This window comes from Antedon mediterranea, chromosome 4 (genome assembly GCF_964355755.1).
Source record: "Antedon mediterranea chromosome 4, ecAntMedi1.1, whole genome shotgun sequence".
Lineage (NCBI taxonomy): Eukaryota > Metazoa > Echinodermata > Crinoidea > Comatulida > Antedonidae > Antedon > Antedon mediterranea.
The window spans coordinates 12035909-12107997 of NC_092673.1; the positions used below are offsets into that span (position 1 = coordinate 12035909).

Sequence of the window (72089 nt, forward strand, 5' to 3'; positions counted from 1 at the left end):
CCTTTTGACCTCTACTGACCCTACTAATAGTCCGATTAATTTTATTTAAATTTTATAAAATTTTAAAAGATGTATGCTACACAATGGTACCAAGATAATACTAATTAGGTGTTGGATTCTTGGGTTATTGGGATAATTGTTACCCCCTACCCCAAAAATGTCTTTTTATTGTAATTTTGAAGAATAACAAAATTACATGACAATTGGTATTAATGCAGTGCAATTTTTTTCATGTTAACACATATTTTGTTATTCAATATGTCAGTAAACACAAGTAAAACACAATTAAAATAAAAAGTATTGAAAAAATTGGAGATTTGATATTGAAATGTATCTCATTATAGCAAATATTTGCAATTTTGCAAAAGGTCAGTGACCTTTTTGACCTCTACTGACCTTAAACATGGTTCGATTAATTTTATTTAAATTCTATATGATTAAAAAACACGAATGCTACACAACGACACCAAGATCATACTAATTAGATGTTTGATTCTTGGGTTATTGCTATTAATGTTACACCCTACGCCAAAAAATGTATTTTTATTGCACTTTTTAAGAATAAAAAATGATAATTTGTGTATAATGAACTGCAATTTTAATCTTGTTAACATATATTTTCTTATTTAATATGTCAGTAAGCACAAGTAAAACACAATTAAGATAAAACATATTGAAAATTATAGATACTATGTTGAAATTTATCTATATTTTGGCAAAAATGTCTATTTTTGTAAAAGGTCAATGACCTCTACTGACTCTACTAATAGTCCGATAATTTTATTTAAATTTTACAAGATTTTAAAAGATGTATGCTACACAATGGTACCAAGATAATACTAATTAGGTGTTGGATTCTTGGGTTATTGGGATAATTGTTACCCCCTACCCCAAAAATGTCTTTTTGTTGTAATTTTGAAGAATAACAAAATTACATGACAATTGGTATTAATGCAGTGCAATTTTTTTCATGTTAACACATATTTTGTTATTCAATATGTCACTAAACACAAGTAAAACACAATTAAAATAAAAAATATTGAAAATTGGAGATTTGATATTGAAATGTATCTCATTATGGCAAATATTTGCAATTTTGCAAAAGGTCAGTGACCTTTTGACCTCTACTGACCTTAAAATTGGTTCGATTAATTTTATTCAAATGTTATATGATTAAAAAACATGAATGCTACACAACGACACCAAGATCATACTAATTAGATGTTTGATTCTTGGGTTATTGCTATTATTGTTACCCCCTACCCCAAAAAATGTATTTTTATTGCAATTTTTAACAATAAAAAAATAACAATTTGTATATAATGAACTGCAATTTTTATCTTGTTAACATATATTTTCTTATTCAATATGTCAGTAAGCACAAGTAAAACACAATTAAGATAAAAAATATTGAAAATTGTAGAAACGATATTGAAATTTATCTATATTTTGGGAAAAATTTGCATTTTGCAAAAGGTCAATGACCTTTTGACCTCTACTGACCTTAATAATCTTCCGATTAATTTTATTTAAATTTTAAAAGATTTTAAAAGATGTATGCTACACAATGTTACTAAGATAATACTAATTAGATGTTGGATTCTTGGGTTATTAGGATAAATGTTACCCCCTACCCCAAAAAATATTTGAAGATAAAACACTGATGATCATTACAAATGACGCAAGTACATACAATGCATCCCTATATTTTTCTTGTTAACATCGATTTTTTCACTCTATATGTCCGTGGGAAGAAAATGATACCAAAGAAGTTTAACTGTGGGGGGGGGGGGGGGGGGTGCACGGTAACCCCCCTCCAGCCCATGGACTATATGTATTTTCGTGTGCAGATCATGGGGAAAGTGTAAACATTGTGTTTTATGAATATTTGAATCATGCTGGTTATAAAAACCCATGTTGTCAAATTTCTAAAATTCATCTTTGACCTCTGACTTCAATTTGAATGGGTTGACCCATTGAAAACAAAATGATCATATCTTTGCAACGCTTAGATTAAATGAAATAATTTTAGTGTCAAATTATTTGGGAGATGCATATTAATATTCGTTCTAATGAAAAAGTTTGTCCAAAAATGGCTGGAAGTATGATTTTTGGCATATTTGACCTTTGACCTACATATCATATAACTCCGTAACTAATAGTTGGACAAACTTTAAATAGGGCTCAAATTAATCTGAAGGTATATGTTTCTATTCAGTCTAATAAGAACTTTTACAAGAAAATGACCCGAAATATATTTATTGACCTTTGACCTGTACTGGTAGTACATATTTCTATAATCTCAAAAACTATTGGCCGTAAAATGGTTGTTTTTGTGAAATGGTTCGAACAATTTACATTTATATGTTGTATAATAACAACATTTTCTAGAAATGTAAAAGAATTCTATTTATGATCACTAACTTTATAATTTATTAACATCACTAGCATTTGTTATAATATTAAAATGTGTTATATTTGCTGATTTTAAGCACTTCACATGAATTTATCAGAATTATGTGTATTTAATATAAAGTTTATTTTTTTTTTATATAAAGAAAATGTAATTGTCTATCAAATAAGACTATTTTCAAATTATTATGGCTAAAACTTAATTAGATACAGGCAAAAAAGTGTATTTTTACTTGTGTGAACAGCGCCCTCAATCTTCATTTTTTCCCAAAAAATACCACATTTTTATGTGTTTTCCTGAACTAAACAGGTTATAACTTTGTTTTAAAGACTTTTTACAGTAACCTGTAATTTACATACCTCTTTTATAACGTACTAGGTCAGTTTCTGAAAAAATTGAGAAAAATATTCCGATAGCTTGATATTTTTGTTGAGGTTATTACATGATACACACAAAAAAAAAAATTTAATTTTGAGCTAAAAGTCCATCTTTTTGGTTTAATAAAAGCTATATAGCAGATATTAATACACAAAATTCATATTTTATTGGATAGATATTATGATTATCTTTCCAATAAAATATGCTGTTTGTGTAAGAATGGCTGTACAAGATGGTTTGTACTGGACCAAAAAGATGGATTTTTAGCACAAAATCAAAATATTTTTAGCATGCACCATGTAATAACCTCAGGAAAAATATCAAGCTATAAAAATATTGTTTTCATTTTATCTCAGAAACTTACTTAGTATATGGTAGAAGGTGTATGTAAGTTACACGTCACTGACAACAAATCTTTTAAAAAGTTACAACCAGCTAAGTTTATGAAACCACATAAAAATGTGGTATTTTTTGGGAAAAAATGAAGATTGAGGGCGCTGTTCACACAAGTAAAAATACACTTTTTTGCCTGTATCTAATTAAGTTTTAGCCATAATAATTTGAAAATAGTCTTATTTGATAGATAATTAAATTGTCTTTATATAAAAAAAAAAACAACATTATATTAAATACACATATTTTCTGATAAATTCATGTGAAGTGCGTAAAATCAGCAAATATAACACATTTTAATATTATAACAAATGCTAGTGATGTTAATAAATTATAAAGTTAGTGATCATAAATAGAATTCTTTTACATTTCTATAAAATGTTGTTATTATACAACATATAAATGTAAATTGTTCGAACCATTTCACAAAAACAACCATTTTACGGCCAATAGTTTTTGAGATTATAGAAATATGTACTACCAGTACAGGTCAAAGGTCAATAAAAATATTTCGGGTCATTTTCTTGTAAAAGTTCTTATTAGACTGAATAGAAACTTATACCTTCAGATTAATTTGAGCCCTATTTAAAGTTTGTCCAACTATTAGTTACGGAGTTATATGATATGTAGGTCAAAGGTCAAATATGCCAAAAATCATACTTCCAGCCATTTTTGGACAAACTTTTCCATTAGAACGAATATTAATATGCATCTCCCAAATAATTTGACACTAAAATTATTTCATTTAATCTAAGCGTTGCAAAGATATGATCATTTTGTTTTCAATGGGTCAAAACATTCAAATTGAGGTCAGAGGTCAAAGATGAATTATAGAAATTTGACAACATGGGTTTCTATAACCAGCATGATTCAAATATTCATAAAACACAATGTTTACACTTTCCCCATGATCTGCACACGAAGGCACTTTTTTTGACATAGGGATCTGGACTATTTCCTAAAATGCAGATATTTACCTTGAATCGGCACAGTCCATCTTCTTTTGATAGAGTGTGGCAGGGTTAAGGGGGCTTTTTTGGCTCATTATAAACCCATGTGTTTGTTTATCTCTTTCTTGAAGCAGAGTAGGTTTGGACCAGATATTGCACTTTGTGGTAAGTTATTCCAGTCATTCACTACACGCTGGCTGTAGAAGAATTTCCTACTGTCCAGATTTGGTTTTTCTTTTCTCAATTTGTACGAGTCTCCTCTTGTCTTTCCAGTAAACTGAAATTGCGTTTTCTCGAGAACTACTTCTCTCTCCTTCATTTTTGTACAAGAGGCAAAAGTTATAATTTGTGATTTGTAATCTTTAGGTTTTTCGATAAGAGTAGTTTTAAAAAACCTATTTATTTTCAAATTCACTTGTTTGTTTTTGACGTTTGTTAGTCAACTGTGACAAGAGTAATGACTATTGGGAATGGTATGTTAAACCAAAATCAAAGTCATCCCTAAGTGACATATTGTGTAAAATATAAAGGAGAACCAAAGTTTGAAAAGTACTTACTAGATCAGACTAATTTCTTGGGTATCAGCCTTAAATTTAAAGCCCGTACAAACTCCCTTAAACTCGAAGGAAGAAAATTGTTCTGGTCAGCTGAATTTACTGGCATATGTAAATTGTGCAACGATAATAAAAAAGAAACATTTGACCACTTTCTTTTTTAATGCGCTGAACAAATAAGACATGAGTTGTATAATGAACCTAAAAACAAACTAAATTACTGCGGACTCAACTCTACCTGGGAAGAAATTTATAATAAGGGATCTCTTGTATATAAACACCACTTGTTCTTTGACAATTTAATTTTTGACCATCATTGTAAGCACTGAATATCTGACCACCACTTCTTAGGGTCTATAGGAACAGGTTCTACAAAATCATGTGACCTATTTACCTACCACCTATATTGTTTTATTTGTATTTTTAACAAATTTTTCTTTTGCATATTGTACATTTGGTCTTTTGTGCACATGTGTTGTGCTTAGTTTATACATACAGCTACCCTCCATGTTTTATAGTTTGTAGTATCTATATATTAATGCTACTAAATTTTTCGCGTAATTTTACGTATCTTCTCCAAAACCACTGATAGGTACGTGCTCACATTTGGCACACTGATGTTTATTGAATGGCCGCACACGATAGGCTATGTCACTTTCCCGAATTTTAAGGATAAACACTAAAAAAAATGCAAAAAATAGCAGTAATTTGACGTCTCAGCGGCCATGTTACGGCACTGTATAAACTACGCAACCTGCTCTGTTGTGTACCGCCATGGCCGGATCTACAAATACCATGCCGGGCCGCTAAATAAACAGTCTTTAGTCAACTGTATCGAATGATCGCGCCGTTAAAGTTTTAATTAATTACACCTATCCTTGGAACAGAATGTATTTTGTAAATCACGGTTTGGCTCAGTGAGCAAATCGCCGTGACCATTGATATCAATGCTTAGTAGGTTCGAGTTCAATTCGCGACATGTGTAATAATTAAGTATCATTGCTGTTGCAAAATTAGTAGTTGTATTTTAGTGTAGTTTTAGTTTGTAAATAAGTTTTGTAATAGCGTCAAGTCAAATTTTATGTCATTATCTCAAATATGTTTTATTTTCGTTTCAGTTTTAATTTTTCATTGTTTTTGTATTGAATTTTGTAATTGGTATGGACGCACCATCTACGCATGTGTGCCACTGTTAAAAAAGTGTTGTTCCAAATAAATATTATTATTATTATTATCACCGTTTAAAGATAAAAATCAAAGCTAGACCACAATGTAATTACAAACTAGCAAAAATGATACGAAAAGATACACACAAAAAAATAAAAAATAAAAAAAACATGAAAAAAAATGTAATGAACAAAAAAAAACCAAAAAAAAAACAAACAAAATAAATAACGTTGTTTCATTTTTGAGCTGTTTTATAAGGAAATATAAAAAAACATGAAATAAACGAAAATGTAAATTTAAAAAAAACACACACACAAATAAAACGAATCCAAATGAGTGTCGTGTTTCCGCTAAATATCAACGAAAAATACACCCAAAATGTTTCTGTCCGAGCATCTAATTTCGACTACTTTTTGTGTTGAGTCCGTAATCTTTGTTTTTATTCCCAGGGCCGTAGCCAGAATCTGTCAAGGGGGGGTTCGGACAAAAAATATTTGGGTCGTATGTTAGATGCGCGTGCTCTGTGCGGAACCGCCGATTGTTTGATCATTTACTTCGTATTTTTTTTTTGCGTTCAAGTTCAATGCGAACGTATATCTACAGCTCCGAAAAAAGCACACTGGGTGAAGGCAAATGCTATTTGCTAGCTCTATCTATAATATTTATTTACAGCAATTTGTTGAGGAATATAAATATGTAAATAGGTGATATTGATACATTTTAGTACGTATCGGTGTGGTCTAGAAAAAAATAATCGGATGCCATAATGTGAACTACAGTACTTGATACCATAGATATTATAGTGTAAAATATTAATATTCACTATAATCCTCTATGATACATTATACTTCATAGTCACACATAAATACTGATGTACGTCGGAAGGCTATATACTTTATGCATGCTGCCTGACTGCCAGTGATCTAAACAATTATAGGTACGCAGTTGTCTGGCGGTGTCCTTTGTACGAATCGTTCGTGCGCCAGCTCGCTATGAGACGCGTCAATATCATGTTACATGCAGGGACCAAACATTTATTTTTCAGGTTATTTAAATTTACAGACACGTATCACTAGTTGACGCTCATACAGAGAAGAAGGTTCACGAACAAGTTTACGAATTTTTCAATTTACAAACAACTTTCTGTACTGTGGGGCACGTATTTGGAGGATTTTTGGAGATGAGGGTGAGGTATTGGGCATGTCGGGGATGGGGGTTCGCAGTTGGTTAAGGGGGGTTCGCTATAAAGGGGGGGGGTTTGCCCGAACCATAAAAACCCCCCCTGGCTACGGGCCTGATTCCAATAATAACTTACCAATTCATATTTTATTAAAATGTTTTAATCTCTGCCGACTGATTGACAGAACGGTCTGGGCCGCGATTTTTTTTTTCGTACATAAGTTGGGGACCCCCTCATGAAACGTCACAAAATACACATGAATAATTCATCAGTTAAATTTTCTTGTTCCGTGTGCACCCAAGCGTATAGCAACAAGAAGTGATTACACAACTGCGATACGATACTTTTACAGTAGGCCTAGGATTCTAAGTCAATTCACGTGATTGCCTTCGCGCACTCTTCTTCACACACACACACACCACTATGCAAAATGTGTCGAGTCGAGGCTAATCGACTGCTAGGCAAGACATTACACTAAGTAGTAATTCATTGGACATAGCCCAAAGAAAGCTTAGACCCACAAGAATAAAGAATGTGTATAATTTGTGTACTGTATTTTTTTAATTCTGCTATTTTATTATCAAACAATATGCATGTAATCAAAGGAACTGCGCGTATATCATAGTTGCCATTTCTGGCATTATTATGCTTTTTGGCATTATTTGGAGGCCCACGGCATCTGGCATAATGCCGCGGCATTATTTAGCCGTTTTTAGCATAATCTGGCATAATTTTGTGATTTTTGAACAACCAAAAAAATAATATACCACAGAACAAAAATAAAATATTTTGTTTATAAATCTTGCAATTTAATACATATTATCACCTTATACAATATCATATCATATCGTACAAAACAGATCTGTTCAGGTTTTCCGTACAATAGTTCTTCCATCCTTTCGTTTCGGACTTAATTGACTCTTCGGATAGGAAGGCTGCTCGAAAACTACCGTGTGTGCGATTATATAGGCAGTACAACAAATCCGAAGAGGCTAGCTATTGGTCAATTTAGTGTCCAAGCTTATGTATGTGGGTAGACTTGCCCCAAGTCTGTATTATCTTTTTTTTTTATTTATTTGTTTTTATTTTGACCGCGATTTTTGTCTGAAAATACAGTATCCAAAATCAAGTAGTATACGTATGAAACGCCATATGTGCCAAAATATTTATCTTTTTACTAATATTAAGACAAAACTCCGTCTGGAACCCAGACTAGTATGTGGGTTGCATTTAATTGGTTTTAGTATTACAGTTTATTTTTAATTTGGTTTTATCGAACTTCCGTTTTATCTGAGTATTATCTGTTTTAATCTAGTCTATCTTTTTTTTATACTCATATATTTTTATATTGTATGTTTAATTGTTTTAAGGATGCACCATTATTATGTATGCCGCTGTTCAAAAAGCGTTTTCCAAATAAATTATTATTATTATTATTTTGTTGCTCTATTTTAGAGATCATGCAGGTTATTGGATCTCCATGGGTGTAGAGACAATTTGAACGAAAACATTATGAAAAGGATTTTGTTTCTTCAGTTCATAAAAAGTGGCCGCACCCTTACCCCAACCCTTGAAATGGCAATTTCCAGTAACTAATTAGAAGCTCTAATTCTAAAAAGAATTTCTTCTAGGAGAATTCGTTTTCCATATTTCAAATTATGTTCCATTTGCATCGTCGTAGCAACCCTATTTTTCCAAATGTTCTTCACCTCTCAGCCCCAGTAGTGACCGTGTGGGCGAGGTAATTTTTATTTAAAATTAAGTGCCATTTCCGCCCATCGAGAAGCTCTATTTTTCCATTTTTTTTTACCTCAGCCCCAACCATGGTGGGGCTGAGGTCATGGAGATACTTAATATATATTTTTATTTCCTATTTTAAATTATAATTGCCATTTTCGAACTATGGTGGGCTAAGATCCTGGAGGTACTAATAAATATATTTTTATTTCATATCTGAAATTAAGTGCCATTTCCGGCCATCGAGCAGCTCTGTTTTTCCAAACAACTCCCTGCTTAATAATATATATTTTCATTTCCTATTTTAAATTATAATTGCCATTTTCTAATTATGGTGGGCTAAGATCCTGTCATATTTGAAATTAAGTGCAAAGATCGAGCAGCTCTCATATTTCAGCTCAAAAATTCTAAATTTCCATGGCTGTAGTAACAGGTTTTTTTTGGGGGGGGGGGGGTTGTTCGTGGGTTGGTGTTTGTGTCATCTGAAATTACCATCTTCGCACCCCAGATAATTTTAAAATTATTAGTTATTACTCACAAAACTAAAAATACAATTTTTGAACGACATAGGGATACAATTTAGGCCCTATTTTGTGTCAGTTGGGGTTTTACAAACGTTTATTAGACATACAACCGTTGGTGGCGCTGTTTAGGGCCACATTTTGGGGATCTGGCATTATTTTTCCCAATCTGGCATTATTTGAGACAGGATACGGCATAATTTACATTTTATCGCTGGCAACGCTGGCGTATATGAACACATGAGATGGGAAGGTTAGACCCACGAGAATAAAAAATGTATTTTGGTGTAATGTTTATTGTTTAATTTTGCTGACTCTAACACACACACGTCACACACACCAACACAGCTACTACTAGAATAGACATGGGTTTAGAGAATAGTAATTAGGCCTAATAGTATCAATAGAAACTATAATTTTAACACGTAATTCTTTAGTAATAAATTATATTAAACACACCATAAACTAAAGGCTGATTATTTCGACAATCCACACAAAACGCCGCTATTCTATTATGAAATCGCACGCGGCAACCACAGCGGAGATAGGCCTAGAATCGTACCGCACTTGTGTAAACTACTGTAATCACTTCTTGTTGCTATACGCTTGGGTGCACACGGAACAAGAAAATTTAACTGATGAATTATTCATGTTTATTTTGTGACGTTTCATGAGGGGGTCCCCAACTTATGTACGAAAAAAAAAATCGCTGCCGGGCCGCTAAGATAACAGTCTTTAGTCAACCGTATCGAATGATCGCGTCGTTGAAGTTTTAATTAATTACACCTATTCTTTGAACAGAATGACCGTAACAATCACGGTTTGGCTCAGTGATTAAAACGCCGTGACCATTGATATTATCAATGCTTAGTACGTTCGAGTTTAATCCGCGACATGTGTATCACCGGTTAAAGCTATAAATCACATGTAATCACCAAACTAGCAAAAAAGATACGAAACCTCACACAAAAAAAAATTGCAAAATATAAAAAAAAATAAAAAAATAAGAACTGTAAATGAACAACAAAAAAACAAACACACACAAATAAAACGAATCCAAATAGGTGTCGTGTTTCCACAAAATATCAAATATCAACTAAACGTGTATTAGTTTTTAGCTTTTTATCATTTTATAGGAGGTTATTGGTGTCGATTTAGGGAATCACAAGGTAAAAAGGTACATGCACACATTGTTATTTAACAAAATAAAAAAATTGCAAATATAAATAAAACATAAAATAAAAAAAAATGTAAATGAACAACAAAAAAAACCACACACACAATAAAACGAATCCAAATGGGTGTCGTGTTTCCGCTAAATATCAAATTTATCAACGAACAATATTATACACCCAAATGTAAAAGTTTGTGTCCGAGCGCATCATCTAACTTCGACTACTTTTTGTGTTGATTTCAAAGTCCCTAAATTATTAAATCAATGGCCGTAATAGTTCCGAGTTGTATTCTTGACAATTTGTTTTTTTTTGTTTTAAATAATTTGTCATGGGCCGGGAAGAGTGCGCATACTTAATCGTGCCATGCGAATTATTATTAAGGCAGACAAACCATGCGGAGCATGGGTTACTGGTATACCATAATTTAATTTAAAAAGTAGCAAGTAGGTAACAAATCTCCCATACAAAAAAAATTGCAAAATATCAAAACCATTGAAAAAAAAATGTAAATGAATAAACTTAACAATTCGTATTCCCGCAATGTGTTTTCATTCGATTTTTTTCCACTTTTTTATTTTATCTCTAATGTATCGAATAATTAATACACAACGAAAAAATAACCAAAATAATATAGTTTGACATATTATACTTTCGTTATATGTTTGCGCTCACATCTAATTCAAACAGCACAATTTTTTTAGCGTCTTTTATTTTGAAAAGTCAAAAGTAAACTATAAAGTTCCATATCCACTATTAATTTTTTAGCCTACATATATTTTTAAGTGAAGAGATAGTGTATATCAAATCAATGGCAGTAGTTCCGAATTTTATTCGTGATACAATTTGTTTTTATTTTAATAATTTATCAGAGTGCGCTTTTATTATACTTGCCATGCAAAGTATAACCAGGGAGTTGTTAATTAAAAAAAATCTAATTAACAGCTCCCTGTTTTATGCTCATCCAATTCTCGATGTGCTATTTGTGGTGAGTATGGACACAAAGCATACCTTTGTCGCACACAAGATCACAAACACGTCGTCCACTTCAACAATCGTGAAGCATAGGACAACGGCAACAGCAATGTAAGCACTAACAATAAATTCACTGTCCCATTAGACGAAGCAGAACATTTAGAGAACAATGACAATTATTTCCCTACAAATACTACATCAGCATCTACGACTGGAAGCTTTTTTAAACGTCACAGACGTGGTCATGGTAAAAAAAATAAGACTGGTAAGAATATTACAAATCATGGCAAATGTCTTTTAAATATTGGTTTCAACAATGTAAATCGATTACGCTCTAAAGTTCCAGAAATTAAGATTAATGAATTCGGAAAATATACACATATTTGGAGTTGTAGAAACTTTTTTAAAAGGTGAATTAACTGATGATATTAATGGGTTCCAATGGATAGGTAAAAACAGAAGTTCAAAGGGGGGTGGTGGAATTGGTGCATTTATATCAAAAAATGTTAAGATTATTCATGACAATGTTTTGAACTCGCGAGATGATACATATGAAAGATTATGGTTCAAAATCTTTCCTGGTGAAAATCAAATTTATATAGCCGTTGCATATTTTCCTGTTGAGGGAGTAGATAATGATTTATGTGATGAATTAGGCCTATATAAACAATTGCTTGCTGATATAATTTGTATCGAGAATGATCATGGGGACACGATCCCCAAATCATAATAATGTCTGATATGAATGCTAGGATTGGTAAAGAAATCCCTTATGGCGATCCAGTTCTAAACTCAAATGGCGAGCGTCTTTTAAAGTTTCGTAACGACAGATGTTTAAATATTCTTAATTGTACTCGGAAATGTGTAGGTAAATTCACATGGTTTAGAAACAATTTCCAAAGTACTATCGATTATATGCTTTGTTCTGATAATTTTGTTGATTCTGTTAAAGAATTTTTAATTGATGAAGATCGAATAATTGGTCTGGGGAGTGACCATAATGTTTTATTATTAAAATTATCTGTAAAATGTGTTGGTAAAGTATACGTTAATCGTAATACCAGATATAGCTGGGACTTTAAACAAGGGCAAGATTTTGAATTATTTCATGGTAAAATAGAAGAAAAGTTTAAAGATTGGAATGCCGATTCATACCATGATGTTGACATGCTTTGGGAATCATGGAAACAACATTTAATTGAAGCGGCCCGCGAAGGAATTGGTGTACGTAAACAAAACAAGGCCAACAGCCATTAAGTCGCGTGCTACAATGCATAGTGATACCGGACCGACAGACAGACCGACAGACCCACAGACAGACCGACAGACCGACAGACAGACAGAGAGACCGACCGACCGACATAGTGAATTATACTGACCGAAATTACTGAACATGTTTAAAAATGTTGAAATGTTTAAAAACATTTATTTTTTTTAAATTTACACGTGCGTAGCCTGTCACATTCGACGTGCTCGTATAACGTAATTTCGAGTTGAAAAGTAAGTCAAGAAAACAGAAATCGGGCAAAAAGAGTGCGCAATAACATTTAACGCGCAGTGCGCGCGCAAAAATATGCGCACTCATGGCAATTTTGTAAACGCTTAAAATTGCCTGAAATGTACTCTTATTTCATCGAAAATAAATTTTGAAAATGTTAAGCGCGCGTACGCATGCGTTACATGCGCTACGCACGTAATTGTATTGCCATATGATGATATTTTATGCCCTGAAATTTATGAGTACCAAATTTTATTTAATTGTGATTCATGGTTGTGAAGATATGATTACAAACGTGATTTCGTTAAATCGTGCGTAGACCGCGTAATTTTTTATTGCGCACCGTGAAAACATAACCACATTGATTCCTGGCCATAAGGAATATACTGTGAAAAATTGACCTAGCTAGATTAAACTGATATCAAGATAAGGTCAGAAAGCGATAAAACGCATAGTGATACCGGACCGACAGACAGACAGACAGACAGACCGACAGACAGACCGACAGACAGACCGACAGACAGACCGACAGACAGACAGACAGACAGACCGACCGACCGACATAGTGAACTATAGAGTCGCTTCCACGCGACTAAAAATAGTAATAAATGCAATGCTTGGTTTGACAAGGAAGTCGAAACTGCTATAAAACAAAGAAGAGATGCAGCTCGTCTTCATAGAAAATGGGCAAAGAATAAAAGTAATTTAGATGAAGGGGAAAAGCTATGGCAAAGCTATCTTGATAAGAAAAATCATACAAAGAATCTAATTAGAAATAAGATTACTGAAATGCAAGTAAATAGATCGATTGATATTGCCAACAAAGGTGGTCGTAATTGCCGTGACTTTTGGAAAGTGCTTAAAGGAAATACGCGCAAAAATGACACTGTACAATGCCTAAAAATACCGGGCACTAATGAAATAACTTGTGACCGAAATAAAATGAACTATACCGTCTTAGAGTATTGGAGAACACTATAGGAAAGATGAATAGAAATTTAAATTCCGAGTATGATAAAGATTATATAGAGACAGTCAATTTCGTTAATAACCTTCAAATAAATAATGACTGTAGGCAAAATGTTGAGGATAGCACTAAATCAATCGTTGACATTAAACTCACATTAGATATAGTGAAATCTGCTATCTACCAATCAAAAAACAACAAATCTGCTGGTTCTGACAATATATCTAATGAATTACTTAAAAACGGTGGGACGATTTTAAATAGAATAATTTTATCACTATTCAAAAAAAGTCTTGAAAAAGTACCGTCGGAATGGAATAGTAGCATTGTTGTACCAATATATAAAAAGGGTGATAGAAGGGACCTAAATAAATTTAGAGGAATATCTTTAACATCTTGCGTTTCTAAAATATTCAATAGAGTTGTACATTACACAGTTTCCGACTTCTTAGAAGAAAACAATACCCTTTCAGAAATTCAGGGAGGGTTTAGACCCCACCGAAGATGTGAAGACCACATAACATAAAAAGAGCATTTGATAGCGTATGGAGAGATGGATTGCTAATGGCAATATGGAATATAGGAATTCGTGGTAGATTATGGAATATTATAAGTAGCTTGCACGACAATGTTAAGGGGCAAGTAAAATTTGGTGACATTGAAACACAGTCTTTTGATATAGAAGAAGGTGTTAAGCAAGGGTGTGTCCTTTCCCCAACCCTGTTTTGCATAATAATGAACGAACTCACTAAATTATTACGAGAACACGCGTTAGGTGTGCGCATACACGATATCTGCCTTGGTAGCCTTTTTTGGGCCGACGATATCGTACTTTTAGCAGATAGCGAAAAAGAACTCAATAAAATGGTAGATTTAGTATCCTTATTTGCTAAAAAATGGAAATTTAATTTCAATAGTGAAAAGTCAAATGTTTTGATAATAGGCCAGAATTTGAATAGCGAAAAACTTTGGAAATTGGGGGATACTTTTATATCTGAAGTTGAAACATATAAGTATCTTGGTGTATACATTTCTAGAAATCTAAAAGACAATTTCCACATCAATCAAGTTATTAAAAAGGGCAATAGGATCATTGCGTACATTAAATCTATTATAGATAGACTCAACAATTTTGATCGTGTCGTATATGGAGATATCCTTTGGAGAAGTATCGGCCTTCCGACTATTAACTATGCTTGTGCTGTATGTGTTAATACAAATACTAAAGACATACAAAGGATTGAGTCTCCTCAATTACAAATGGCGCGAACAATTCTTAAAGCGAGTAGAAGCACTGCAAAAGAGGCACTTTATGGCGATCTAGGTTGGCAACCAATTAACGTAACTCAGGATATTTTTAAAGCAAAATATATAAGAAATGTTATGAGTATGGAAATGTATCGTTGGCCAAAACTTATATTAAATACAATTATTATTAGACATAAGAATTTTAATTCAAGGTACCAATTTATGAATTTGAAAAAACTTGTGATTATATTAAGTTCGATTTCAATGCCATTCTTAATGATATATGTACAGGTACTGATATTGATATAAACTGGGTCAAGCCATTTGAAAATACAATTAAACAATCGTATTCTACTTTTTGGAAACAAGAAGTATTAAGAAAATCATCTTTGCTTGATTACTCTTTGATAAAAGAGTCACCTGGCCTAGAACCTTACCTACTGGATAAAACAGATTTTTATGGCTCAAGTTTAAAATTTAAACTTCGTTCAAACACTTTACCACTTGGAAAAATTAATTAATCTAAATGACAAGTGTAAGGTGTGTGGGTCAGGTGAAGAAGATGTTAAACATTTCCTGTTTATTTGTAATAAGTTACATTGTATTAGAATGGAAGAATTACAAACACTTCAACGTAAACTTATTGCAATAAATTGTGTAGATACTTGGGTAAATTTTATTTCTGGTGACCTATCAATATGTCCTAGGAAGCACGTTATTCCATAAAAATAACTCTCACGACATTTATGCTGTATTTGACAGTTATTGTAAAATGTACACAAGCCGTGCTTGGAAATTAAGAAATGCAATTTTATTACAACTTTGAACTGTTTTATTTTAAAAAAAGTGTTTTTCTTTTCCATTGCTGTTGCAAAATTAGTAGTTGTATTAGTGTAGTTTTAGTTTGTAAATAAGTTTTGTAATAGCGTCGAGTCAGATTTTATGTCATTATCTCAAATATGTAGAAGTGACACAACATTAACATTATGTAAGAGAATTTTCTCGGAGTGCCGTTCTGTTATTAACGCAGTATGTACCTTCACCCGAAGGTTTTGATTGTATTGTACTTGACAGTATGTGGAAGCCAGTCTGGACTGTACTAACGTGAAGCATCCAAAGTCTGTAGAGACTACTAAAATGTGAATGTAAACAAACTGCCCTTTTGCTCAGTGAACTGCAAGTGCCGATCAGCAGAACTTTCTTGCACAAGTATTTGCTATCCATGCCGCGGACGGTACATGTATGCCATCTATTAGCTACACGAGTAATATGGTCCAATTATATAGGCTAAGTCCTGGTTCATTGTATCAAAAGCTTGACTAATATCATTGTGACTATAAAATACATTTGTGTCATCTGCATACACATGTCTACATGGTTATATGCTAACTAATCCTATCATTAATGAATATAAGAAATATAACATATAATGGGTGTGGCTTTGATGACGTCATTATATTGTGAAATTATATTTATGTTAGTGATATTTTACATGTCATAAGCTATAGATACCACCTTGACATGTTTATGTAATGTATAGTTTTTATTTTCACATAACTACATAATATATATAAAAGGGGCGTGGTCAAAATGACGGCATTATTGTTTGAAATTTTGGGCACCTTCTAGAATTGTTAGTAAGGTCCTAAAGAAGGTTTCTGCCAAGTTTGGTGCTTTTGTCACGAAGTGCACAATATGGCCAACAATAGGACCTAAGCGACCTATCTTTAAAAGGGTTCAAAATGTGCACGAATCTGGAGGGTAACAGGTCAAGTCGGCCCCAATTCAACTCGACCTCGAAGTCAACTCGGCCTCACGTCAAGTCGCGGCCAAAAACTATATTATTAGCCTATGTCTTTACAATAAAATTTAATGACAAAAAAACAAGAAGATCGACGTTTCGGAACCATCATGGAACCATTTTCAAGATCAAGTGATTGAATTATACAAAAATAACAAACACCAAAAGCTGACAGGAAATACAAATTAATTGGTTTATTAACAACAAAGAAGGCCGCAATTCTAAGAACTTAAGTTATTAAGCTCCTCCTTCTTCTAATAAACAATATTGTATTATGATTAGGAGTATACACGCAAAATGAAGAAATGAAAAATACTCCATAAAAATCCGATATGAATACGAAATACCTCGTGTTACAAAATCGAAGATGTCACAATTTGGCCATTGTGGAAGTATAAAATTTCAATAATAGTAATTTTATAACTATACATATTATGCCATAACGATCGTAGGCTACATATGGTTTTATCCATGAGAATGAGTGCAAGTTTAAAAAAAAAGGGGAATCCCCGGTCAACGAAAACACGTAGCAGTTGTAGATGATCGCAATAGAAGCCGCAGCTATACTTGGTTTCAGATTTTGACACCTGATGCATACATTATTTTTACTGAAGAAATCTACGCGTGATTCTACCCACCAAACAATCTTATTATACCTAATAAATATCCTCATAGGTCATGTTTATTGAATTTTTTTGACGTAGGCCTACACGAACGAACATACGCGCCCACGTACCTGCGCATCATGTAATTCAGTTAAGACAGGATAAATAAAATAAATAATAGTATTCATCTTTCTGTTCACTTTACAGGTAGACTACCTGTATTTATGAGTAGTATAACATGTTGTTTTTTTTTTTGCTGCTGGTGGTATCTACAATATCTAAGGTAGGCTATACTTGGGGTAAATAGGGTCTCTAGTCAAAATTTAGAGGGGTCTGCCAGGGCCAAGGCATTGTACAGATAGTCTGTAATAGGTCATTTGGTATTGCTTACAATGTGCTAAATCATATAACATTGGTTGCAGCTGGTGGTATCTACAATATCTAAGCTGGGATAGTTGGGGGAAGGGGGTCTCTAGTCTAACTTTAGGGTGTCTGGCACTTGTGGTGCAGCAGACAATTAGTCTATTGTTATCCATTTTAGTATTGTATGAACACAACTTGATCATTGGCATTACTTTTGAGTGCTAGGCCTACCTCACTCATCTATGCTATAGGCCTACCCATTTTAGGCCCTCCCTGGGGTTGGGGGGGGGGGGGGGTTGTCTGACGGGCCTATTGCAGCAGACAAAAAGTCTGTCGTTTGTGATACTGGTATAAGGATGCCAATGGGCATCCCATGGTGGTGAAATTAGGTGGTATCTCTTTCATCTAACCGGGGCCGATTTTTTAGCACTTCGGGGTCCCCCGGGTCTAGACGCAGCAGGGGGTACCCGGCAGATTCCCACTTTCATTGACTTCAAGTGACCCCCAACACACTTAAATAGTCAGATATTGGTACCTAGCTCAGTCTAACCAAATGTCGGGCTGCCTGTATATTCATGAAGTCCACTCTTCCGCCCACAAGATTTCTATATCTGTAGCCGGGGTCAGTCTAATTACCGAAAACAACCGAAAACAACCGAAAATAACCGAAAACAACCGAAAACAACCACAAACAACCGAAAACAAACCGAAAACAAACCGAAAAAAAAATTAAAAAAATCTAAATACCGAAAACAAATTTTGTATAATATTTTTTTTAATGTCGCCCTCTATTGATGGGTGTTTCTAAAGCTAAGACCATACAGAGGCGCAAAAGTCATGGAAGACCCTAAGAAATGGTAGTGTGCACAAAATACAACTCAAAATCGTACAAATTCAATGAAATAGATTACATTTACTTACAAAATCTATAAACCCATTTCGTTTTTAGTCTTTTAAAAAACAAAGCATGATTTTATCTAACTTTGCGTTTTTTCGTCCCCGGTTTTCGTCACTGACTTATTAAGTGAATACTGAAGCGATTAAGGATAAAAACGTTATTTACTTTCTATACTATGGATTAACATATTCACAATTATTGTAAGGAGTAATGCGCTGGTTTCTGGATCAAAAATCGAAAGACTAAAATTAAAATATTTTTATAGATTCTGTAAGTAAATGCGATGTTATCATTGATTGATTGCATGATTTTTAGTTGTATTTTGTGCACAAGGGTCTTCCTTGGCTTTTGCGCGCGCGGTTTTGTCTCTGTTATGGTCTTAGATTTAGAAACACCCATCAATAGAGGGCGACATTTAAAAAATATTATACAAATTTGTTTTCGGTATTTAGATTATTTTATTTTGTTTTCGGTTTGTTTTCGGTTGTTTATGGTTGTTTTCGGTTGTTTGTGGTTGTTTTCGGTTGTTTAGGGTTGTTTTCGGTTATTTTCGGTTGTTTTCGGTTGTTTTCGGTAATTAGACTGACCGTCTGTAGCCTAAGAAGATTAATATAAAACACCAAACCAACTAGTACGCCACTCTCCTACTACTGTAAAATTCTCCTACATAAGATGTTTGTGTCTTATTTAATGCTGCTATGATTAGGCTAGTTTCACTACAACCATGTGGGAGCTAGTCAAGTCGCCCCATCGCAAAGTCGCCCCATACAAAGTCGCCCCATACACAGTCGCCCCATCGCAAAGTCGCCCCAAAACAAAGTCGCCCTGACACAGTCGCCCCATTGCAAAGTCGCCCCATCGCAAAGTCGCCCCAACGCAAAGTCGCCCCAACGCAAAGTCGCCCCAACACAAAGTCGCACCATCGCAAAGTCGCCCCAAAACGTTAAAAAATAGTTTAAAAGTGCGTAAAATGTCGCAATGATACACAAAATAACACGGGAATAAAAGGGGAAGCCCCGCCATGTATGTAGTCTCAGGTAACATGATCGGCACGCTCCCCAATCATCAGAGAGGAAGCCCCCAACTAATCACTCCGCGGTCGCACTAAAGTGCTAGCTCTCACCAGAGAGGGAAACCCCCGTAATTACTCTGCCGTTGTCGCACTACAACGCACCATCTGAAGATGGGGAAACCCCGTCGGAGTTTTACGATGATATCAGTCGGGTTCGAAATCGGTGGCGTTTAATTTTGGTCGCGATAAAATGATGTTATACGATAGATTATTTTTACTTTGGTCGATGAATATTATTATTATAGACCTATGTTAATAATTGATTTTTGTTTTTATTTTACACTGAGGTCTATGATGAGAGAAAGATGTGTGCCTTAAAAATGACAATTTGGAAACATAGTTTAAGATTATAGTAAGCCTATTATTCAGCATAATGTCATTTAACAGTACATAAATTTAAATGTGAAATATTTTATAGGGAACGTAGGCTAGTACGTATGTGTCTTTTATTTTTTATATGCAACAAATTAGGTAAAACAATTTATTTATAAACATTCAGTTTACTATTATATACATAGTATTACAATGAACATTGATTATAAGCCTTGAAATGCAATCCCATCATTATATCCATTATAAAATTGCATCATATCGCCACTATATGTCGTAAATGATGACGTGCATGTGTGTATTCGTCGTACGTCCGTGTACGTATTATTCCGTGCCTCTTCACTGTCTTGTTTATTAAAATTAAATAAACACCCGATATGAGGATATTTATTAGGCATGATAATTAGAATGTTCTATAACCAAAAGGGTTGAAAAGAATTTCTTCAATAAAATGATCATTCTGCTGTTGAATAAAAAGCGACTCGCAATCTGAAACATTCTCTGAAACCAATCGGAGCTGCTCCTTCTGGTATCTGTTTCCTTCTCACAGCTGCTACGTCTTTCTGCTGCCCGTCGGGGATTCCCCTTTTTAAAAAACACGCACACGATAATCATACTGTACGATGGCTTTTCCATGGTCAAAATGTAGCGTTTTAATTTTACTAAAATACCTGCATGTGTAAAACGATCATATCGGCGAAGAAATCCCCTTTTTTTTATTTCTTCATTTTGAAAAGTCATAATTAAAATTAAATAACTATAGACACATAACTTGTCAATAAATGCAAAATGATCAATAGGCCTAGCTAAGTAGCCTATATAACATTTATTGTCTTACAACGCTGTTATTGTTTTAGGCTACTGTAAATATACGAAGGCCTACTATTTATACACTTATTATATTATCCCTAAAAAATGAGCTGGTATCCACGAGTAGGTTGAAGAAAGATTCGTAATTGTGGCTCTGGTAACTAATTTTAAAATCATATTAAATTAACATTTTCGAAACTATAAATCAGGGATAATCTTTTCGAAATCTTTTTAGAACTTTCAAACAAGGGACTATTTTTTAATGATTTTTAAAAAGCACATCACTCCATTAAAACCTGTAAAATAAAAATTAAAACACAAATTATGTATATAATAGGATAAACATTATAATGTATACGACATTTAGCGCGACCAAAGTAACAACGCAATCGATATCAAACGCAACCGCTATATGATTAAAACAGCGTACTACTAGCGGCGGCACTTCCGAAATAAAACCGTGGGCGACTTTGCGATGGGGCGACTTTGCGTTGGGGCGACTTTGCGTTGGGGCGACTTTGCGTTGGGGCGACTTTGCGATGGGGCGACTTTGTAATGGGGCGACTGTGCCGGGGCGACTTTGTTTTGGGGCGACTTTGCGATGGGGCGACTTTGTATTGGGCGACTTTGTATGGGGCGACTTTGCGATGGGGCGACTTGACTGGATCCCGCCGGATCCAACCATGTGTATGCGAATTTGGTGTAATGGTTATGTAACCAGCCTTTAAACTATCAATAGTTTCAGTTGACTAACAATATAACAGCAACGCAAAAAACAAACCGGTGGATTTGAAAAGAAATAGGTTTTTTAAAACTAATCGTGTCAAAAAAACTGTACATTAAATCAAATTAGAAATCACAAATTAGGCCTATAACTATAGTTTTTTGGACCAGTGGTTTGTCTCCTATGTTTTAACAATAGCATAGCAGGTCTTAAAATAATACTAAAAAGTGGTCAAAACTTGGGAATTTGGTCCGGATTGCCTCCAAATTTGTAATGGAGTAGACGTCCTTGACCATCTAGGCCTATCTGTATTTTCATTTTGGTAAGAGATCTTGCTCGCCGGCTTTTGAAAATTGTCTCCTATTTTTAACAATATCATGGCTGGAAATAGTACTCTCGCACGTAAAATTCACGATAAATAGAAATGAAACTTACTCTTTATCGGGCTACAGAGTGGTAGCAAACAGATATAGGCCTATCACGCCTGGTTTTTCCACCGGCAAAACACAAGCGACAAACAATAGGAACATTTTTTTGCGTTCAATTGCGAAGGTCAGAGGCGGTCCCCGACGAAGGTACTTTCGGTAATTTAATAAATTCTAGGAATAAAAATAAATTAATACAAATTAATTATTATCAATTAATAATTAAAACAATATTAGAAAATGATGTGAAGCTGCTGCTATAGATATTGAGCAAAACGTTAAATTGTATTATTTTGAAATAAATGCTAAATAAGTCAGTAAAACCCCAATTTCCAAAATTCATTTTCATTTATTTACTATAAACTGTACAACCACACTCGAGAAAGAATATAATATGATCGAAATTAAACAATGTTTTTATGGTAGGCCTATAGGCCTAATGGTACTACGGAAATAGCAAAAATGCAATGATTATGGAGAAATGAATGACGGGATTTACCACGAACACATGGACAAAAGCAATCCAAACAGTAAACAAACGCTGACCGCCGGTAAATTATGCACGTCGGTATTTGACTGCAGTCTGTCAATCTTTTCATGGAGTAGGCCTAAAGAATCTTTTCCAACAACCCCTGGACTACTGTAACGTTAGTAGTTTATATGATGACATGGGATCTAAATTTTAATTAGTGGCAGAAAAAACATTTAGTATGAAATTTAGGGTGTTGCCTGGGCAACTGCGTCCGCCACTGATTATACTGTAATATAATTTTTGATGAAAATATAATATACATGAAACGGGATACTACTGTTATAAATTATATATATTATTTTAAAGCTTTAAGCTTTTACCCATGCGCAACTTACTGTAATTCGATACGGTGTGGTGGTTTTTACGTTTAAGCAGCGCTTTTCATTGGTTACTGCATACTGTTTTCAAATTTAAGAAGAATTTGAATTTGATAAACGTTGATGATCTGCTGTGTTTTGTGTGACGTGCACACACGACGTACATACAGTACATGCAGTGCATGTGCATCGAGAGTGCTGTCGCTATTATTATACTATGCTATAAACTGTGTAATTATTATTATTATTATTATAATATAGGCCTAGGTCTAGACCTAGCCTAGGCTAGTGAATGTAGCCTAACCCTAGTAGGCTAGGCCTCCTACCTAGAGGCTAGCCTAGCTAGGCTAGGAGGCCTCCTACTAGCCTAGCTAGACTAGCTAGTAGGCTAGGCCTAGTCTACTAGTACTAGCCTAGCTAGAGCCTAGGTAGGCTATTATTAGTATTACTAGTAGGTAGGCCTAGGAGGCCATGTCACGATAAATATAGTCCGGGGCCAAAATCGGTCCGGCCGGACCAGTTTTGGCTCTAAAATAGTGGCCAAAAGGAAAAGCAGTCTGCCACTGCCAAAATCGGTCCGAACTTTTCTTCTGTCGATTTTAATTGAATTACTAGGCCCCTAGCCTAGGCCTATGATGCTGTTTTAAGTTGTTTATGGCTAGAAAAATATCCCATGATATATATTAGTAAGGTTATCTTGTCGGATAAATACTATAAATAAATGTATTTTATCTAAAAACATGACTTTAGGTGTTCACTCATATTTCGGCCTGCCACACACTCACATGAACGCTGATATTGCCAGCTAGATTTTATTTATGATTGAGGCCTTTTTCCTTCCTCAGCCTAATCAATATTGGATAATTGATTTATAATAATTGTATTGAATTTATATATTGATTGATTAACCATAAATAATTAATAAATTTAATTGTTTTTAACATCATGGGGAAACGAAGATGTTAAAAAAGAACAAAATAGATTAAAAACAGGCAGAGATACATATTGTATACAAAAAGCCTAACAATTAGTACTAATTATTGATGAGTTACTACTAATAATGATAATAAAAAAAACAGGCTTAATTTATAATATTAATAAAATAACAAATAAAACCCCGTAGTTTTCAATATAATGACTAATCATGGCCTTTTTTTAATGATATATACATTATGACTCATTTTGCGCACCATATTTGTAAGACCGGACGATATTTGGCGGCCAAAAACAGTCCTACTGCCCGGACCGATTTTATCCAGGCCGGACAGGTTTTGGCAGCCATAAATGGTCCCCCGGACTGATTTTGGCAGCCAAAACTGGTCCGCCGGACCGATTTTGGCCCGGACTGATTTTGGTGTGACAGCCACATAGCTGTAGGCTAGCTAGCTAGTAGAGCCTCTAGCCTAGGCTAGTAGGGGCCTAGAGACTATTAAAGTAAAAGTATAAAATAAGGTAAACAGAAAAATGGACCCATGATGAACGATCGGAGGCCGATCGTTTTATTACGTTTGGCCCGATCATCTTTGCCGTTGACGTTGATCTCGATAGTCTTAATCATTATTCATTGGGCCCAATAGCCAAGCGGCAAGTGTATCATTTGTAAATCAGTTCTAGGGGCCTATGGTAGGGGGTGCGGGACTCGGACGATAAGACTATAAATGTACACAATTGCTAAAATTGTACATTTTGACAAACTTTTATAATTTTAATAGAAACTTAAAAATACAGGTATAACTAATAATAATAGTGTCGCCAAAAACAACAACTAAATTCATATCTAGAAGGGCCCTGTATTACCTAGACCTTCAAGGATCGGTACTCGGACGCCCTCAATGTTTTGTTTATATTCACATTTTTTCAATAAAAAATTATTTGTAATATTAGATTTGTATAGAGATATTGAATTACTTTAAAAAATGCGATCCACTAATTAATTTTAGTTATTAATTACATGTTTTTATATATAGCGCCACCTACTGTCCAACTTCTAAAACAGGGTACCATTTTGGTTCTTGGTATTTGAAGCCCTTTATCAGCCTTATCCATGTGTAGCGGCCATTTTTTTTTTTTTTTACAACGAAGTAAGAGTTAAGAACCAACTATTACTTTTTACACATTGTGAATAATTTTGGTGTAGATTTAAAGACCTATGACCTTATAAGTTTCTTTAAAAACCCAAAATCATGTGTGACCTTGAACTTGACCTTACATAAATTACTGTTTTAGAAGCGATGTTCATGGAAAATTGTAATTTTTTTCGGTTACCCAGCGACGTGACATCGGTAATGAATAATTCATGACGAAAAATTATTTGATTGGTCAATATTTTATACATATCCATAAGTAAACAGTATCAGGTGTCCGAGTACCAACAATGTCCGGGTACCGCGCCCTCTCCCTAGGCCTAGTTTATAATTGAGTTCTCGGCATACTCTCAGATGGCAGATAAAACCTAATGAAAGTAAAAGTAAAACAGTACTGAATTTTGTTAATTTATATTTAAAATAATGTTTAAAAAAACAATTCTTGATTTTGTAGAAAAATGGACACTGGTTCACTATGCAGTCCTCTTACTGGGAACCACGGAGCTCAAAAAGGAAAAAGACGCCGTTCTTGGTTTGTTGGTACACCACATAAACAGAACTTGGAAGTACAAGATGATATTCCTGTTCTTAAACTGACTTACTTTACAAAAAAAGTTATTCTATGTTTTGACGATGTTTTAATTGGAAAAATTAAAACATGCTATTTACGTATTGAGAATCCTTGTGATTTTATTCAGAATGTCTATCTAGAAAAGTTTCCTTTTGAGAAAGGATTTGATATTGCTAAAACAGAATGGACATTACAAAGTGAAGAACATTTGCTAGTACCAATCACCTGGTGTCCTGTGGAAGAGGGAAATGTAAGACAACTGGTGACTTTCAAATTTGAAGGAATGCACAGACTTCAAATCATAATTGTCGGTACAGCTAAGATACAAAGTTCACAAAAAAAGGTACGTTTATCAATATCTTACTACTTAAAAAGGGATTCTGGGTTTGAAATTGCTTTTAAATAACAAATATTATAACAATATAGACATGTCAGAATGAAGAAGTAATAACGAGAAATTAAAAAAAATAAATTTAATATACATTTTAGGGTAAATTCATGGAAAGTCTGTTTTTCAGCAGCTTAGGGAAGCTTGTTAATGTTCATGAGATATTCACAAAATCACGTCATCACTCTGGATTCCAAACTCGCGACGTCATATACATGTATGTTGTGTTTGTCAACTAATTTACATCTCTCTCCCCTGTCAAACGACGACCACCCGATCATTGTGAAATACATTTTTTGTAGATTTTCTAAGCTAGGCCTAAATTGTATTAATAACAGTAGCATAATTATGATTATTTGACATTTAATGAAATACGAAATTTAGTACAGATCATGGATGTTATGTATTATATTGTATTTAAGTTATGCTGCCCTCTATGTTAATAAAACACACACAAAATGGCCCTGTGTAGTTGCGTGTCGAACGTCTCACGTGTTGAGATAAAGTAGAACATAACAATGGAGTCATAAATTATACTATTTTTATACCCCTATAGTACAGATATCGTAAATTATCAGCTTCACATACTACACTAGCCTAAATCATTTTTTGTTATGGGTGAAAGCCAATCTGACTAGGGATTCCCTACGCTCGCGCTAAGGTCAAATTTTCGTTCGCCAGAATGGCGAAAGGTTTTGAGAAACATTAGCCAAATTGAAAATCCTTTAGCCAAATTTAAAAAACCATAAAAATTCGCAAAAATGTTTATTAAATAAATAATGCATGTATTTGTTTGTTATTTTACTTCTTTTACATTTATATTATTATTAGGTATCCCAATAAAGCTGATTTTCGTTACTGCGATTTTAACACGTTCGTGAAATTTCAAAAAGTGACGTGTCTTTGAAGTTAAAAATATACTATTTCTTATGTACCCATGAGAATAAAAATTATATGCCTGGAAAGATCTTGTTTAAGGGATTGTTTTTATATATTTTTAATCTATGTTTATTAAATATTTTAATAGAAAACGCTAGTTAAAAATGAGGTACAAAAGCCGAAATCCGCGCGCTAAAAATAACTTTGGAAAACACCTACCCATTTTCGCACCCGATCGCACGAGGTCCATAATAAGTGGTGGAGTAATTTTTGTTGCATGTTATCAGGCTTTAAATACTCTTTATTTTGATATGTAAATCGGTTATTATTATTATGTACATCCGCCTCATATGTCAATTTTAACGATAAAAATTGAATTTTTGAGTCTTTCTCATTATCAAAATCTGGCTAATTTAGTATTGAATTAAAGCTAATTTATATTTCTGTTTGATAAAACCACATCGTTTTATTTGACTTTGCGTGGACCTCGTGCGAAGAAGCCAACAAGACCAACCACTGAAAAAAATAATCCCTACCATAAATATCAGTGTTTACCATTTTCCTTACGGGGGATTCAGTTCTCCGCTTATTACTAAATTACCGTCGCCCAGGCAATGTGCATGGTATGCATGTATTAGCGCGTTAATTAATGATTCGATAACCCTCGCAGTGGACTGTTCCATTTTCTGAACTAGTCTTCGCCGCACACGAGGCATGTCGAAAAATGTCGCCTCTCATCATGGAATATTTGCTTCGAAACGTCAATTTTACCGATTTATTAAATTATTTAATAAGTGGAATATTTATCAATCTATTATAAAACAAGTACGTTAGGAAGAAATGTACCGCAGAAATTTAAGAAGCTTTGAATTTGCTATGCAGCGGCCGTAACCCATTCTATGTAGGCGGCCGAAACGCGCTTTGGCCAGGGTTGCCGTTGTAGGAGGAGTATACGCTGTTTCTTAGCTATTCAATTTAAAGCGCAACTTTCGGTTAGAATAATCGAAAGGGAAATAAAATTAAACATGTTAACATTATACTATTGAGGTAATTACTTTGTTAAATTTAAAATTCCCCTTTTTAAATAACAGAACAGCCTCGTTTACGGAAGTAATCGTCCACATTTGGAGTGGAGCTGTGGCTTGGTGGTTATGATGCTTGGCTACCAATCTAAGGGTCCTGGGTTCAAGTCCTGTCATATGTCAGGGTTTTTTTCTCATGACAATTTACAACTCCACTCCCAAAGACTTAATAATAAGTCTTTGTCTATGTAGAGCATCTTGTGTATATGTTTGTCTTATATGTTCTAGTGCAGTATATGGAGAGCCATCTCGATAGTGCTTTGCACTCATGGCAATCCTCAGGGTGCTGCACCGCTGTGTTGTCATGTATGTTTGCCTGAAAATTAAATAAAATAAAATAAAAAAAATAAAATAAAACATGTTGCTGTTTACATTTTCTTCTCGAAGTTCATTTTCTACGTCGAAGAATAGGGACTTCCCCTTTTAGTTTTATTCGCTCATCATCACGTCGACGACGGCCGGCCACGAACCAATCACATTAACTGTGTGTCATTAAAACGTCATCGAGGCACGCTCTGAGCATGTTTAAACAGAACTAAAAAAAATGAATAAGGCGATCATGACGTCGTCACATAAAATGCTGTGGTGGTAAAAAGTGTACCCGAGTCAGAAAGTACCGAAGTGTGGCGAATTGTCGCTCCCATAAGAAGTCACGCCGATCAGGCTAGGCCTAGGCTTGGAAATGTGTTTTCGCCAATTTGGCGAACGAGGCAATAATTATTTTCGCCAAATGGAGACTCCAGTCGCCATTGGCGAATTGGCGAGCGGTTAGCGCGAGCGTAGATTCCATGTCACGATGGCTACGGGCCTAGCTAGCATACTAGACAATTGGCCCATAAATAACAAAACTCAGTGGATTCCAAACCCATCCTATCAACCAAACTCCTAAACAATCTAAACCTAAAACGTTCTTCAAAATCGGCTGTAAATATTGAGGCAAAACTAGGGCTAGGTCCGATCGCCGTCCGCACGTATGGTGTCCTGAATATCGTCTAAAACAGTTTACTCTCCAAAAAAGCGGATACTGCATCAAGCAAGTAGACCTAGTAGGCAGGAAACTAGCTGATCCGGCCCAGTTAAAAATTGAGCTATCTAGTGTAGTAGACCCTATGCGAATTGATACTACCAGGCCTTTTACTATTAGGCTAGCTACACTTGTTAAAATTAGCAATACTAGTATTCCAACTATCTCATTCAAGCTATATTATCTATACCATTCCGGTAGGTCGAGTCGACCTTCAATCAAATACTGTACATCGTTCATGTTGTGATTATAGACGGGGTATACTCGACCCGACCAGTTTGGTATTGTATACTGTATCTGCTTATCACATGACGATGCCAGAGAGAGCACTGTTTTAATGCATTTTCATAAAATATTGACTTGATAAATGGGAAAAATGACTAAATATACATCACAAAAGCATAATTTTACAAAAGTAATTTATATGGTTAATGATAACGAGTCATCGGAAGATCAACCATTTCACGAATTTCCTATTCTGTAACACAGTGTCATATAGCCGTACAGTAGCTGTACTTGCAATTTTGGCTTCACTTCTCACAGCCCTCGTTCTGCTTCACCGCTTGCTTAATAAGTGAAACTTTTACCGTTCAAGAGAAAAACAATTATTTATATTTTATATTTTTTACTATTCATTTTAAACCCGGAACCCCCCTTTAACTTTAAGATTAAGAGTGAGTATGATAATTCAAGGTCATATAAACAAAAATGGTTCAGTTTTTCTGGTTCTGGTTTAAAAAAATATGTGGCATTGCAGAAAAATTGCACCAAATTTTCATTCTGTAATCTGATATAAAAAATAATTCCATTTAAAAGTGCATTTGTAGCAGACCTACCACATAGCTTTTAAACAATTCAACAATTACTTTTAATTTGATTCAAATTTACATACTGTACAAACAAAAATTACCTTTAGAATATCGCTATAAAAATACAATTAAAAAAAAGATGCAAGACTGAGACGATCAAAGCAAATTTGTGCAGTAAATTTAATTAGGATATTTGAATAAAATAAGTACAATATTTTTGAATATTTTTTAAAATCAATTTAAATCTTTAAAAAAAACTACAAATAAAGCATTTCTTAGTTATTTATATAATTGTAAAAATTAAATTTCAATGGTACAGTTAATGAACAAGTTAAGATGTAAACAAGTATGTAAACTATGAACAGGTTAAGATGTAAACAAGTATGTACCGTATATTTCGGTGTATAAGTCGCACTTTTGACACGCAAATTTGACCTCTAAATTAAGGGTGCGTCTTATACACCGAACATAAATGCCTCACCACACAGATTGTACATAGGCCTAGGCTATCGTCACCTCGTTTGCTAGGCCTGAGTAGGCTAGGCCTAGCTAAAGTAACTAACTAACGTAACGGCAACCTGCTTCTGCCTAGTTTTCAAGGCATTTTAGCATGATGTTATACTAAAAATATGATGAAAAGATTTGTTCATTATGGCGATAAAATTTCATTTGTAAACGTTTACGTACGATTGGAATAGTATTTATTTATACAGTAGTTATACGCACGATCGTCGTACCCCCAGCGCAAGCCCTTCTTGGCGGCCACATGGTGTACTGTATTCGACTAGTATATTCTCCAGGTGATTATAGCATGGACCTAGCGTACACACTTCTCGGATACATAGATACTAATCGAATACGATTGTCCGTGAAAACGTCCGCCCTCTCGAAATGATCGAGCGAGGCTAGTCCACATATACGTGCACTCGATGTTGCGGCTGTTGAGGCTGGGCGCGGCCGAGCCTAGGTAAGAAAAAACCTAAATAAAGGACGCCGTTGCAGATATAACAAAATATATTATTACAATAATATTGATTACAATTTAAAAAAACATTGTTTTGATGAAATATAAGGTGCGTCTTATACACCGACGATATAAAAAATACCGATATTTTACTCTCAGTTAGGGGGTGCGTCTTATACACAGGTGCGACTTATACACCGAAATATACGGTAAACTATGAACAAGTTAAGATGTAAACAAGTATGTAAACTATGAACAAGTTAAGATGTAAACAAGTATGTAAACTATGAACAAGTTAAGATGTAAACAAGTATGTAAACTATGAACAAGTTAAGATGTAAACAAGTATGTAAACTATGAACAAGTTAAGATGTAAACAAGTGTAAACTATGAACAAGTTAAGATGTAAACAAGTATGTAAACTATGAACAAGTTAAGATGTAAACAAGTATGTAAACTATGAACAAGTTAAGATGTAAACAAGTATGTAAACTATGAACAAGTTAAGATGTAAACAAGTATGTAAACTATGAACAAGTTAAGATGTAAACAAGTATGTAAACTATGAACAAGTTAAGATGTAAACAAGTATGTAAACTATGAACAAGTTAAGATGTAAACAAGTATGTAAACTATGAACAAGTTAAGATGTAAACAAGTATGTAAACTATGAACAAGTTAAGATGTAAACAAGTATGTAAACTATGAACAAGTTAAGATGTAAACAAGTATGTAAACTATGAACAAGTTAAGATGTAAACAAGTATGTAAACTATGAACAAGTTAAGATGTAAACAAGTATGTAAACTATGAACAAGTTAAGATGTAAACTCATTTATAGAGGATTATTGGATCATATCTGATAGAGATCATAATTGGGGAGAAAGTGAAAATCTTGTGTTTTTATGTATTGGTCATGCAGTAGGTCTACATTAATTAATTTAAAACTAAATTTTTTCCAGTTAAAAAGACCATCATTGGTATCAACTCAGCTCTCTAACACAGTGCAAATAAAAAAATCTCAGAAACATGAAGTGATGGACAAAAGAAAGAAACTTAAAAAAGTAAAGCTAAGGCAACAAATTGATGTAGAAAACATCGATCCTGTGTCTAGTAGTACAAACCGCCGTACTAATAAGAAAAGAAGCAAGACAAATGATGGCATACCTTTGAAAAACTGCCAACAAATAAGTATTTCAACTAAAACTGCAAGTCCACATGTATTTGAACATTGTAGTATCTTGCCAACTGACAACAATCTGCCAATACAATCTAACATTAAAAGAGAAACTATAACACTAAGTGAATTACCATGCTCTCCAGCTGTTGCTCTAGGCCTTTATGATGATAAATCAACTACTACTACGAACATCTCAGATGTAGAACAGTTTAATATTACAGTTAACCAAGAAGCAGATGAAAGTGATGATTCAAAAAGTATCCGGCCCAAGACATCACAATTGTTAGACGTCACTTTTCCAGTGCAGAAAAAGAGTACAACATCCACCCTAAGGAAGAAACGATCAAGAGAAGGGAGCACTGAAAATGTATCACCAAAGAAATTGAAAAATTCTATTCCAATACAAATAAAGGCTTTAAAGATGCCCAGCAAATCACACAAAAGGCCAATAAAAAAAGGAAAGAAAGGAGTTGCAATATCGCATTTAATGCTGAAAAAGGCTGGTATGTATAATAGTTTATTAATTGTACTGATTACCTTTAGCATGACAGCATAAATAATGAGCTGAACAATAAAAAAAAAAACCTAAAATGTTCTGGTTTTCTCAATGTAAACTTTGTCACCTTACAAAATGTTGATGTACTGTACTGAGATTTTTCAGGGTTTCCAGTTTTGAGAAAGTTGACAAAAGTTTTTTAACTTTTATAATGTAGACTTTTTTACTAATGTCCTACAATTTAATCACTTGCCAAATAGAACTTATTAGTGTACTGTTATATTACTTCATCATCGAACTTTTCAAAGATTGAGGAACATTAACATTTTTTTTGTACATCTAGATATTCCACGACATCCAATGCCATTTGCAGCAAAAAATATGTTCTATGATGAACGTTGGATTGACAAACAAGAACAAGGATTTGTAAAATGGTTGAATTATATTCTGACACCAGAAGACTACTCTCTGGATCCTAAGTGCAAGTCTGCAAAAGGTAAATTAGATTATTTTATTCTGTTACACAATAATATTCACTATCTATGTGTACAGTATGTTTTTTATTCTTTATACGTCATAGTTATTGTTTTATCTGTATTTTTATCCAACAGGATAAGAAAATTTGTTTCTTCTAGTTTTGACCTTATTTACGGTTAAATTTTCAACTCTCATTATTTTGTATTTATCTTAACCGTATTCAAATGAAATTTTGCTGTCGCACAACGAAATGCTAGATGCTAGAAATGTTAGTACCCACCTTAGATTTTCAAACCACTTTTAAACTGACTACAACATTTTTCTTACCATTTAGTGAATGCATCCAAATTATTCTTATCAGCAAGTACAATGGGGAATACTAGAGCTCCAACTAAAGAGGTTTTGTCGTTAAGAGCATACTCTGCTAGAAGACAAATGAATAGGCTACGTAGAGAAGCATGCTCTCTCTTCCAGAGTGAACCAGTCATACGAGTCATTCAGAAGATTGAAGCAGAAGTTGAAAGAGGAGGGTTGGAGATTCGAAAAGATAAACATATCCATGCTGACTATGGTATATTTGCTTATTTCATTTTCCTACTTCAAAGAGCAATAATTCCATAGCTTTGTATAAAGATTGGCCCTTATTATATATTTTGTGATCTTTCATATTTAGAAATGAAATTTAAAAAATTTTTATTTCTTATTAATTTGAATAAAGGTATAAAAGAGAACTTACTGAACATGATGTTATCTTATAATCCACTGTGGTTGCGTATAGGTCTTGAGGTAAGTTGACAGCATTGTGTAATTACTATAGGCAGTTTTTCTGTGCACTAAGAATTTTAAACTGGATTAATGATGCATGTAATTATTTTGACAATTAGATATTCCGTTCTATTGCTTATGATTGGTCAAGTGCATTGTATTCTGGTGGGAGCCTAGTTTATGGGGAAGAATCATAATGAATATAAATTTTCCATGACTATATAACATTATATAAATAAAGCCTTGTTCATCTGTCTTACTGTACCGATCAAATCAATTGTTTATTTAGGATATCCAAGTAGTAATCAACAATATTTTACACCTGCTTATAAATATACATTTACCATGAAGACAAAGGGAAGCGAACAATCAAAAACATTTTTCAATTGATTTTGTCTTCCAAAATGAATTGCATTAATTACCTTTTTCACATTGCAGACAATATATGGAGAAATGTTGGCAATTGAAAACAATGATGATGTGGTCGGACTTTCTAGATTTATTGTCACTAGAATGCTGTACAACCCAGATATTGCTGCAGAGTTTGCTCATCCAACAGTACCAGCTTTTTTTAGGCCAGGTATATGCATCAAATATGTGTTTTAATTTTCATTTCGTATATTTGCATACAGTAGAACCTCTGTTTTATATACACTGATTTTACATTCCCTGGATTTTATGTACGCTTAAAATGACCGATAATTTCATCATTTTTATTTAATTTATAACACTTTATTTAAACATCACACAGCCTGTATACAGTACTGTACTTTCAAATTCTAGGTAGGCCTCGCATCTTTCTAGGCCTGTTAGTGCTAGTCTGGCCTAGATTAGTCTAGGCAAGGCCTAGCTATTTTCGTAGCCTCTATCTAATATAAAAACAAATTAAATTGAGATGATAAAATAATGGAGTGGATGGAGTTATCATTTCTTGTGGCCATGATAAACCATAAAGCAATACTAAAAAAAGTGAGAGTTGCAGTACTTTAAATTTGGAAGTTCCATTATGTCACTTCTTTATAAATCTGTTATTAAAGGTATTCTCAAAGATTCTCCAAAAGTCTCCGCAAAACATAGGCACTGTAGTATAATTTGTACAATTTTTTCTTTTATAATAGGATATGAAGACGCTCTTAATAAGTTCATTTTAAAGAAGTTCCTGGTATTGGTTCTGTTTCTAGATCGTGCAAAGTTAACGAGGCTTATTGATCACGATCCTTGCTTGTTCTACAAAGATTCAGAGTATAAGGTAATTGTATACGCATATTTTACCATCTGACACTCTATGTCAAATCAATCAAAATGTATATACCTGTAAGCTCTTACTTATATAGTATTGTAACCAACTGAAATGTGTTATCAAAATAACAATGTTATGTACAATGCATATAAAGAAATTAACAACTTTACCTTGTGGGCTAAAAAACAATGTTACGAAAATTATACGTATCCATTTGCACCAGGGCTTAATGGTCAATGCCAGACTTATACTTGGGTGTTTTGTTAAGTGGGTATAATTTCTCGCACCAGCTTTATTCAATCATATTAAACACAATTTTTTTTTTAATATGAGTGCAAAATAATGTAAATATACCAAAACAAACACTCTCAATATGTATTTTTTATAAATACAGGAAAATATATTTTAAAAGTATAGGTCACATCACTAGGCCAATTTTACCGTCATTCTTTGGTAAAACACTCTAGTGATCTTTTAAAGGTCAAATCAACCGATTACGATCACAATGGCCAAGTGGTTAAGGCAGGGGCGCCATTTACTGCACCTAAAATTATCGCCATGGGTTCGAGGCTGACTCTCTCTCTCTCTCTTGGTTTTTCTTGGAGACTATAATTCAAAGATCCAGTGTACACAGTTGTCCGTGTGCACTTTTAAAAAACCCAGTTCATTATTTAAGATGAGTAGGAGTTACCCTGGTGGACTTGTTCACAAAATGGCCCCTGATCAGGGGAGATTAGCACCTATCCGATAGAGTGATTAATTTACTATTGATATTCCTTAGCCACATGTGCCTAAATACATAAAATAAGATATAACAATGACAATTTTACTGACAAGTTTATTATTAAATTGTAATGAATATAACAATTTATTACAATAAATAGAGAACAATTGAAAACTTCCTATTGATAATATTAAATAGTCTCTTAAATTAAATGTCATTGTGGTAAGACTAAGAGCTTTAGAAATGTCGAACATATGTAACTTTCTTATAAATTGATATACAGTAATTTATATATTTCAGTCGAATCGTAAGCTTCTTTTGTCATTTTCAAAAGAATACCTTAAAGGTGAAGGAGATGTGACTCGGCATTTGAGTTTTCTTGGATATTGTGTAACACATAAACAAACTCCTCTAGATGAGTTTGATTTTTCAGTTACTAACCTTGCAACAGACTTAAGATGTGGGATAAGACTTGTGTATGTACCTTATGCTTTTTTATTTGTACAGTGTCTAACAAATGTCATGAGGTAATTTCCCGAATGATCAGGCTACTTGGTTTGGTTTACTAGCGTTCGTGCCAGTCATCCATTCATAAGCACTGATAAAGAATGTCTATGAAAATAGAATTTCGTTTTTTACCTCATGAAAGTATTTGTACCATTGCACTCATTATTTGTATGTTATTACATTATTATAAAAATAGAGTCGACTCCGCCTAAGTCGAATCTAATGGGACTGGTATAAAAAGTTTGAGTTAAGTGAACTTCTACTTACAGATTTGTAAAAAAAAATGCTAGGCCTAGGTCCATTCACTAGCCACGCTAAGGCTAGACCCTAGGCTTAACCTACTTCGCAATTACATATTGGCTTACACACTGAGCCTTGAATTGTCTTGTTCTAAGCCTCCTTTATCAGTAATGTGTTCTGTATTGAATTTGGACTTTCATAAAAATTTGACTTAGGTCAAAAAATTGAAGAAAAAAAAATAACAATTGAAAAAAATCAAACAATAGTGACGAATCTCAAACATAATGGAATTAATAGATTAATTGTTTGCATGTTTATTATAAATTTGACTGTTGTTTTAAATATTGTTTATTTATCTTAGTCGAATTGTTGAGTTGTTGATCAGAGATTGGAAACTGTCTGGGGATGTTCGTGTTCCCGCCATCAGCCGTTTGCAAAAAATTCACAATATGAAAGTAGTTTTCAACGCCATGAAGAATTGCCGTGAAGTTGAAGGTTAGTATAACACAGCAATATAAACTTCATTATGGTATCCCAAAATTTGACCATTTTAAGGCCAGTTTGAAAAAAATCAGAAGTCAATTTCACTTGATTCTGGTAGGAATTTTACTATTTATCCAAAAATGAGAGGGGGGGGGGGGGGTGTGTCAATGGTTCAGAGACCACAAATGTCATTGTGTTTGGTCTCAAATGAAAGGAAATTTAATTTTAAGGAGGAGGCATTTATATTATGCTTCTATAAAATTTAAATTGAAAGACAGTAATAGCAGCAATGTTTATGTGATTAAAATCTATTCAACTTATAGTAGGCCTAATGTATGGACATTTTACCAATTATGAATTATACTATATTGTCCTCGGCTGTTTGTACAATGAATAAACAATTAACAATGAACAATGTAAAACAAGCACGAATGTGCAATACTCGGGGTACAGCGAAAGAAGCTGTATACAGACGTATACAGTTAGAAACTTAAAGAAAAATAGGTTTCGCCAGGGCTCGAACCGGGACCTTCTGCGTGTTAAGCAGACTTGACAACCACTACACTACGAAACCTCTTACATTGAAATTGTGGGTTACAGAAAGTTTTGTAATCCATTTAAATTACAAATAAATGGTAATAAGCACAAAGCAAAATAAACATGTGTAAAAGTGATAATTACCGATTACACAAAATAAGTATTTTAAAAAATAATAATAAGATATACTGTGTATAATTATCATATTGCGTATACAGTACTTTTCACCATAAAGTTTAAAAAAAAAGGTTTAGCCCGGGCTCGAACCAGGTACCTTCTGCGTATTGAGCAAACGTGATAACCACTACGCCAAGAAGCCGCATATAACCATATAACTACATAACGCTGTGGTGTGTGTCACACATTGTGGATTCTTAATTAAACAAATTAATTAACAAAAAATTAAAAATCCGGCTCTATAGCTTTGAGGACATGTCCCTGTAGTATGTTCATGCCAAATCCCAGCTCAATACTACAACTAATAAGGGAGGAGTAGTACTTTAAAAATCGCACTTTTTACTCAATAGTGTCCAGATGGTGGAGGAGAAAATGAGTAAGTACTAGACTCGGGTACCCCGAGTAAAAAGTGCTAGTAGAGTCTTCATGTACAAATAGCAGATTGGTTCAATGGTCATCAGATTCTTCCTGTTCCATTACAATCAAATACAGTATAACATAGATAATTTGATGCATAAAAATCTATTTTTTTATACACATAAACATTCAATTTTAAGTTTTAAGGAGCAGTAGATACATTACCAGTTCTTCGCCTCTTGTATAAATCTCAGGTTCTGTAATAATGTAGTTATCCATCTGCTAAAGCAATGAATGTACAAGAATGATGTGAACATTGCCAAGGTTTTGCACTGTTTTCTGCATTTGTGTGGTTTGTGTTCATATATTTATGGAAATAAAAAATAGTCAAAAGTCTAGGCCTCCTTTTTGTATTGTATGTAAACAAGCCTGCCTAGATACCTTACCCTGCGAAGAATAATATACAGATAATTACGTTCGTCGTCGTTTATATAATAAAGAAAGAATTTCCACCAATAAGCCTACATTAATAATAATATTATTATCAGGTACAGGCCGAATAAATAATAATTTGTCTTCCTTTTGAGCCGAATCACCAGATGTTCGCCGCGTCACAAACGTACACAAACGGTCTTTCATCACATCTAGGGAGGACTAATAACAAATGAGGGCGCTATGTATGCATAGTTTAAATAGTTTAGTTGATTAATTTCTTCAAGCAAGTTCCGTGGCGCAGTGCATGAAGCGTTGTCTTGCGTTGGAGTGACAATTTCATTGCAAGTTTAAGTCCCAGTAGATGACTTTTGTTTATATATCGTGTTGCCGCACGAAAATTACACAGTCAATATTATTGTACTTGAGATCTTGCTGGATTTTATATGTTTAATGGCAGGGACACGATAATTACGAGAAAATTACTCAGTCAATATCATCGTACTTGAGGATATATACGATTTACAATCCTCGCAGCGGTAGTCATGTGATGCAGTTTCAACCAATCACGTTCACGTATTTACATAAGCTATGTAATATGTATAAAATCATTGATTGATTGATTGATCATCAATTATCTATGTTATATTTGATTATATTATGGAACAGGTAGAATCTAATGACCATTGAACCAATCTGCTATTTGTACATGAAACTCTACAAGCACTTCGTTACATTGCACCATGGTTTATTCATTGTACAAGCAGCGGAGGACAATATACCGTAGTATAGTAATAACAATAATAATTTATTTGAACATACACTTTTGTAACAGTGCTACACTTCGATATGAAGGTGCGTTCTACAATCAAAATTTACTAAAACCACATTACAATGCTAACTATAAAATTTACAATAATAATGTAATATAATGAAAACCAAACAGTATCCTGATATTTACATTGTTGTTGTTAAATATATAAAATTTAAAATGTACCCTAAAATTTTTTTTTTTCCAAAATGCAGAAATCTTGTTTATATTATGATCAAATAAAAAGTTTTTATTCATTTATATGATTTGTTTTCAGATTTAGATCCTAAAGTCATTGTAGATGGAAACAGAGAGAAGACACTACATTTTCTATGGACAATAATATTTCAGTTGCAGGTTAGAAGAGTTGGTTTCTATATTTCAACACCGTTGTCCCTTAAAACACAAAAAATGAAGGTCAAAATATTCTAAATCTAAATTTGCCATATCAAAGTAATATTAAAGTTATTCACTTTAAGTCGAAAATTCAAGCCAAAAGCAACAAGTTTACATAATTAACAGCTAAATTAGTTTGATTACATTTCGTCTGGAAAATCGTCGCGAGCGAAAGTAAACAAAGATTTTAAACCACGAGTACGCATTATGCATATGCTAATTAGGATTGTTTACAACTCGGCACGGTTGTGAAGGTATTTTCGCACAGATCGTGAGGAAGTTTTTAATATGATTATGCATATACAGAGTAGCCAAACAAGCACGTTTCATGGGATATGTTTTGATAAAAAAACGTCTGTATTTCAGTTAAATTATTTTTTGGTGATAGTTATTAACTATTATGATACTTCAAAATGACCCACTTTTTTTTCAAAATCTGTTATTTTTTATTTTTTTGGAATTAGTCAATACATCTTTAAGTTAATTTATTAAAATATCATATGTTTTTCTTAAAGATGTATTGTCCCTTGAAACACAAAAAATGAAAAAAAAAATATTCTAAATTTAAATTGACAAAGTAATATTAAAGTTATTCACTTAAAGTCGAAAATTTGAGGCAAAAACAACAAGTTTACGTAATTAACAGGTAAATTAATTTGATTGCATTTCGTCTGGAAAATCGTCACGAGCGAAAGTAAACAAAGATTTCAAACCACGAGTATGCATTATGCATGATGCTAATTAGGGTTGTTTACAACTCGTCACGGTTGAGAAGGTGTTCTCACACAGATTGCGAGGATGTTTTATGATTATGCGTACAAAGTAGCCAAACAAGCGCCTTGCATTATGAGATATGTTTTGATCGAAAACTTTGACTGGAACTCAAAGTTATTTATTGAACAAAAAAACGTCCGTATTTCGGTTAAATTATTTTTTTTCCCAACTAATTTTTGGTGAAAGTTAATAACTATTATGATACTTCAAAATGACCCACTTTTTTCGAAATATTAAAAAAAAATTTTTTTTAATTAGTCAAACGGACAATACATCTTTAAATATATATTACGCACAGAGGTGGGAATAATGCTTCGCAGTGACATACATTTTGTTTATGTTGGTTGTTTGGTCATGACTAATCATGCGCACTTAATTTTTTTAATTAATTATCTGATTAAATAACAAATATTGTTATTTATGCTGCAAAATCATAGCCATATTCTATTATTTTTTGTTATACATTCATTCTATTCATTATAATGTATATTGATTGTTTTTTTGTTGTTGTCCAGATTAAAGTTTTTCTCAACAAAAATCAACTGAGAGATGAAATAGGTGTTCTCAAGAGGATTCAACTAATGAACACAACACTTGCTTCACTACAAAGTAAAGAGAGCTTAACTCATCATGTTGGTTGTGATTCTTCAAGTGATATTTATTTAAAGAATGAAGAATTGAGTTTATTATTGCAATGGTGCAAAGCTGTGTGTTCACTTTATAACTTGCAGGTAAGATTTGATAGAATTTGACTGTCACCATATGTTGTGTTGATCAAAATATAAACACACGCATGAAAGTTTACATCGTTTCAGATTTTAAGTTCATGCATAAAAATAATATATGATCAAGGTCAAGGCTTATTTCTTATTTGCCGTAGCGGGTATAAATGCTGAAATAGTCACAGAACCAGGGCTTGTTTATTGTTAGGTGAAAAATCTTTTAAGGAAACAACAAATAAATTAATTTATAACACGCCTGAGTAGATTGTCATTTGATTGGATGATTGTGGGTCACAGATTAAATACTTAATGAATCCTTACTCATCAAGAGTGCAATTTTGCTGTGTAAATATGCAATTTGAATTTTGTTTGTGATAATTCTTGTTATACACAACGAGAAACCATGCATTACACAAGTAAAGGCTGTTGACCGATTGCATACCAAAATCAACCTGTATTGTTGTGCACTGTCTAATTGCATCCAAAATTGGAGTGCTGTCTTTTCGACTGGTATTAGCCTTGTCCTAACTTCTCCCATAACAAGTTATAATATTAATATTGTTATATTATTTTAATTTACAGATAGATAATTTTACTGTATCATTTTCTGATGGCCGTGCATTATGCTATCTTGTTCACCATTACCATCCAGGTCTACTTCCATTTGAAGCCATCAAACAGGACACGACACAATGGTTTCAAAACTTTGGTCAAGAAACTGATACAGCACCTGGCCAATGTAATATTCTTTTTCTTAATACTGATTAATACTGATACTGTCATTACCAAATCAGTTTAAAGTAGCCAAAGCTATTTATAAATAATAAATTACTATTACCATAGTCTATTTTTCTTCATGGTGATCCTCAGCTTCTGATGTGAAACTTGAAAATGAAAGAGCCAATTATAAACTACTTTTTGATAAAGTTAAGGAACTTGGAGGTGTACCATTAATGGTTAAATCTAAAGATATGATTAATACAATTCCTGATGAAAAGGTATGTCTAATGGAACTGTTTTGTCTCTTTAGGTAATTTTATTTGATTTCTAAACATAATACAACATATAATAAATATATATATAATTGCAATAATCATTTTATGATAGTTCAGCTCTGGGAAATTTGCTCATTTACGTTTTTTCAGTTAAGTATATCCAGTTTATTTAAGTGATTAATAAGGTTTGTTTTTTTTACTCGTACATTTATTATTACATTATGCTAAATTAAAACTACAAAACATTTGTTTTTTTTCTAGGTTGTAATCACTTATGTTAGCCACCTTTGTGTTAGACTTTTGGCCCTACATCGTGAGACTAGCTGTGCTCGTGTAATTCAGTCGGCATGGAAATTATACAAAGTGAGACAATGCCTTCGGGTGAGACAGGTAACAAGCCAATCATGTCACTATTAACTTGGAAGTTTGTGTTATTCAGGGTTATCTTTAGTTTTAGGAACTGTCACGGTATATTTATGCTTCGGACCTCTACTGTGTCACTTTACAAATGGCTGCAATGTTTTGACCATGGTTAGTCAAGACATATGCAGACCTTTATTTAAAGAAATAAGAGGAGAGCACTCAACAATCTATGCAACAAAGAATTGTGTGGCCGTTGGCAGTCGTAAACGATAGGCCTATTATCTAGGCCTTAATAATATCTAGGATATATCTAGCTAGCCTAGAAGTGCCTTAGGCTAGAAAGAAAATAGCCGGAGGAGGCTTCTCTAGACTGCTTTCAGTGTCAAGACATTTGGGGCCTACAGTACCAGAATAAATTTCATTTGGTCATATATTGACAGTGGCAGTAGGAAATATAGTTGCAATATCAGTGTAATGTATGAAGTATAAATTGTTATTTCGATATCGTGAAAAAAACACAGAGCCTTAACTTGGTGAGAATATAAAAAAAAGGAACCAAAACTACACGCAGCACCCTCTTATTGGTCAGATTTAACAAATTTAATATAAAAGGTTACTGAAACCTTTCATCATCCTCATAAGCTAGTTTCTTGGCATTTGTCCAATAAATATGCGCTGTTATGTACAATATGGATTTCTGTCAGCATCCTTAGTATGATCAACACATCGTTCTATAATTTATAAGTTTAGCTAGTTCACCGGTGCCTCTTTCTTCGTTGGTAAAATTCTATTTATTTTCGCCATCATGGGAAATTTCTATCCATGTTCTTTTTGTCAGTGTCTTGAATATTAATGAGCGGTATTTTTTGCTCTCCTTAGATCGTTTTTAGGAAATCCAGCATGATCGCACAATTTAACAGAAACGGACAAATTGAAAAAAAAAAAATGTCCAAGATGCCCGAGCTCAAGCCAAGGAGAACACTGTAAATGTTATTACAAAAACTAATATTTCACTTTGTTTTGCATAGGTGAAAGAATCCTCAGCAGTGATTATACAACAAACTGTTCGTAAATACCTCAGGATTAAACAGTTTAGGAAGAGAATTAATGCTGCTAAAAAGATTCAAATTTGGTACAGATGTATTTTAGCAAGGAAACATCTTGATAGTTTAAAACTAGATGAACTTATGAAAGAAAAACAAATAGCTGCTGAAATACTACAGGTAACATAACATTCCCTGTCAAGTAAACTAACAGTAAAAGTAAGGTAAAAAATTGGTTCTGGTTCGCAATTAATTGCGCTGTCTAGCATAAAAAAACCATGCTCATGATGCTAACAACTCCTTAATATAGTCATGGAGAAATAATTACCAGCGCCAGTTATAGGACACAACCTATGCTATACAACCTGAGTGAGAACCAATATGATCCCACATTATTACCTTTCTTGCTTGTTTATCGAATTGTGTATGTTTCGTTGACTTTATTGGTGTGTTGTTATTTGTTGTTGTGATTTGTGACTTCAACTTGTACAATGTGTAATTTTGACCTAAAAAAGATGTCGACGTAGGCGAATTTTGACTTAGTAAATGTGACCTTCAAATAAAAATTACACAGTAATGTATGGGAAAGAATTGGGACTCAACCTTCACAATCATTTGACTTGTACAAAGTTGAATTCTATTTTATAAAATGAAAGTCAATATGATACTTTTTTTTGTAGCGGTGGTTCCGAAGTTACATTTTGAGGAAAGGTTCTCTACAATTAAGGAAGTCTGCAATAATTCTACAAGCATATACAAGAGGGTATCAGACAAGAAAGTTTTACAGAAATTTAAAAAAGGCAGTTACAGTTGTTCAGACTAGATACAGATCACTACACTATGGCAGGCAAGTTAGACAGAGATATCTTACCCAGAAAGCTGCAGTTCTTAAGCTTCAGACTGCCTTTAGAGATCATCTGGTTTGTTTGCTCACTAAGAAAGTCAAAGCTGTCAAGCTAATACAAGCTACGTGGAGAAGCTACAAGACTAAGGAGAAGGCTTCTTTGAAGATACAGTCTGTATTTAGAGGGTATCTTGCTAAGAAGACATATATTCAGATAAAACATGCTGTAGTCACCATTCAAAATTATTTCCGTAGATTTCTATTAAGCCAAAATACAAGAAAGCAATTTTTGCGTCTTCGGCATAGTTGCTTAATTATACAAAATACATTCAGAGAAGTTAAAAAAAGAAAACGAACCAAGCAATATAATTCAGCTTGTATTATTCAAGCAACCTACAAGATGTATGGCACCAGAAAGGAATACCTTCAAATGAAACAAGCTACCACAAAGATCCAAGCTGCATTCAGATGTTATTATGAATGCAGACATTTTCAAAGTATAAGAAAAACCACAATTAATTTACAAAGACGGTACCGTGCTAATAAACAAATGCTGGCTCATAAGACGGCTTATGGTATAACTAGAGGAGCATGTATCACTGTGCAAGCTGCTTTTAAAGCATATCTTTGCCGAAGAAACTATCTTAACCTGAAGAAGAAAGTAATTCGGATCCAAACTTGTTACAGAGCATTTAAGGCCAGGTCCTCATATCTGAAGTTACGTAAGGCAACACAAATATTGCAGAAGAGGTTGAGGGCACTGAATGATGGTAGAAGACAATGCCGTGTATACATGAAGGTAAAGTCTGCAACAATGTTGATCCAGTCTGTATTTAGAGGGTATCGGTGCAGAAAGGTTTTTCAAGAAACAAAGAAAGCAATTATCTTAATTCAGTCTTGTTGTAGATGTTACCAAGCTAAGAAAATATTTGCTCATAAGAAAAAGGCAGCCACCTTGATTCAATCATTTTATCGACGTTATAGGATTATGAAAATGTACCAGAGTAAAAAGAAAGCAGCTATTTTGATCCAGTCTATTTACAGATGTTACGAAAAAAGGAGAATGTTTCAAGAGAAAAAAGAAGCAATAATTTTCATTCAATCTCTGTACAGGGGATATCAGATGAGAAATTTGTTTCTAAAGAAGAAGAAATCCACTATCCTATTGCAGTGCATTTTCAGGAAAAAATCATTCCAAAAAAAGAAGACCGCAACTATTCTTATCCAATCTGTCTACAGAGGTTATCGTATGAGGAAGATGTTTCAAGAGAAAAAAAATGCTGCTCTTACAATCCAGTATGCTTATAATACTTACATGGAAAAGAAGTCTTTTCAAAAAAGAACTAAAGCCGCAATCTTACTCCAATCTGCATACAGAGGTTATCAAAGTAGAGGAAAATTTAGTAGGCAGAAAAATGCTGCTATTCTAATTCAGTCTGCATACAGAGGTTATCAAAGTAGAGGGACATTTAGTAGGCAGAAAAATGCTGCTATTCTAATTCAGTCTGCATACAGAGGTTATCAAAGTAGAGGAACATTTAGTAGGCAAAAGAAAGCTGCTATTCTAATTCAATCTGCATACAGAGGTTATCAAAGTAGAGGATCATTTAGTAGGCAGAAAAATGCTGCTATTCTAATTCAGTCTGCATACAGAGGTTATCAAAGTAGAGGGACATTTAGTAGGCAGAAAAATGCTGCTATTCTAATTCAATCTGCATACAGAGGTTATCAAAGTAGAGGAACATTTAGTAGGCAGAAAAATGCTGCTATTCTAATTCAATCTGCATACAGAGGTTATCAAAGTAGAGGAACATTTAGTAGGCAGAAAAATGCTGCTATTCTAATTCAATCTGCATACAGAGGTTATCAAAGTAGAGGATCATTTAGTAGGCAGAAAAATGCTGCTATTCTAATTCAATCTGCATACAGAGGTTATCAAAGTAGAGGATCATTTAGTAGGCAGAAAAATGCTGCTATTCTAATTCAGTCTGCATACAGAGGTTATCAAAGTAGAGGAACATTTAATAGGCAGAAAAATGCTGCTATTATAATTCAATCTGCATACAGAGGTTATCGAAGTAGAGGAACATTTAGTAGGCAGAAAAATGCTGCTATTCTAATTCAATCTGCATACAGAGGTTATCGAAGTAGAGGAACATTTAGTAGGCAGAAAAATGCTGCTATTATAATTCAATCTGCATACAGAGGTTATCAAAGTAGAGGGACATTTAGTAGGCAGAAAAATGCTGCTATTCTAATTCAATCTGCATACAGAGGTTATCAAAGTAGAGGATCATTTAGTAGGCAGAAAAATGCTGCTATACTAATTCAATCTGCATACAGAGGTTATCAAAGTAGAGGAACATTTAGTAGGCAAAAGAAAGCTGCTATTCTAATTCAATCTGCATACAGAGGTTATCAAAGTAGAGGGACATTTAGTAGGCAGAAAAATGCTGCTATTCTAATTCAGTCTGCATACAGAGGTTATCAAAGTAGAGGGACATTTAGTAGGCAGAAAAATGCTGCTATTCTAATTCAGTCTGCATACAGAGGTTATCAAAGTAGAGGGACATTTAGTAGGCAGAAAAATGCTGCTATTCTAATTCAGTCTGCATACAGAGGTTATCAAAGTAGAGGGACATTTAGTAGGCAGAAAAATGCTGCTATTCTAATTCAGTCTGCATACAGAGGTTATCAAAGTAGAGGGACATTTAGTAGGCAGAAAAATGCTGCTATTCTAATTCAATCTGCATACAGAGGTTATCGAAGTAGAGGAACATTTAGTAGGCAGAAAAATGCTGCTATTCTAATTCAGTCTGCATACAGAGGTTATCAAAGTAGAGGGACATTTAGTAGGCAGAAAAATGCTGCTATTCTAATTCAGTCTGCATACAGAGGTTATCAAAGTAGAGGGACATTTAGTAGGCAGAAAAATGCTGCTATTCTAATTCAGTCTGCATACAGAGGTTATCAAAGTAGAGGAACATTTAGTAGGCAGAAAAAAGCTGCTATTCTAATTCAGTCTGCATACAGAGGTTATCAAAGTAGAGGAACATTTAGTATGCAAAAGAAAGCTGCTATTCTAATTCAGTCTGCATACAGAGGTTATCAAAGTAGAGGAACATTTAGTAGGCAGAAAAATGCTGCTATTCTAATTCAGTCTGCATACAGAGGTTATTGTGGCAGAAAGGGACTCTTTGAGAAAAAGACAGCGGTTCTACTGATACAATCAGTTTACAGAGGCTCTCAAACCAGGAAATGTTTTCTGAAAAACAAGAAAGCAGCTGTAACTATTCAGTCTTATGTAAGAAAGTGGATATTTCAGAAAAGATACAGCAGTCTGAAAGGTGCTGCTTTGCTTATTCAGTCGCTATATCGAGCCAAGCTACTCAGAAATGTTTGTTTTAAGTCTTTTCAAAAGAAGAAAAATGCAACAATTCTGTTACAGGCTTATGTTAGGAGATATTTGGTGTCTAAACACTATCGGATGAAACTGACCAGTTTGATTAGAATTCAAGCAAGTGTTCGTACCTTTTTACAACGAAAGAGATATTTGGCACATCGTAATGCTGTTCTATCAATACAGAAACGTTATAGAGCAACAGTGATTGCAAAATATGCAAGATATGCATATTTATACAAGAGAGGAGCATGTATTGTAATACAATCCCATATAAGAGGCTTTCTTGTACGATCATACATGAGGAAGCTAAATGCTGCTGCTCGCCATATACAAGCGGTTTATCGATGCCATAGACAAATAACCAAATACAAGTGTATGCGGAAGTCTGCTATTGTGATCCAAACATTTTGGCGAGCCAATCTGTCTGGTCGAAAGCAATTCAAGAAATATTTGCACGTCAAAAAATCCATTATTATCATTCAAAAAATGACAAGAAGGTACTTGCAAATTGCAAATCAAAAGAAAGCAGCAACTATAATTCAGTCTCATTTCAGAATGTACAAACAAAGAAAGATCTTTAAACGTTTACGAATCTCAGTTCTGTTTCTTCAGGCGTGTATTCGACGTTGTCATTGTAGACGCAATTTCTTGAGAATGCAGTCTGCTGTTACTATCTTACAGATTCATTTCAGGTCATGGAAAGTCATGAAAAATGCTCAGTATGATTTTGAATGTACCCGAGCAGCAACTATAAAGATGCAAGCATTTTTTAGAGGTAAAATGAAACGAAAGGAGTATTTGAAAAATAAATCATCTGTTGTTGCAATGCAGGCCAAAATTAGATCCAAAAGGATAAGGAAATATTTTCTTCAGTTGAAGCAAAGTACTATCTTCCTTCAACAGAAATTTAGGGCTTTGATGAAAGTTCGTCAAGACTACATCAACTATCATTGTAAACGAGGAGCAATAATTGTCATTCAAGCTGGTTGTAGAAGTTGGATGATACAGAAATGGTATCGTTCAGTATTGAAAGCAAACATCACATTGCAGGCGGCTTGCAGGGGATACATTCAAAGGAAAGCATTCAAAGTGCAGAAAAATGCTATAATTGCTTTACAACTACACTTTAGAAATTATAGTAAAGGAAATTTGCAGCGGAAATTGTATATTTGCAAAAGGTTATCCGTGTTAACTATTCAGAAAGCTTACAGGCAATACAGGTCTAGAAAAGAGGAGAGAAAGGGAAAAGCAGCAACAACAATTCAGGCTTTCTACAAATCTTACAGACAACAACAAGCCTTCCTTGAGCTGCGTACTGCAACTATAGTAATTCAACGTAAATACAGGTCTTTGAAAGAAGTTGAAACTAAATGTAAATCTGCTATATGCATTCAAGCATGGTTTAGAAGTTGCATTGCAAAAAGAGTATGGAAAAGATATTTGAGTGATGTCATTCAAATACAGGCTGCTGTTAGAGGATGGAAAGCAAGAAGTGAGTTTAAAGTGAATCTAAAGCAACATCGAGCAGCCTTATGCTTACAGAAAGCATTCAAGATGTATATTACTGGGAAACATATTATGGTAAGCTTTTAAAATGAATTTACCGTATATTGACATTTTTATTGTAGGCCTATTTGTTTTCATATTTGTCATTTGAACCCACTTCTGTACACCATTACATCAGTGGCATTCAATTGTAGCTAAAATTATCAAAACAAGAGAATCTGTAAGAGCTCTAAATCTAAATAAAGTGATTAAAGGAAGTACTTGTTATTGCAGGAAGAAGAGCAACGAAGAGGTAGCTCTGTTAAACGTTTCAGTGCTGCACTCTATGTTAATTTTGCAGCAATTCGTATACAGAGAAAGTATAGATGCTTCAAGCTTTTACAAATTGCTAGAAAACGAATACAGTCTGTTATTGTAATTCAGGTAAATTAAAAATTGTAGAGTATTATTTGAAAAAAACTAGGTACTCATTTGAATTTATTTTTCTCAAAAACTCATTTTAAACAGGTTTAAAGGGTTAATGTTCATTAGATGTTAGGGTGCAAAATAATGATTTGAATGATATAATATTGTTTGAAAATCGTTGCCAGAAAACAGTTTGATATGAATATCTTTATACAATATTTTACAGAACCACAAATAAAATGGGAATTTTCACAAATGAATATTTATAGTTTAAAAATAAATAGTGTAAAAAGTTGTCCTTTACAGTACCTTACAGGTTCATAGGAACCCTAGTACATTGTTTTAGTTTATAGTGATATATCAACAAAATAACACAAAACTTTTTTTTTTCTACAGAGGTGGATGAAATGTAAGTTGCAGTACATTCAGTATTCAAAGCTTCGTTGCGGTGTAATAGCCCTCCAGAAAGCTGTACGTCTTCATCAACAAAAGCGTCAAAAAGCAACTGTTACCTTGCAATCTTACTTCAGAATGTTCCAAATTCAGAAAAAAGTATGCAATATGAAGAATGCTGCACTAAACATTCAGGTAGTTTAGAAACTTTTATTAATTTTTTTGTATTTTTAAAAATTATTATACTGTATGTTGTAATTAAAAAAACTGCTATAGTATTATAAACTCATATAATGTTTCTTAGTGCCTTCACAAATATGAGAATGTCTTGTAAGATTATTATTTTCATACAGTAAAATTTTATTTAATGATGTATATATAGAGGGTCTGGCGTGGTTACATTGTCCGGAAGAAATTGAAAATAAAGAAATTGAAATTGATTCGTGGACGTTTCATTGTTGCAACTAAGGAAGCTACAGAAGATAAAAAACTGTGCAATCGCACAGAAACGGCACTTGATTACATTATGAGATACAAGCAGGTGTCGCACATTCTTGAAGCTTTGCGAAATTTAGGTGAGGAAATTTGATATTGTCAAAATCTTGGTTTTGTACCGTAGGTAGAATAATTAAATAATAGAATGTGATAAACATTTAAATAAATTATAACAAGTTACGACTAGTTAGTATTGAGTGACCAAAATGTATTTACATATTTAACATGTTCATTTTCAGATGTTGTGACACGTCTTTCTCCTGTATGTTGTGAAAAAATAGTGGAAGGCCAGGCTCTACCTATAATCTTTATTCTCATCAAGAATTGCAATCGTAGTTTACCTTGTATGGAAGTTGTGAAATATTGTATCAATATTCTTACACACCTGGCTAAGGTATTTGTATTCTTCTGTATCAATAATAATGACAAATATGCAACTTAAACTCCTGAAATGTTATTATAGTTTTTTGACTTTTTACCAAAAAAAATGTGACATTGGAGTTTAACTTTTGTTATTGTGTGTAATTAAATAAACAATTAAAAAAACCATTGTTATATCTTGTAGTACCCCAAGACCTGTGCAGCTGTGTATGACATTCCAGATTGTGTCATGTTTTTGATTGAACTGATTCAGATGTATCGCGAGAAGCCAAAGTTGTTTGTCAGTATTTGTAAACTTCTTATAGTTTTTTGTCAAAATGAACACTATGCAAAGGTAAGTATCAATTGAAATTGATGATGATGATGATGAAGTTGACTCAATATCACATTCTGACGTCAAATAGTAACCAATAGTACTTGGCAAGGACCCGAGTTTTCAATTACATTACCCTTTTCTGGTCTGCTATTCAATGGTGAATCTCTATTTAACAGGCATTGTACTTTCTTTTCAACTGAACTTTACATCCAAATCATTCATTATTTTATGAAACTTTTAGCTTGTAAATAAAAGTCTTAAAAAACTTATTAGCTACATCATACATTCTGATAAAGGTATGTTTTCAAAATTGTTTACACTTTTAATTTTAAAAAAATTCATAATTTGACAAACCTCAATTCCTACAGTGGAGCAGTGGCCTAATTTGTGTGGCTAGTGGTGCCATGCATTTTTAAAATATAGAATTAAACCGTAAACAATTACTAAAACATACCTTTTACTAAATATCTGGTGTAGCCTGACCTGCCACATGCAATTAAACTCTCCAAAACCGACATGTATGCAGATGATACTATAATCTACTACTCATCAGCTTCACCAAATATTATTGAACTTAAACTAAATGAAGATCTTTCAAATATTAAAAGTTGGCTTAAACAAAACAAATTAATTATAAACTGTAAAAAAACATCCTCAATGCTTATTGGAACCCATAAAAAACAACACAAAACCCTCCGCCTCACATACAATAACATACCCATATCACAAACTGACAAACAGAAACATCTTGGCATTCACATTGATTCAAATTTATCTTTTTCTTTTCATGTAAATAAACTCTGTTCCAAACTGGGCTTGTCCATCTCCATCTTATCGCGTGCCCGTCATTTCATTAATAAACACACATCCATACTCCTCTATAACACTATAATCTTTCCACACATTGATTATTGCTGTAGTGTTTTCGGAACCAGATCGAATATTGACCGAATACAGACCATGCAAAATAGAGCATTTCGCATTATCCTTAAAGCTCATCCTCTCACACCACGAACATTTACAACACATTAAATCTTCATACAATCCAAGATCTACAACTGGGCTGCCTTGCCTACAGGTCTGCAAATGGTCTTGCCCTGCGTCTTGCCAGAATTCCAAATAATCGATGTACTCGAAGTGTCAGTGAGAGGAACTTTCCCTAAAACTGAAACTTTTAAGAACAGCTTCATCTATAGAGCACCAACATACCTGAATTTGCTACCCACCAAACTAAGAAATGCGGTAACAATAAATAATTTGATGTCTGCTCTAAAAAAATATTTAATCCCAAAAGAAAAAACTCGTTGTGTATAGTATTGTAGATATATTTTTGTAATAAGTACATATATAATATATATTTTTATATTTTTTTAAACATAGTTCATCCTCGTTTTTTTTCCATATTAGTTCTTTTTATAATGTCTATATGAGGGCCCCTTGATTGTCAGCTTAGGCTGTTTAGGGTCGCCCTCACTAAATAAGGTTTATTATAATAAAAATAAAATAAAATAGCCTAAGTGACTCAGTGCTGACATCAGAATACCATGATAAACTATTTTATAATTTATCATTATAAACTTATAAACTAAGGGTATGTTCAGACTCACAGAGTTGCGGTGGAATTATGTAAGCGGCGTACATATTTTTGTGTCTGAACCATGCCGCGGATTAGCGTTAGGGAGCTGTTACTCCGCGCCAGTGGCGTTAATAACTCTAGCGGGAGAGGGTAGATTTCGTACCGCTAATCCAGTGATGCATCAGTGATTTTAACCTTAACCAATGAAAATACACAACCACGATTAGCAGACAGCAAGTACATACCCGTACCCTATGATACGACAGCGAAATAGCTATGTCAAATGTATTTTCAGGTTCAGATTTAAAGAACAGTAAAGTTGGCGTCAGTGATATGATATTTTCATAAAATTAATCAGATAATTGTCCGTGTAACAATTAAATTTTAAATTATTTCGAATTAAAATGCAATTATACAAGTAGTAAGAACAAATCAGTATATTTGAAGGAAAACATTATATAAATATAAAAAACAGAGTGTTTTAAACGCAAGGCATTGGAATGTTGGTCGTTGTATAACACCTTGGCTTTTAACGCCACGGATTACCGTACGCCTTGCGTAGCTAACTCCACCGTAACTCCGTGAGTCTGAACATACCCTAAGTCTCATTTGAGGGTTAGGGAGTGAAGTTACAACCCTATCACTAAGTCAGGATTGAACCCTGGACCTTGGGATTGGAAGGCAAGCACAGTAACAACCAAGCTACAACTCCACTACAACTACATAAATGTTTTTCATATTCATATTAAAAGTTGATCTAATTGTTAACTGATTAAAATAATCAAGGTATTTCACTTGCTGACTGTATTTCACTCACTGGTAGCCATTGATCATTTTGCTTTTTCCTAGAAAATTCGATGTCTTCCTAAATTTGCTGAGAAGATGCAGAGTATTCATGTCTTGACAAAACGGAAGCATAAGCTGGCAGTTCAACGAGTCATTGTAAAGAAACAAACACAATTTTTACCCGATTGGGATTTATCAGCAAAACCTTGTATGAGCGACAACCCATTGCTGGTGGTTGAAATGTTGATGAACCTTTTACATTTAAAACCAAAATAAACCTACAAGTAGTAACATCTTATTGGCATAAATGCACAATCAGATGTTTTTTACTTTCTTGTACAGTATTTGTTATAGTAGGCATACTGTAGTTAATATTTCAATTTAATTACATTTATCTAATGATACATGCTTGCAACTTTCATTCTTTGTAAAGTACATTGGTGTTTAATTGTAATCCCATTTGTTTTTCGAACATTGCAGAGAATGTTTAAAATACAGGGCTCATTGATAGATTACTTTACTGTATATATTTAAATGTGTCCATGAGGGAAAAAAATCAAGTTTGATAAATTGCGATTCTGTTTAATTAATAGTTTCAAATAATTATTAAAAATAAAAAACCACTACTGATTTAACAGAATCAATTACCTGTATTTTAATAAAATATGTATTTTTTAAGGATTCGGTTTTAAATGTACGGTATATGAATTTTGTCAATGAATGTAATTTTAATGTTTCAATAAAATCTGCACAATAATCTTTCATTGATATTATTTCAATAAATATAGGCATCTGGCACTGTATTTATATCATTACAAGTATTCATTTTCCTTTGTGAGGTACACTACTGTGTTCTTAAATAACTTTTAAAATATTTAGCAATAATAATTTTTCATTACACATCAACAGTTTAAACTTATAAAAATTTGGGTAAATATACAGTAGTAAAAAATAGGTGTGTAAAGCATCTCTCCAATAGGTGTGTAAAGCATCTCTTCAAGGGCGCGTTTATACAACACGCATATTCAACACGCCTACGAGAAGTGTGTTGTATAACATCGAAGAGATTCCGTGTAATGAGATTTTAATTGCAAAAAAGGCTACTTGGCTGAATCCTAAATTTTTGTGGATTCCCGGTTGCTGTTGGCGTGTTGGAAGTGTCCTCAGGGTATTGTTTTGACCTCTCGTTAAATAAAAGTATGTGCTGTGAAAATTTTGACCAAATCTAGTAGATAATTGTGATTTTTTTGCATATCTTAACCTATTTAGCACTTAACATTAACGCTAATCAAATGTTGGCATAATTTGGCAAAATGTAGCATAGTTTTAGTTTTTCTAAAGCAGATTTAAAAAATCAAAAATTGAATAAACTAAATTTTAAACGTTAATATAAACTCATATTAATTCATAATGCATGCAAGTATATATATAACTTAGGATTATGAACTACGGGGTATAACACGGTATTACGATTTCATGTACTGTATAACTGCAAGGTTTTTGTGGGGTTGACCTCGGCCCGTGCAACACGCTAAAAATTAAAGACGTGTTCAAATTTAGGGTGTTGTATAAACACAGCCCAATAGGTGTGTAAAGCATCTCTCCAATAGGTGTGTAAAGCATCTCTCCAATAGGTGTGTAAAGCATCTCTCCAATAGGTGTGTAAAGCATCTCTCCAATAGGTGTGTAAAGCATCTCTCCAATAGGTGTGTAAAGCATCTCTCCAATAGGTGTGTAAAGCATCTCTCCAAGGGCGCGTTTATACAACACGCTATTACACGCATATTCTACACGCCTACGAAAAGTGTGTTGTATAACAACAAAGAGATTCCGTGTAATGAGATTTTAATTGCAAAAAAGGCTACTTGGCTGAATCCTAAAATTTGGTGGATTCCCGGTCGCGATTTTTTTTTTCGTACATAAGTTGGGGACCCCCTCATGAAACGTCACAAAATAAACATGAATAATTCATCAGTTAAATTTTCTTGTTCCGTGTGCACCCAAGCGTATAGCAACAAGAAGTGATTACAGTAGTTTACACAAGTGCGGTACGATTCTAGGCCTATCTCCGCTGTTGTTGCGGCGTGCGATTTCATAGAAGAATAGCGGCGTTTTGTGTGGATTGTCGAAATAATCAGCCTTTAGTTTATGGTGTTTTTAATATAATTTTTTACTAAAGAATTACGTGTTAAAACTATAGTTTCTATTAATACTATTAGGCCTAATTATTAGTCTCTAAACCCATGTCTATTCTAGTAGTAGCTGTGTGGGTGTGTGTGACGTGTGTGTGTTAGGTATGACCAAAGAAATAGTTACACTATAGTGTAACTATCTTTGGTATGACACAATCCGAGTAATAAGTCAGCAAAATTAAACAATAAACATTACACAAAAATACATTTTTATTCTCGTGGGTCAAATCTTCCCATCTCATGTGTTCATATACGCGCATTTTTAAAGTTCCTTTGAGTACATGCATATTGTTTGATAATAAAATAGCAGAATTAAAAAAATACAGTACACAAATTATACACATTCTTTATTCTTGTGGGTCTAAGCTTTCTTTGGGCTATGTCCAATGAATTACTACTTAGTTTAATGTCTTGCCTAGCTGTCGATTAGCCTCGACTCGACACATTTTGTGTGAAGAAGAGTGCGCGAAGAAGAGTGCGCGAAGGCAATCACGTGAATTTACTTATAATCCTAGGCCTACTGTAGAAAGTATCGTATCGCAGTTGTGTAATCACTTCTTGTTGCTATACGCTTGGGTGCACACGGAACAACAAATTTAACTGATGACAGTTTACAGTCTAGTAGGCCTAGGATATGTCAATTCACGTGATTGCCTTCGCGCACTCTTCTTCACACACACACACACACACACACCACTATGCAAAATGTGTCGAGTCGAGGCTAATCGACAGCTAGGCAAGACATTACACTAAGTAGTAATTCATTGGACATAGCCCAAAGAAAGCTTAGACCCACAAGAATAAAGAATGTGTATAATTTGTGTACTGTATTTTTTTAATTCTGCTATTTTATTATCAAACAATATGCATGTAATCAAAGGAACTGCGCGTATATGAACACATGAGATAGGAAGGTTAGACCCACGAGAATAAAAAATGTATTTTTGTGTAATGTTTATTGTTTAATTTTGCTGACTCTAGTCTAACACACACGTCACACACACCAACACAGCTACTACTAGAATAGACATGGGTTTAGAGAATAGTAATTAGGCCTAATAGTATCAATAGAAACTATAATTTTAACACGTAATTCTTTAGTAATAAATTATATTAAACACACCATAAACTAAAGGCTGATTATTTCGACAGTCCACACAAAACGCCGCTATTCTATTATGAAATCGCACGCGGCAACCACAGCGGAGATAGGCCTAGAATCGTACCGCACTTGTGTAAACTACTGTAATCACTTCTTGTTGCTATACGCTTGGGTGCACACGGAACAAGAAAATTTAACTGATGAATTATTCATGTTTATTTTGTGACGTTTCATGAGGGGGTCCCCAACTTATGTACGAAAAAAAAAATCGCTTCCCGGTCGCCGTTACCGTGTTGGAAGTGTCCTCAGGGTACATTTTGACCTCTCGTTAAAACAGGTCGTAATATCAATCATGTCATGCGACATTGCTAACAAGATTGGGCCCATTTATTGCTGCTTCGCTGCCAGCAATCATCCTCCTACCACGTCTTACGCCTAGCCTAGTGGGGCCAACTCGTAGTGGTAGTAGGCATCTATCGTTTCCCACTCCAAACAGAATAAAAAAAATAACATCGCAAAAATGGCATCTTCTTCCATAGTGTATAGATGAAACAATGAAACCCTTAAAATAACTTTTATTAATTTAAATGAACCGAGAACAAAATAAACAACAATGCAAACGTGAACGAATACAATATAATGAAAATGGTAAAAACCGCGCGAATCGACAGCGAGGAGGCGACGATGATTGTTGACAATTCAAGCGCGATCAACGATTTGACCTTTTATCCTAGCATGCACTGCGTGTTGATGAAACTTCCGGTATAACACGGTATCGTGATTTCTAGTATAACAGCAAACGTTAAGGTGGGTTGACCTCGGTCCGAACAACACGCTAAAAATTAAAGCCGTGTTCAAATTTAGGGTGTTGTATAAACACGACCCAATAGGTGTGTAAAGCATCTCTCCAATAGGTGTGTAAAGCATCTCTCCATAGGTGTGTAAAGCATCTCTCCAATAGGTGTGTAAAGCATCTCTCCAATAGGTGTGTAAAGCATCTCTCCAATAGGTGTGTAAAGCATCTCTCCAATAGGTGTGTAAAGCATCTCTCCAATAGGTGTGTAAAGCATCTCTCCAATAGGTGTGTAAAGCATCTCTCCAATAGGTGTGTAAAGCATCTCTCCAATAGGTGTGTAAAGCATCTCTGCAATAGGTGTGTAAAGCATCTCTGCAATACACCCTAAATTTGAACACGGCTTTAATTTTTAGCGTGTTGTTCGGACCGAGGTCAACCCACCTTAACGTTTGCTGTTATACTAGAAATCACGATACCGTGTTATACCGGAAGTTTCATCAACACGCAGTGCATGCTAGGATAAAAGGTCAAATCGTTGATCGCGCTTGAATTGGCTGAGTTGTCAACAATCATCGTCGCCTCCTCGCTGTCGATTCGCGCGGTTTTTACCATTTTCATTATATTGTATTCGTTCACGTTTGCATTGTTGTTTATTTTGTTCTCGGTTCATTTAAATTAATAAAAGTTATTTTAAGGGTTTCATTGTTTCATCTATACACTATGGAAGAAGATGCCATTTTTGCGATGTTATTTTTTTTATTCTGTTTGGAGTGGGAAACGATAGATGCCTACTACCACTACGAGTTGGCCCCACTAGGCTAGGCGTAAGACGTGGTAGGAGGATGATTGCTGGCAGCGAAGCAGCAATAAATGGGCCCAATCTTGTTAGCAATGTCGCATGACATGATTGATATTACGACCTGTTTTAACGAGAGGTCAAAATATACCCTGAGGACACTTCCAACACGGTAACGGCGACCGGGAATCCACCAAATTTTAGGATTCAGCCAAGTAGCCTTTTTTGCAATTAAAATCTCATTACACGGAATCTCTTTGTTGTTATACAACACACTTTTCGTAGGCGTGTAGAATATGCGTGTAATAGCGTGTTGTATAAACGCGCCCCAAGGTGTGTAAAGCATCTCTGCAATAGGTGTGTAAAGCATCTCTGCAATAGGTGTGTAAAGCATCTCTCCAATAGGTGTGTAAAGCATCTCTGCACATAAAAAGGACAAACTATAAGAAAGTGATAACTTTGACAATTTTTTCCATTTACCAATTTTAAACTAAAAAAAAGTGAAACCTGGTAAAAATCATTGTTATATGCAACAACATTTCTGACCAATCTAAACTTTAAAAAAAATTAGCTATTCTTCAAACAATTTCTGTTTTTCTATATCAGTAACCCTTCTTTAAAAGTTTGTGATGAATAGCATAATGTGAGTTGATAAATCCAAACATTACCAAAGCCTGTATAACATTTCTAGCCTAACAGTGCTTTCTTTAATTGCGCACTGTAACAATTTAGTTTATTATTTTTCTTTATTTTGTTACCAGTATAGTACAGCAGTTATAACCATTCTACATGCACAAGTATTCTATCTACCTAGTTCTGTAATACTGTACTAGCAGGGTTCGAGGCACTGTTTTTTATTCCAATTTGGAGAATCGTGTAACACGTATGGAAATGTTCAATTTGTTTATGTTCGAATGAATCTCGATTCCAAACCCATACTGTACGTTAAAATTGTTTTTTATCACAAATTTTATTCCATAAAGGGATTACTGCAACTAAATGTTCTTAAAGCAATATTAACTTTTGACAATTTTCTTCAAAGCATTATTCCACAAACCATTAAATTGGATACAACTCCAACCAGAGCCATTGAAAAGAGTCACAAAAGAATATCTAATTTATATAAGAGTTTTCTGTAACCCCTTTTAATGCTGGGTCGCCAATTAATAGTAGATCATGTTGCATAAAGGTGATTAATGAATTGATTTTTCGATTTGTATTTTATCACTATTGTTGATTTGATTAAGCTTGTGACTTAAGTCATTTATCTATTTCCTTGTATTCAAACATTGAACATTTAAATGGTAGTGTCAGAGTATTGTTTATTTTAACATGAGTTTCTAATGATGTAATACATTTTCCCACTTACACCTAGATTAAAACATTCAAATACAAACAGAAAAAATAAAGACTGAAAAGAATTGCATTTAAAATGTTTTATTCCAAAACAATGTACAGTAGTAAAACATTTATAAAAAACTTTACATATCTAAATTTCCAGCATTGAGTTAATTTATATACATTTTCATTTATTTATTGTCTTTTTAAATTATATTATGCTCATAAAATCCATTGAAATGGTTGTAGAGATGAACAACCTTGTTTATAGATGCATTGCGTGCAATAGCAAATATTTTTATATTATCTCATGTGGGTTGATTTATAGGTCTATTTTATTGTCTGCTACAAAAACAACTACTGAACTTGTCCTATCTTTTGCATTGAAATTTAAGGGTGGGGTGGGGGTGTTGCACCTGTTTCTGTACAAAATTGAAAACATGATTTCAAGAAAACTTTCATATAGGCTAAGTTATTGATGAAGACAGCAGAAATGGCAATTCCAGAAATTGTGAAATCTCGGAAAATGATATACTTATACTGTAATAGGTTTTACAACAATTGTAGTTAAACAGTTGAAGTACTTTCATCATCACTTTGCTCAAAACAATCTAGTCCTTCAACTACTAAAAATAGTCTGGCAGCCAAGGGCTTGCAATCTTTTCTTCTTTTTGGATTTTGATTCTCGATACTATGAGAATGAAGAATTTTTTAACTGGGCATTAAGCAATTTGCATAATTAGCATAAACAAAATGGCCGCTATTTTCATACAAACATGCTATATCTCTGAATTTACTGGACACATTGAGTTAATTTTTGTGTCAAATTGTTCACAATGTATATGTTTGTATTAGCTATAACAGAAATTGTTTTGTAAAATTAACCGGAAACTCCATTTTTAGCAATTTTGACATTTGACCTATTTTTGCTGTATCGAATTAACAGCAGGTTAGAGGGAATTAAAACTAGGTGCAAAATTGTTTCCAAGGTATATTCAGTCTAAAAAGAAAATTGCCAGAAGTGTGGTAATTGACCTTTAGCATAAATTAATAAATTTATTCTATATTTTGATAATATAAATCAATAAATAAATAAATATTTGTTGTAGGTAGCCAAATTTGGTGCAATATATTTTATTTTATTTCAACCACATCCAACAGCAAAAAATCGCCAATTACAGGATGCCTTAAAACTGTTTAGATATAATTATAAATATAGAATTAAAAGCACATAAAAATACAAAACATGAAACATACAAAAAGGAAAACTTAAATCGATTTAAGAACTTTAGACCTAAATTTGGACAAAGTGTCAAAGAAAATATCGATAGTCTTATCTTTAATAGAAATTAAATTAAAAAGCTTGGATAATCTTTGAATGAAACCATTTTTGGTTACGTTGACTCGACAACGGGCAAGGGAAAATAAGTCGGGTTGCGAGAGTTTGGTCGATTTAAAAAGGGAGTTGAAGCATTTAAAAAGAAATACCAAATCGAAAAAAGCTTCTCCGAGTATGAAGCGGAGGAAGATGAATTAAAGGACTGGGATTGTTGTGGTTAATAAAGTAAATAAATTTGGATTGAACCCGTTCGATACGATTTGATTGGGAGATCAAAATGGAATTGTAAATTGTTGATGAAAAGTCAAAAATAGGTCGGACAAGAGAGTTTAGTAACACTATCGATATTTTTAGTGACGCCAAAGCATACCTAACATTATATATATATAGGTCTATATATGTTTATACTTCATTTTTTTTAAAAGTGACCGGAACATGCATTTTTTTGTGTATTAACATTTGACTTGTTTTTCTCACTTAAATGGTTCTATGCACGTTCAGCTTTTTGTACAAAAAAAAGATGGAAAGAAATACAGTAGTCATAATCAGTCTATTGATCATTTTCAATTATGATTTTTTATATCACTAAAATTCACAGTAAGGTGTGTTATAAAACAAATAATTAATGTTTAGTATTCTCACCATTCAACTTGAAACATTCAAATATTTGTATATCAATAGTAAATTATTATACCTTTGATATTTTTTGTTTGTTTTTTCAATCAAAATCAAAATCAACTTCCCAATATAGTCATTAATGGAAGCTGAATCTCTTTCATAAGACATCTGCTGTTTTGAATTCTGTAATAATTGCTTTACTGGATGACTGCCTCGTCCCAAGGACCATGAATGTTACTGTGAAAATAGAAAGAAGTCACTATAGAAACAATGTTTATTTTTACTTCTAGTACAGTATAACATTCAATCGTAGTAGTGCATTTCAATGGACAAAAGTTAAAGGGTATACAGATTTACAAATTGTTGATATGATAATTGATATGGTGTCTGGATGGAATCTAAGCTTCTCTTTTGTAATAGTGGATCTTAATTCAATGACAAACAATGCAGTGCAGCGAAGCATAACCAACAGAAATAACAGTGCGATAACAATACTTTTGGAACAATATCGAGACAGCAGCACATGTGATCAGCACAGCTGCAAACAGTAGTACAATACTGTATTCTTGCTTTCTACCTCCTGCACGCCGATACTGCCAAACATAAGATAGAGCACTCTTTTACCATTTTTTCCAAACACCAAATGCAGTGATAAAGGGGCATTCACAGAAGACGACGCTGTTTCTATCAAATTATGAGCGATCTGTCTGTTCCGTTGTTTTTCACCGGCCGTTCATTTTTCACGGAACGGATTTGGTGTAAACGCTGCTTTTCGATTTTCTAACAAAACGGTGCCCTTACTCCGTTCCGTTAAACACTAACACTATGTTATGTTTCTTATTAATTACTATTCATAAGCTGCTATATAGGCCGACTTTTAGGCCGATATAATGTGTGACTCAGAGATTCCATTAGCTCTATTTTATGAATATTGTGAAGTACATTATGCTAACATTATGTTTTGTTATTTTTTTGGGGGATTTTTTTTGTAAGTTATTTTCAAGGGGTGTAGGCCTACAAAGAGGTACAAACAAGAAGGATAAGACAGCAATCATATTTACTTCTTTCTAATTATGCCTACACCATACATTATTGTTAAACACAAACCACCAAACATTTTACCACCACAAATCAAGAAAGACTGCAAGAATATTCCACCATTTTCAACAAGTCATTGTTCTCCAGTCGAAAATGATTTTAACATACTTTGGAAGCTTTTACAAAACATGAACATTTACCAGACGACTACGAAATGCAGTATTATGTCCTATACCAAGCATGATTATTAATCAATAAAATAATAAATGTCTATTATTTTAATATATTTACACAAAACAAACACAGATGTATATTAAAAAATTAATATATTAACGAGATTGTTTTATTTTGTGACTGCATGTTTTTTAAACATTCATTTTACATTAAGCACTAATATTATTTAAAATTGCTTGTTTTTAGAATTGAAACAAGAAAGACATAATCTGTCTGTATCCACTTTCTCAAAGGGCTGTGTACAACAAGAAATATAACCATACTATTAAGAATACTACAAAGCTCAAAATTGCCATGCGACCTTTATTTTTGCGGCTTTCGCAATTGAACAACGATCGCGAAAATAAAGGGCAAGCGAAAATCCCAACGATGTTGTTTACAGTCGATCAGGCCTAGCCTAGACTTAGTTTGCCAGGCCTAGCCTAAATATGGAAAAATTGAAAAAAAAATAGTTACTATTAACTTCTAATTGTGTAATCTTTGAAACATTTATGAACCCTGATTATTATTTATATTGTTTCTTCATGTGTAATTAAAACATTAAAATAAATTGCAACCGACCGAAAATAATGTTCGAATTGGAATAAAAATGCTTACGACATTTCTTATGTAATTTTTTATGAAATGTATAGTGTACTTGCTTGACGAATCCTTTGTCCATTAAATCATATAATTAGTTTTAACTTTTGGTGTGTAGCAAACGACAAAAATACCATCGCCATGCTCTCCACCACAGAGATCCATGCCGCCGGCATCGCGTACGTCTGTTCGTTATTTGGTAGAGTACATTAATTCGTCACCTACTGTGTAGCTAAAACATTTATTTATTTACATCCCTAAATTTACAATCGCGTATTCTGTAATTTTACTAATAAATAAATAAATATCTTTAATCTGTAACTCTGACGGAGTGTTCTAGATGGCATATAATAAATAAATGCTGATTCAAAATAAGCAGGCCTTTGAGTTGTTAATCTGTCCATTCCAACATTATCAAGAACTTGTTTGAATAACGTGTTCGTATTTCTAACACACGCTTCAAGCATTTGTCATCTTGGAAGAATAGCTTTTTCGTCATCCGATCATTATCTACTTCGCGAGTAGTGGGTATTCGACGCTATTCAATTGTTTTTTGACGTTCATCTCGGGGGCGAAATACATTTCCAAATTTGGTTCAACAAATTACACAAGAAACTCAAATCACGAAATACTTAAAAATGTAATATTGCAAACAAAATTTAGGGCCGCAAACATTTTTGGCTTTACAATTACAGTATTCTCCATAAACTGGTGAAAAAACATTGGAGAAAACACTAGCATGTCAAAGCACATAATGGCAAACAACAAATATTTGAATTGGATCAGAAAAATATACATACTTTTTAGAAGGCTGAAGTCTTATTAACCAAAGCGGAATAAGGAATGTGAATGTGATTATGACTAGCGAAAATAAGAGGGCTGCCATAGAGCTTACTGAATACAAAGCTATTAATGCGGTAGTAATACTTGATAATGTCATAATAGGTGCCGCACCACGTACATGGACCTACAAGTAGCAAAATAAGAATAAGTAACATTATAAATGTGCACATCAAATAAAATACCAAAATATTAAAAACATTGAAATAAATTATCCACCTGAAATCAATTTATATAAGGCCAAATAAAAAAACATACTTGTTAAGCGTCACCGCCCGCTCCTGATTATCCAGCCGCCTCTCTTTTTATTTTTATTTTTTTTTTACCGATATACAACGGAAAGTTCAGCGGCCCGACCCAGCTCCAGAGGGATTACGGTCGAAGCGGCCGCCAACTAAAGCGGCCGCTAGTTCAATAACGGTAATCTGTATGGAACGCCGTGTGCGCTTTGATTTTCGTTGTTTTGTAATCTTTGATTGTCATTGTTTCGACAGGTTTTCTTTACCTCGGACGTAAATAACAATCTACATTATTATGTAATTTATTCTCTTTTTTTTTACAGATTGAATGTGATACGCGTACGTTCTTTTAAACGAAATGGCGAATCGATGATTACTTAATTTTAACTGTTCTAAATGATATACATATGTTTAATAAAGTCTAAAATACATTGTGGTGTTTATATTGTATATTAATATAATATAATAATAAGCCAATTATTAAAGAATTATATATAAATAAACCAATCAATAAAGTATATCAAAATATATAAATATATTAATAATTAAAAATATTTGTTATTGTATATTAATTAATTAGTAAAATAACTAGTAGTGTTCGCAATCATAATTTAATTACAATAACAAGCAATTTATTTAATATCCTTACACTATTTTATTACTTCAGATATTTAAATATTGATCAATTGAAAATGAGTTTTAAATACTAAAATAAGATGAAAGTGTCTGTTTGATACGGTAATTAATTACGCGAATTATTACGCGTGACGGCCAGCAATAGTGCTGCTGCACATTAGGTGCGCGTCCCATGTTGCTTTATTGAAAACACAAACAATGTATTACAATGGAATAACACTTAAATGTATAACACACCCTATTACTAATAATAAAAACCAAGATTCGATAGTACAGTATGTAAATGAGATATAAATATTCGGTAATACCGTACGTAAATTATTATTGCAATACTGTATAAAGATTCGATAGTATGTAAACAAGATATAAATATTCGGCAATACCGTACGTAAATTATTAATGCAATACTGTATAAATATTCGATAGTATGTAAACAAGATATAAATATTCGGCAATACCGTACGTAAATTATTAATGCAATACTGTATAAAGATTCGATAGTATGTAAACGAGATATAAAGATTCGGCAATACCGTACGTAAATTATAATGCAATACTGTATAAAATTCGATAGTATGTAAATGAGATATAATATTCGGCAATACCGTACGTAAATTATTATTGCAATACTGTATAAAATTCGATAGTTAAATGTAAATGAGATATAAATATTCGGCAATACCGTACGTAAATTATTATTGCAATACTGTATAAAATTCGATAGTTAAATGTAAATGAGATATAAATATTCGGCAATACCGTACGTAAATTATTATTGCAATACTGTATAAAATTCGATAGTATGTAAATGAGATATAAATATTCGGCAATACCGTACGTAAATTATTATTGCAATACTGTATAAAATTCGATAGTTAAATGTAAATGAGATATAAATATTCGGCAATACCGTACGTAAATTATTATTGCAATACTGTATAAAATTCGATAGTATGTAAATGAGATATAAATATTCGGCAATACCGTACGTAAATTATTATTGCAATACTGTATAAAATTTGATAGTTAAATGTAAATGAGATATAAATATTCGGCAATACCGTACGTAAATTATTATTGCAATACTGTATAAAATTCGATAGTATGTAAATGAGATATAAAGATTCGGCAATACCGTACGTAAATTGGATGATCCCGTAAATTATTATTATTGCAATACTGTATAAGGATTCAATTGCATATAAACGAGATATAAAGATTCGGCAATACCGTATACGTAAATTATTATTGCAATACTGTATAAGGATTCAATAGTATGTAAACGAGATATAAAGGTTCGGCAAAATATATTTCGATATAATTATGTATTAGTTAATAGTAAATACAAATAAAATATACATTGATTTATCGGCAGGCAAACTTAATTATTATAGAAATATAAAGATTTGATAGTACATGAGTTGGCTTATATTTATTTAGCTGTAACTCAACTCGCCATAGGCCATGGCGTTGACAACGACAATCAAAGATTAAAGCGCACATGGCGTTCCATACAAATGACGATATTAAACTGGCGGCCGCTTTGGTTGGCGGCCGCTTCGACCATACTCCCTCCAGAGTAGGGCTCGAAATTCACGCTAGCAAACTAGCATTTTGCTAGTAGATTCTTCATAATTGCTATTTGAAAATTTCAAAACTAGCAAATGTTTGTTAGGCTAGTGTAATTTTTGAAAAAATACATACTTTTTAGCTTAGACAACGCTAGCCGCCGATCGCTCTGTCGACAACGGCAAATTGGTGAAAACAATTGTTTCATTTACACGCCGCCAATTTACGTAAAGGAAACGCGAATAGCACCGTGAATCATGTAATGTGGTAACAGTGGTGGCGCCAGCGGGGGGGCTACGGGGGCTCTAGCCCCCTCGTCGGGGAGCCTAGCCCCCCCGTCGGGGAACACGGGTACTTTTTGTCGGGGAATATAACATACAGTAAAAAACGTTCGCGTTCACTTCATATAGCTTCAGCGCCTAGAAAACCACGACGTTCCATTGACCGTGAGAGTACGTCAGAGGGCTATTATGCACTTTTATGCATTCATTATTGCCAGAGATCTAACTACTAAACAATAGCTAGTACGCACTTGTTTGGCGGTATCCCTTTGTACGAATCGTTCACCGTTGGGTCGAGACGCGTGATATCATGTTCCATCCAGGGACCAAAATGTATAATGTAGTTATTTTCCAGGCAAAGTTTACCGACGGTTACCGAAGGGAACACGGGTACTTTTTGTCGGGGAATATAATATACAGTAAAAAACGTTCGCGTTCACTTGGTAGCTTCAGCGCCTAGAAAACCGCGACGTCTCATTGACCGTGAGAGTACGTCAGAGTGCTATTATGCAATTTATATGCATTCATTATTGCCAGCGATCTAACTTACTACTAAACATTAGCTAGGTACGCACTTGTCTGGCGGTATCCCTTTGTACGAATCGTTCAACGTTGGGTCGTGATATCATGAAGTTTACCGACGATTACGTCGTGTACTGTGTCGACGTACGCTACACTAGTTGCAGCAAAAACGAATTATGTTAATTGTTCGTATGTTCACCAATTTTTTAATTTACAAGTAACCTTCTGTACCGTGGGGCACCTAAAATAAATATTTCATCCATTACTAAACAAAAAAACATGCCATTTTCGCTTAGCCAACATCTTATTATAGCTAAGTTATTAAATTTTCAATGTCCTGTATGTCATGAATTTCTCACCACTCGAAATTCCAGATGGTACGCAGGCATACACTTGGGAGGAATAAACTTATTTCCCCGACTGAAAAGGTCTACGCTTTTTTAAGCCTCTGGGCCTGATGTTTCCAAAGTATAAAATGCAATTTTTTGAAGACCTGCAGCTCTAGTTTTAAACATTTTCATAGCTCAGCCCCAACAATAAAGCTGTTCATATTTCGAAGTACAAGAAGTGCATTTTCCGGGACCTAACATCTCTATTTTTCAAACATTTCTTGTCTCAGTCACAACCATGATAGGGACTTATATATTTTGTTTCATGTTTTGAAGTATAATAAGTCCAATTTCCAGGACCTCCAACTCTATTTTTCTAAATTTTCTTTGAACTTTTATTTTTTAAATTGAAAAAGATGGATTGAAACAGTCATCGCGCATCGTTTTTTTGCACGCAGTATTTTATTTATGCATTATAAAAAATGGAAAAAATGGCTACCCTAAATCTGATTAAAATGACCTCAAATGACGCTAGAACGCCCCACCGGGGGCCCTTGGCGGCCCCCTGGCCCCCAGCCTTGTGATGCTCGCTTCGCTCGCATAGCCCCCTCATCGGGGAATGTAGCCCCCGCGTCGGGAAGATCCTGGCGCCACCCCTGTGTGGTAAACAGCAAGCTTTTTCCCCAACACATTAAATCATGTGCATTTAGTACGTCGCTGAGGATTACATCATCAGTCACGTGATTACAGAATACGCGATTATCAATTTAGGGATTTAACGAAATAAATATTTTGCCTACACAGTGGTCGAAGCGCGTTTTTTTATAGGTTCGTAAATAGGAAACACCCCATACATAATGGACTCTACCAATTTTGTATTGTAAACAATATTGTTTTTTTGCCTGTCCTTTGGAACCTTATCTTTAGGGTGAACCAGTTTCTGCCTAAGAGTATTGCATAGTTTAAAGGAGCATTTTACTAACAACTCCTCAACCCCGTCAAATGCCACAATTCCATCATTTGGCGTGATTATACAACCTGGAGAGGTCATGAAATGTTACTGTTTGATTAGATTTATCTTTCTAAACTTAATACTACCTGGATGAATGACAATATCCATATCCGTAATACACTACCTGGGTTAGGCTGGTAGTGCTCATTCATACATTTGAGAGAAAACTATTTTGCTGTAAAACTTACCTCCAAAGTTTTGCGTATTTCTGGCCAGAGTGCAAATATCAACAAGGCTAAGGTGACAGTAGCAAAAGCATGCATTCTTGAATTAAACCTAGAGGCTAGGCAGACAGATGCAAATACTGATGCATTCAATGAAAGTGACCTTGATCTGTTTTAGCGAAAAATACATTTACAGTTAATTTAAAATCAATTTAGAAATCTTTAAACAACAACACAGAATTTAGCAATATTTAGGCCACGATCTTGCAGCGGTTACTTACATTGGCTCATTGACTCGATAATTATGAAACAATACATTGCTTAGTAACATAAACACCTGAAACACAAACGTTTACTGTTTCAGTCTCTCATACAGTAATTATATTAAATCACTTATCATGATTTCCCGATTTATTCTTTCACTATTTTTCAAATGATTAAACGTGGTTTGGTACGATCAATATCAATTAGAAGTGATCTTACTTACTGTCATAGCATATATTGTGTCTGTACTTATGGTTTCTGTTAATGTTTGAAGAACGGGAGATAGCCCAAAAGCTAAGGTCAAGAAAATCAGCATTGTTTGAATATCTCTACCTATAAAAACAAATTAAATGTAAGTTTTATTATTTGAAAGCACTGTATTACAAATCAAAAACACTTTGCATCTGATGCTGTATCATATTTGTTTATTTTATCAATTCAATTAAATTCAATTCAATTTATTCTGGATTTTACAAAACAAATAATAACACATACATCACACATGCTAGACCCGGGGGACTCTTATAGCGAACTCAAACGATTTCGATGGGACGTACCAACCTGCAGTGCCACACAATTACAAATTTTTTTAATGAATAAAATAAATTGTTTAAGGGCATTTGTTACTTCAAATCATATCAAATATAAAACTCATAAGATCATAACAAATCATTAAACTGGATTAAATACAATAAAAGATAAGCAACCATTTTGTCTCGTAATCTTTCTTGGATTACTTCTTTAAGTTTAACAGAAAAAAGACTGACATCAAGTACACATATATCCTGGACATCTGACGGAATTAAATCCCAGATCCTAGGATAACTAATGAACGTATATTATTAATTCATTATTTAACAGATGCTAGATATAATTATTAAATGATTACAGCATATAAATATACATACAGAAAATAATAATAATTAAATCATAAGCATTTTTCCTCTGTTATAGGTGGTCAAGCAAATTATCGTCATATTTCTGACTGGGTTTTTTAACAGTTATTTTCAGAATATGGAATTAATTTAAAATTTATCGCATTTCTGAATTCACCCACATTTATCTAGTACTGTATATTTCAGATGCATCACATTCAGTTTTCACATTTTATTGTAAATTATATGGTTAATTTAAAATGAGTTGATGTATAACATACAGTGCGTACAACGAAAGTCTAGCGTATTAACAATGTTCACAACTTATGCCCATGACCGATTTACAAAAACAGTTGGAACTTTTCAAAGAGGGTAGCCTATCTGGTGCATTGTTCAGTAACACTTATTCCAAGACCAAATCTACCCATCTCCTATTTGGGTATGCCAAATGAGTCAATATGAAGATGAAGTTACTAAAAACCATATTTACCACTAAATAAAACAATTCTACACGAATGGAATCTCTTTGTTGTAAATGATGATAAAACAGTCCCCAAATTTATTCTATATTTTAGTAACAAGACGCTGAATGGATGGCGCTCAAGTAAACTTTCTGGATCTTTTCCACATAGTACTAAGTATGGACACGAAGAAGAATTTCTCTTGAGAGATACATCCTAGTCTATAAAGCCCAGATAGTGTCATACTATACATGTAGTACTGTAGCTAGTCTGTTCCTAGTCATTTATTTGGCGCATTCCACAAGCAATGCGCTGTGGACTTGGATTTTACACATGCCTCTCTCTCATAAGGGTTACGTCATATCGGTGCTATTTCGTGACTGTGAGCTTGTACACTGGAGTATTTCTCAAACTGCTAATAACATTATTATTATGTTTTTATCATATTACCATATCTATTCGAACAAATGCCTCAAGGGCTTTATTGTTCAGGATTGATTTTAGAGAGGCCTTTATTTGAGTGGGTATTTATTCAAATAAATATGGTAACCTGTTTTTCTACATACCCTTATATTTTCCTTTTTTTTCAATGATACTGCGTGATGCATAGCAGACCAAAACAATACAAACCAATATTAAAATTAAATAATTGGGATCTAGCAGGCCAGAATCCATGTATATGAAAAGAACCACAAATAAACACACACTGAAAGAAAACAAAACTTTAATAAATAGAAGTTGTGTTTACACACACTAGAGGTTCTAGAGGTTCTATGCACACTTTAAGCAGATGTGCTTGTGTGATCAGTGAACTCTTTTAAACCCCTATGTTTTTAATAGTGATATAGAGTATCACGGTGAGACGTCACAACGATAGTAATAGTAATAGTAAATACTTATTCAAACAAGCAAAAGATACATTTTTCGCAACAAAAAAAAGAAAAACTGTATGAAGAAGAGATTAATTTGTATGAAAAAGAGGAAAACAGAAACTACACTCTTTTAAAAAAAATCAAGGTGATTATGTAAGTTTCCATACAAAAATGGATTTTAATTAAATAAATTTACAACTGATTTTGAAAAATCTGCATGAATGATGTCAATTATTCCACAATTGAACAGTTCAGATACATTACGTACCACTTTTAAATAAAAATATTTTTCTGCCTAGTATTATAAATTTTTACTTGGGAAAGTATAAACAAATTCT

The 72089-nt window shown here is 33.6% G+C and overlaps 2 protein-coding genes across 6 annotated transcripts in view; one reads left to right on the forward strand and one right to left on the reverse strand.

Annotated features, from left to right (window-relative positions):
- Positions 1-23214: 23214 nt before the first annotated feature.
- LOC140047557 (uncharacterized) lies at positions 23215-54400 on the forward strand. Its single transcript, XM_072092598.1, has 24 exons — positions 23215-23261; positions 25569-26028; positions 31794-32514; positions 32851-33003; positions 33319-33555; positions 33703-33770; positions 34188-34329; positions 34868-34998; positions 36014-36189; positions 36822-36955; positions 39535-39614; positions 40943-41158; positions 41732-41888; positions 42020-42147; positions 42406-42534; positions 43536-43730; positions 44231-45980; positions 46050-49378; positions 49577-49726; positions 50105-50296; positions 50484-50676; positions 50836-50990; positions 51162-51311; positions 53719-54400. The coding sequence occupies exons 2-24, from the start codon at positions 25573-25575 to the stop codon at positions 53929-53931; spliced, it is 9255 nt and encodes a 3084-aa protein (XP_071948699.1). The 5' UTR covers positions 23215-23261; positions 25569-25572; the 3' UTR covers positions 53932-54400.
- Positions 54401-60539: 6139 nt separating this feature from the next.
- The window catches only part of LOC140046659 (phosphatidylinositol N-acetylglucosaminyltransferase subunit C-like), a 16729-nt gene continuing 5179 nt past the window's right edge, over positions 60540-72089 (reverse strand). For all 5 annotated transcript variants that reach the window (XM_072091360.1, XM_072091363.1, XM_072091361.1 and 2 more), the window contains 6 exons: positions 71446-71585; positions 69767-69876; positions 69561-69616; positions 69304-69448; positions 64488-64654; positions 60540-62073 (listed from right to left, as the gene is read on the reverse strand). In XM_072091360.1, the coding sequence (XP_071947461.1) occupies positions 62034-62073; positions 64488-64654; positions 69304-69448; positions 69561-69616; positions 69767-69876; positions 71446-71585 (658 nt within the window). In that variant the 3' untranslated portion in view covers positions 60540-62033. The remainder of the gene's footprint in view (positions 62074-64487; positions 64655-69303; positions 69449-69560; positions 69617-69766; positions 69877-71445; positions 71586-72089) is intronic.

Excerpts from the sequence above, each read along its gene's own strand:
- LOC140047557 (XM_072092598.1), top strand. The coding sequence starts at position 25,573 with ATGGACACTGGTTCACTATGCAGTCCTCTTACTGGGAACCACGGAGCT. Across the intron at positions 33,004-33,318 it reads TAAGTGCAAGTCTGCAAAAG|TGAATGCATCCAAATTATTC; the intron begins GTAAATTAGATT and ends CTTACCATTTAG. Across the intron at positions 50,297-50,483 it reads ATGCTGCACTAAACATTCAG|AGGGTCTGGCGTGGTTACAT; the intron begins GTAGTTTAGAAA and ends ATGTATATATAG.